Genomic DNA, 72,089 nt, shown 5'->3' with positions numbered 1-72,089 from the left:
CATTGGATCCAGAAACTCCATTACTGTGTATATGCCCCAGGGAAAATAAATTATTCTACCAAAAAGACACATGCTTATGTTCATCACAGCACTATTCACAAAAGCAAAGACATAGGACCAACCCAGCTGCCCATCAACAGTGGAACAGATGAGGAAAATATTATACATATAGATATATATAATATTTTATATAGAAAATAACAAAATCATATCCTATACACAATATGAATGCTGGAGGCCATTATTCTAAGTGAACTAACAGAAACAGAAAGACGAATACCACATGTTCTCATTGTTAAACATTTGGTACACATGGACATAAAAATGGGAACAATAGACACTGGAGAATAAAAGAGGTAAGGACTGAAAAACTATATATTGGGTACTATCCTCTCTTCCTGGGTGATGGGTTCAATCATACTCAAAACCTCAGCATCATGCAATATGCCTTTGTAACAAACCTGTACATGTACTCCTAATTCTAATGAAAAAATGAAAGTTGAATTAAAAAAAATGTAACAGTTAATTTGCTAGGGCTGCCATAACAAAATACCATAGCATGGTGACTTAAAAAAAAAACAGAATTTATTTTATTGTAATTCTGGATGCTAGAGGTCTGAGGGCAGAGTGTTGGCAGGTTTGGCGTCTCCTGCGGTCTCTGTTTGGCTTGCAGATAACCACCTGCTCCTGGTGTCCTAACATGACTTTTCATCTGGATGCAGGCAACTTTCATGTCTCCCTGTGTGTCCAAATTTCCTCCCTTTTAAAGGATACCAGTCAGATTCGATTTGTGTGCAACCCAATGGCTTCATTTCAAATTAACCTGCACTTTGAAGAGCTTATCCCTAAACATAGTCACATTTTGAGCTATTGAGGGTTAGGACTTTAATATCTGAATTTTGGGGATATATAATTCAGCCTATAATAGTCATCATTTACATAAGTATATGAAAATGAACACAGGGGTTACATATTCAAGAATTTCACAAATAGAAAAATTAACAAGTATTTCAATAATTAAAATCGGTATAATACTTGGACTTGATTGTTTGAAAATTTATAAAAGATCCTGCCAATTTATGTCCATTTGATAAAGGAGATAGTAATAAATTATTTAGGCAGATAGTGAGGGCAAAAACGTCCTCAGCAAAACTTCCCTTCTAACAAAAAGCAACCCAAGAAATCACTTTTTTTGTCTAACAAAGCACAGCTTGAAAGATTGAGCTGCAAACATAGATAAGGAAGCTGGAAGTTTGCATGGGGGGACGCTGGCAGCTACACTAATAAAAAGGACTACCTGGTACCAGGCATGTCCACTTTTCCTTTTTTTGTCAGCACATGTATAGTAAGAAAGAATAAGCAACATGAATTAGCTACCCACCAGCATAATAAAAGATTGGTGTGGGGGCTGCCAGAGATTCATGCCCTATGCAGATAGCACACCTGGTCCTAACTGGTTTTTCATTCCCTATGCAGATCAGACACCACCTCCCCACTGGCTCATCTAGAAAAACCCCTGCGCTTTACCATAGATTCCACGGATTGGCAACTCGTTTTTCCGGGACCCCTCTCTGTAACAGAGAGCTATTCTCTTTCTTTCACCTATTAAATTTCTGCTCTTAACCTCACCTTTTGTGTGTCCGCATCCTTGATCTCTGTGGCTATGAGATGAAGAACCTTGGGTGTCACCCCAGACAATGAGGCTGCTTCACTTTAAGAAAAAAATTCCACTTATAGAGTATACCTTTATTTTTAATTTTTGTGGGTACATATTCTATGTATATATCTATGGGGTACGTGTGATGTTTTGACGCAGGTATGCAATGTGAAATAATTGCATCATGGAGAATGGGGTATCCATCCTCTAAAGCACTTACTTTTTTGATACAAACAATACAGTTACACTTTTTTACTTATTTTTAAACGTACAATTAAATTATTACTGACTATGGTCACCCTATTGTGCTATCAAATAGTAGGTTTTGTTCATTCTTTCTATTATTTTTAACTCATTAACCATCCACACCTCCCCCTTCATACTCTGCCCCGCCCACAACCCTTCTCAACCTCTGGTAACCATCCTTCTACTGTCTACGTCCATGAGTTCACTTGTTTTGATTTTTGGATCCCACAAATACGTGAGAACATGTGATGTTTGTCTTTCTCTGCCTGGCTTATTTCACTTTACATAATGATCTCACATTACATCCATGTTGTTGCAAATAACTGCATCTCATTTTTTTATGACTGAAGAGTACTTCATTGTGTATTGTACCACATTTTCTTTATCCATTCATCTGTTGATGGACACTTAGGTTGCTTCCAAATCTTAGTTATTGTGAACAGTGTTGCATGAAATATGCGAGTGCAGGTATCTCTTCTATACACTGATTTCCTTTCTTTTGGGTATACAACCAACAGTGGTATTGCTGGATCATACAGGAGCTCTATTTTTAGTTTTGTGAGGAACCTCCAAATTGTTCTTCACAGTGGAGAATGCATGGAATGCAACTTTCTGCAATAATATATCTGTACAAAGAAATGTGCATAAAGTACCACTCTATACATATATTAATATTAGAAGATTGAAGGCAATCTTAATGCCTACAGCAAATAATTAATTTACATAATTTATTATAATCCATTGCGCTAGGCTCTATACAGCCTTTAAAACCAGATTGGAAGAGACTACTTACTGATTCATGAAACGGATGTGTAAAAAATTCTAGTTAATAAACAATGAGAAGTTATAATATCATATATGTATATGCGTTTCTTTCTGTAGTAGGGGGTAAGTTGGATTTCTGTTGTTTTGGTGGTACACTTTTATATTTATTTTTCCCTCTGTCTATTTTTGTATTTCCACATTTGCTTTACAGAACAAATATCACTTTAATTCAAAAATAACCATGTTATCAATAAGGGAATATGAAAGAGAATAACCAGTGAAAAATTATTTACATCATTCTCATCAGAATTTTCATCAAATATTTCCTACTAAACAAACAATTCAGTATTGACAGATATTATATGAAAATAGCATTCAAGGTCGGGCACGCTGGTTCAAGTTTTTAATTCCAGGACTTTGGGCAGCCAAGGGGAGCGAATCATTTGAGATCAGGGGTTTGAAACCAGCCTGAACAACATGGTGAAACCCTGTCTCTGCTAAAAAATACAAAAACTAGACACACCCATGGTCACAACAACTCGGGAGGCTGAGGCAGGAGAATCGCTTGAACCTGGGAGGCAGAGGTTGAAGTGAGCTGAGATTGCATCACTGAACTCCAGCCTGGGCAACAGAGTGAGACTCTGTCTCAAAAAATAATAAGAAAGAAAATAGCATTCAAGGATCTTCTAAGTCTGGCTTTATATATAGACATAACATAAAATTTACAGAAATTTGCAAATATCAGAATACTTTAAAAACTTCAGAATATTTTCCATTGCCTGCTTTTTGGTAGGCTCATTAGGCAGAAATCATTAAAACATTTGTTCCATATTGCAACATAGTTTTTAAAAACACAAAATTAAATGTAAAATCAAGAATGGCCAGCCAATTTCATTCTCTTTCCTATCCCCTTTCTTCTCATTTATCTGCTCATACTGAATTAATCTAGGACTTTTTAAATCTTACACAACTTCAAAATTGAGATATAACTATTATCCCACAGAAATCACCATTTTAAGGTGGACAATTCAGTGGTTTATAGTAAATTAACAAACTTGTGCAACCATCACTCATCTAATTCTCAAACATTTTCATCAACTTCCCCAAAAATCTTTGTATCCATTAGCAGTCATTTTTCACCCCCAGTCCCTGGTAACCAATAGTAGTCTTATTCTTTACAGATATGCCTATTTGGAACATTTCCTATAAAATGGAATTACGCAACATGTGGCCTTCTATGTCTGGCTTCATTCACTTAACATAATGTTTTCAATGTTCATTCATATTGTAGCATGTATAGTATTCATTCATTTTTATATCTGAATAATATTCCATTGTATGGATATACCACATTTATTTAGTCATTTATCAATTGATGAATATTTGTGTTGCTTCAAGTATTTAGCTGTTATGAATAACGCAACTACCAAGAAAAAGAGAAAAAAATAGCATTTTCTATTTCATGTGTCTGAAGACACACGTGAACACACTGATGCCTGCTGGTAGTTTGATTGAGAATACATTAAATTTAGAGATATATTTTGCAAAAATTAACATCTTCACAGTGTTGAAACTTTCATGATCTTTTCTGTTTCTTTTCCACAGCTATTCTACTTCTGATGTTTTTGCTTTGATAACACAGTTTGTTAGCTGAGTTTTACACTCTACTATTTTTTTCTCAATATGGAAACACATGAGTTGCAGTATTGCCAAATGCTGTCTCACAGTCTTCACACTTGGGGGGAAAATTTGATTGAGAATAATATTCATATACCGTTTCCTCATATATTTTTAAACCTGGCTTTATTGGTTTCCAGAATTAATTGTTCATGAATGTATTTCTGCTAATCCCATTGTTGTGCAAGTTTCTCATTCTGCTGGATGCCTGTAAATTTCTTTCTTAATGATTCACATTTGATAATGAAGCCACTTCAAAACTGACTCAAGGGCAATTATTCCTGGGCAATATTCATATTTACATCATTTGATCTGTAAGGTTGAATTTTCTTGTCTTTCATAAGAATTTTCCTAGAACACCTCTTTTTAACACTTTATTTTATTGTTACATTTTCCACTTAGATAAAATCTATTATTCTCATGTCGATAACACCTATATATCTCTTGTAGTATTATCTTCCTTACTTTAATTGATACTTTTTCCCCATCTTTCATTGTGATAAGATCAGTGCCTATGGCTGTAACCTGTCACTGTTTTCAGTGAACACCTGTTGATTTCTGTGCTCCTCTTGTTCTTAGTTCCCTCGGGGGCTGGTGGCAGTCCTCTGCTTCTTCTCACATGGATATGTGCATGGCTTGTGAGTACTGGTACTTTTTTCTATAGCTGTATTTTGGAAACTCATAGTCCTGTTGTGATTGATTTAATCCAATTTCCTTTCTTTAAGTAGGAAATCTTTTTTTTTTTCTTCTCTATGGAAAAATTATCCTGTTTACTTGGTTAAACAGAAATAAAATAAGCAGCACAGGAACAATTTTAAAATCCAAAGAGACACCAACTTTGTTTTAAGGCTGTGGTAGCTGATGCAGCATCTGCTCGCTACCTTCTTCAGCCTTCTCTGTGAACGGCAGTGACGTGGTCAGAAGTCTGTTAGCTAACACAGGAGTATTTTTTTTTTTTAAACACTTTTCCATTGATTGTTCACCTGCTCCTTGCCTGTCACATGTCAAATGTGGCCCGCAATGGTAACATTTCAGATTCAAGTGAAAGCCAGAAGAGAAAAACAAACTAAAACCAACTTTTGCCTAAAGGTTTGGGGGAAAAGCTTCCTTCCACCCATTCACTGAATTGATGGGATTAACATTATTATAGCAATTTCCTACTTACAAGTGTCAAAGGCAGTCAGCATAATGGAAACAGGTACCAGGGAACTTAGCACACACAAAAAAAGAAATATGGCAGTCAACAGGGCAGACTGGCTTGTAGCACGGTTTCTGTGTCCAAGGAGAGTTTATCTGATAATGCATGTTCCCTCTTATCTTGACTGTCTTGGACAAATACAAATTAGGAGATTTAGTCATTTTAACATGAGGCCACAGGCCCGTTTTAATACTCCTAATTCTGTGCTTACTTTTCTTAAATAGAAAAAATAAAAATTCAACTGGGTCATTGTTCTACAGTTAAAAATGAAAGCATTTTGCTGACTGGGCTTGAGAGCTAATGATCAGTATTAAGCAAGATTCATAAAAATATACTTACAACCCTCCCACCCAAGTATACCTAACAGGCTATTTAAAAATAACACTCCTTATCCACCCACCTCACCTGCATTGATTTTAGGAAAAAAGGGGTAAACAGAAAGAAAGATATCACCCTAAAAACAAAAATAAAAAAGAAATGTTGAAATAAGAAAAGTGCCCTTACCCCCTTGCCGGGCATGTGATGGGGCTGTGGCTGGCTGCTTCAGTGCCCCAGAGCTCCAACCCCTAAGGGGAGCATGTAGGCGGGCTGGTCGTGAGGTTGGGCTCCAACCCCATGGCAGCATCTAGGGCTGAATGTTACAGCTCTCGAAGCCCAAGTGGGCGTGTGTTACAGTGTCCTCTTTCAGCTTAGCCATCTGCAGGCAGCTTGTATTAATCAGCTCATTTAGACCCTCTGCCTTATTGCAAGGAAAGAAGTGTTTCTTTATCCCGGGGTTCTTGCTCTAGTGTACCAGAAAAATTGGATCACACGTGGGCTTGGAGAATGAGTGCAAAGTTTTATTGAGTGGTGGAAGTAGCTCTCAGCAGACTAACAGGGAGCCAGAAGGGGGATGGAGTGGGAAGGCAGTCTTCCCCTGGAGTTGGGCCTCTCAGTGGCTGGGATCTCCTCCCAGCACCCTTGGCTGAATTACAATCGGTGTCCACATTGTTCCACAGTCAATGGCCTGCAGGTGTCTGTCGGTGCGTTCTTCTGCCAGTGTGTTCCTCTCGACATCCAGCCACTTGTGTGTGTGTCCACTAGGGTCTCCGGGTTTGTTTAGGCACAGGATGGGGGGCATGGCAGGCCAGAGTGGTTTTGGAAAATGTAACATTTAGGCATGAAAGCAAGAGTGCCTGTCCTCACTTAGGTCCATGGGTCCAGGCCCGAGGGTGGAGCCCTTGCCAGGGACCCTGCCCTTCCCTACCCAGCACTTCCCTGCCCCTCTCCTGTATCAATGTGAAAAATATTCCTCTGAAGAAACAGAACTACACTGACTGCTAGAAACGTACAGAACTATCACCGAGCTGGTTATTTAAAGAAAGTAAACACTTTGCTACACACATCAATATTCAGTGTCCTCCAAGATAGTCTTAAGTTTGTAAGTTAATACGATCATTAAGAGAAGGTCTAAGATCATGTGGATATAAAATACTTTCAGAATCATTAGTGGTTAAATGATGGTGGGAAATACTCCACTAAGTGGGCTTGTTAAGCCATAAGATCAATTTTAAAAATAGACATTTTGAGATATTAATATTTTTTCACCATGACATTTACAAACCTAGCTCATGATAATGACAGTGGTCTTAAAACCCTCCTGTCTTCTAACCAAACCAAAAATTCATTAGTGAAGAAGAGAGACAGGAGGGTCAATACAATTTATCCTGGTAATGTGCTTCTCAACTTTGTCATGTATTTAATAAACAAGTAAAGGAAAAAAAAAAAAAGAAACCTTCATGGAACTATTGGTAGAAAAATAACTGAAACACAAAACAAAAAGCAACATACATTTCACCAGTCACTGCTCAGTAAAAACAGTGACTGTTGCAACATCATGGTGTTAAATATCATGCTGGGTCCACAAAGCTGCAAATACAATTATGAAGTCAAAGCCTTCTTATTCCTTTCAAATATTTGATGCTTCCAACAACTAGACCCTTAGAATTGCCCCGAAAAGAGTTTTCTTTGCAGACATTCAAAATGTAGATGAAATATTTCACACTTGAAGAGAAAAAGATACCGAGAGGCTTTTATTTGTAGTTGAGTATTCCAATAGGCCAGATTAACCAGTAGTTTCATAATACTGAACAACATGATAATGGTATGTGTAATTATTTTGGGTTGGGGGAAAAGCCAGATTGGTAAGAACTGATTGGATTTATGATTACAGTTGCCTCACATTTTTTCTCTTTCAAAGTCAATCAAACTCTTTTGTGGGAGAAATAAGCTTGAGAATTATGATAACATTTCTTCTAGAGGTAGCTTCCTACTCCCACACACTTCCCACCGGATTAATACTGTTCTTTTTGAGACCTGTCAGATGCTAACAGGAAGTAGATTACTCATCAAAAGTGAAGTAGAAACTCAACAAAAGCAGTCAGTGTGGTCTGGAGTGTTCTGTCCTGTGACCCTGGACTGCAGAACATCAGCAAAAGCAGCAGAGCTCAGCAGGGCCTGGCTGTATGATATCACCTGCAAGTATAAGAGTTTGGTTGACTTTTATGCAGCCCCAGACTGTTGCAAACTCATTAAGAGTTAAGTGGGGCCAGGCGCGGTGGCTCACACCTGTAATCCCAGCACTTTGGGAGGCAGAGGCGGGCAGATCACTGAAGTCGGGAGTTTGAGACCAGCCTGACCAACATGGAGAAACCCCGTCTCTACTAAAAAAAAAAAAAAAAAAAATACAAAATTAGCCAGGTGTGGTGGTCCACACCTGTAGCCCCAGCAACTCAGGAGGTTGAGGCAGGAGAATCTTGAACCCAGAAGGTAGAGGTTGCAGTGAGCTGAGATCGCACTACTGCACTCCAGCCTGGGCAACAAGAGAGCGAGACTCCTTCTCAAAAAAAAAAAGAGTTAAGCGGAAAATCTTAAACCTTACCATCACTGCTGACTTCCCAGAATACATCTTTCACTCTTGAAAGGTTTTTTTTCCTGTTGTTACACAATTGTAATTGAAAAATCATGTACAGTTAGCTTTCTGAAGAAGGCAGAATGTCTTTTTGTTTTCAATGTTGCAGTTGCTTTAAAGTTTTCTCTTTTGCTTTTTTATACTTTGGTTCATGATGATGTCACTAGAAATAGATTTAAGAATTTTAAGGCCAGGCACAGTGGCTCATGCCTGCAATCCCAGCACTTTGGGAGGCCGAGGAGGGGCAGATCACCTGAGGTCAGGAGTTCGAGACCAGCCTAGCCAGGCTGGAGAAACCCCATCTCTACTAAAAATACAAAAATTAGCTGGGCATGGTGGTGCATGCCTGTAATCCTAGATACCTGGGAGGCCAAGGCAGGAGAATCGCTTGTACCCAGGAGGCAGAGGTTTCAGTGAGCCAAAGTTGTGCCACTGCACTCCAGCCCGGGCAACAAAGCAAGATCTGTCTAAAAATAAATAAATACTTAGGACTGAGTTGGCGATGCGGGCTCTTTTTTGGTTCCATATGAACTTTAAAGTAGTTTTTTCCAATTCTGTGAAGAAAGTCACTGGTAGCTTGATGGGGATGGCATTGAATCTATAAATTACCTTGGGCAGTATGGCCATTTTCATGATATTGATTCTTCCAATCCATGAGCATGGAATGTTCTTCCATTTGTTTGTATCCTCTTTTATTTCATTGAGCAGTGGTTTGTAGTTCTCCTTGAAGAGGTCTTTCACATCCCTTGTAAGTTGGATTCCTAGGTATTTTATTCTCTTTGAAGCAATGGTGAATGGGAGTTCACTCATGATTTGGCTCTCTGTTTGTCTGTGATCGGTGTACAAGAATGCTTGTGATTTTTGTACATTGATTTTGTATCCTGAGACTTTGCTGAAGTTGCTAATCAGCTTAAGGAAATTATGGGCTGAGACAATGGGGTTTTCTAAATATAAAATCATGTCATCTGCAAACAGGGACAATTTGACTTCCTCTTTTCCTAATCGAGTACCCTTTATTTCCTTCTCCTGCCTGATTGCCCTGGCCAGAACTTCCAGCACTATGTTGAATAGGAGTGGTGAGAGAGGGCATCCCTGTCTTGTGCCAGTTTTCAAAGGGAATGCTTCCAGTTTTTGCCCACTCAGTATGATATTGGCTGTGGGTTTGTCATAGATAGCTCTTATTATTTTGAGATAACGTCCCATAAATACCTAATTTATTGAGAATTTTTAGCATGAAGGGTTGTTGAATTTTGTCAAAGGCCTTTTCTGCATCTATTGAGATAATCATGTGGTTTTTGTCTTTGGTTCTGTTTATATGCTGGATTACATTTATTGATTTGCATATGTTGAAACAGCCTTGCATCCCAGGGATGAAGCCCACTTGATCATGGTGTATAAGCTTTTTGATGTGCTGCTGGATTCGGTTTGCCAGTATTTTATTGAGGATTTTTGCATCTAAGCCAAAAGAACAAAGCTGGAGGCATCATGCTACCTGACTTCAAACTATACTACAAGGCTACAGTAACTAAAACAGCATAGTACTGGTACCACAACAGAGACATAGATCAATGGAACAGAACAGAGCCCTCAGAAATAATGCCGCATATCTACAACTATCTGATCTTCGACAAACTTGACAAAAACAAGAAATGGGGAAAGGATTCCCTATTTAATAAATGGTGCTGGGAAAACTGTCTAGCCATATGTAGAAAGCTGAAACTGGATCCCTTCCTTACACTTTATACAAAAATTAATTCAAGATGGATTAAAGACTGAAATGTTAGACCTAAAACCATAAAAACCTTAGAAGAAAACCTAGGCAATACCATTCAGGACATAGGCGTGGGCAAGGACTTCATGTCTAAAACACCAAAAGCAATGGCAACGAAAGCCAAAATTGACAAATGGGATCTAATTAAACGAAAGAGCTTCTGCACAGCAAAAGAAACTACCATCAGAGTGAACAGGCAACCTACAGAATGGGAGAAAATTTTCGCAACCTACTCATCTGACAAAGGGCTAATATCCAGAATCTACAAAGTTACAAGAAAAAAACAAACAACCCCATCAAAAAGTGGGCGAAGGACATGAACAGACACTTCTCAAAAGAAGACATTTATGCAGCCAAAAACACATGAAAAAATGCTCATCATCACTGGCCATCAGAGAAATGCAAAGCAAAACCACAATGAGATACCATCTCACACCAGTTAGAATGGCCATCATTAAAAAGTCAGGAAACAACAGGTGCTGGAGAGGATGTGGAGAAATAGGAACACTTTTACACTGTTGGTGGGACTGTAAAGTAGTTCAACCATTGTGGAAGTCAGTGTGGCGATTCCTCAGGGATCTAGAACTAGAAATACCATTTGACGCAGCCATCCCATTACTGGGTATATACCCAAAGGACTATAAATCATGCTGCTATAAAGACACATGCACACGTATGTTTATTGCGGCACTATTCACAATAGCAAAGACTTGGAACCCACCCGAATGTCCAACAACGATAGACTGGATTAAGAAAATGTGGCACATATACACCATGGAATACTATGCAGCTATAAAAAATGATGAGTTCATGTCCTTTGTAGGGACATGGATGAAACTGGAAACCATCATTCTCAGTAAACTCTCGCAAGGACAAAAAACCAAACACCGCATGTTCTCACTCATAGGTGGGAACTGAACAATGAGAACTCATGGACACAGGAAGGGAAACATCACACTCTGGGGACTGTTGTGGGGTGGGGGGAGGGGCGAAGGACAGCATTAGGAGATATACCTAATGCTAAATGACGAGTTAATGGGTGCAGGAAACCAACATGGCACATGGATACATATGTAACAAACCTGCACATTGTGCACATGTACCCTAAAACCTAAAGTATAATAATAAAAAAAAATTAAAAGAAATAAAATCAAGAAAATAACAATAAATAAATAAATAAATAAAATAATTTTAAGAATTCATTGTTCTCCTTAAATCAGAGGATAGTTTCTAACCAATTCTGAAAGCAGTCTCAGGTTGTTTCTTTCATCCTCATTCTATTCTTTCTCTGGTTACATATTCAATTAAATAGTGTTATTGCTTCTCCTTTGGTAATCAATTTATCTTCACTTCTCTCATAGCTTCAGAATCTGTCTCTCTGAGCTGTATTCTTTTTTAAAAATTTATTTTATAATGCACTCTTACCACCTCATACCCCTCTCAAAATTTACTACTTTTCTCATAAATGTAGCTTTTCTATCATTGAATGTATAATTGAATTTTATATTTTTGTGATTGCATTATTTCCTTTAAAATATTATGTCATTTTGATATTTTATTTCTTCATACACTTCAAACTTAAATATATTGGTCTTGCATACTATTTCTTAATTGTTCACTATCTGCACTCTGTGTACATCTTATGCTTTTTTTCATAGCTTCTTAAGAGAAGCTTTAACACACACACACACGCACACGCACACTCTTACTTATGGTAGGCTATTTCTTCATCTGTTTATTAAGTGTAACAATTAGCTATATGTTTGAGCTTGAACTTTAGGAATCTGTTTGCTGTTCTATTTATTATTGACCTTTATGTTTTAGAATACTACCTGTATTATTATTTGGTGATTTATTAATTTTAAACATTTAATTTGACTTCTTACAGTGGGCAATGAGGACTTGGCTGTCATAGCCAGTGCCATTTTTATCAAACAATCATTAAAAATAATTATATTTTAATTTAGCTTGAATTTACTTTCTGTATTTATGTTATTATGACTTAGTAACTATTGATCTGAGTATCCCTGATTTATAAAATAAGTGTGTTTGTTGTCCTTATACTTTAAATATTATCTTTTAATCACTGTTATTCTGAAATGTCATATCAAAGCATGAGAGATGCTAGAATCCATGAAGAAATGTTTTAAAACAGAGAATTCTACTGAAATCAAGGAAGAACTGAAAGAAGGATGTGGCTTAAAGTGTATGTTCTGTGAAAAAGTGAGATAATGGAGAGGCTGTTGATATAGTAAACAAAACAAAACAAAAAACGCAAATAAAAGAGCTGCCTGTTCTGGTACAGCATCACCATCTGAGTGGGAGAAGGCTGTGTGTCCTGAGCCAGGGCTAATTAATTTGAATCAGCAGTACAATGTGTGAAAATATGGTAAGGAAATGATGCAATGCTTAACTTCAGCATTTTATACTCTTAATAAAAAAAAAAAGACAAAAACTGGCCAGGCACAGTGGCTCACACCTGTAATCCTAGCACTTTGGGAGGCCAAGGCAGGTGGATCACAAGGTCAGGAGATCGAGACCTTCCTGGCTAACACAGTGAAACCCCAACTCTACTAAAAATACAAAAAATTAGCCAGGCGTGGTGGTGGGTGCCTGTAGTCCCAGCTACTCGGGAGGCCGAGGCAAAAGAATGGTATGAACCTGGAAGGGCAGAGTTTGCAGTGAGCGGAGATGGCGCCACTGCACTCCAGCCTGGGTGACAGAGCAAGACTCTGTCTCAAAACAAAACAAAACAAAACAAAAATCTGCTAGAATTATAACTGTATTATGTCTTCCTAACGTGAGAAAATAATACACACAAATATACATACAAATGCAAATATAAACATATATAATCAATATAAGTGACTGTATTATTTGCTTTTAAAAATACGGAAAGGTCAATCAAAAGCAATTTCAGTGAAAAGCTAGAAAATGGATTTTAAAAATCAGAAAACCTTAATAAAGAGAATAAGCTGTGGTATGATTAAAAACAAAGGTTTGTTGTTTTATGACACACAACGACAAATGCTTTTTCTAGCAGGTGGAAGAACTATGTTAAAAGCAGGACATCTCCACTCCTACAGATGAGTTATATGTTAGGCTGAAGTAAGGAGTATGGAAAGCCCAGTTGCTCTACATGATATAAAGCAAGAAGAGCTTAAATTGTTGGAGGGAAGATGGGAACTTGGAGAGAAGAAAGAAAGAGACCAGCAGCATGGAATTTTACACAGGAGAAACAGGGAAGAGATGACTTCTCTCTGAGGCAGAAAGCGGCACAAAAAGGACTCGGGAGCAAAACAATGGCAAAGAGGTAACTTTGCCATTGTTTGCCAAGGAATGTACTATGCACCTCTCACTGTCACCCTTACAGTATTTTTATATAACTTATGATCCTCATTAAATATTGTGTGTGTGTGTGTGTGTGTAAAAATAGAAACTTTGAAAGAAATTCAGCAGGGAGCAGATGTCTATATCGGAGTCAGTGGTTCTGAAACAGTAAAATTTGGCCCCCTGGAGAACATTTGACAATGTCTTGGGGCTCTGTTGGTTGTCACAACAGGGAGATAGAGAGTGCTATGTCATTTAGTTTATGTTTACCAGGGATGACAGTAAATGTTTTACATTCCATTAAAAAGCTTTGCAGAGAGAGAGAGAGAGACAGAGAAAGAAAAAATATCTGTTGCAAAATGTCAATAGTGATGACATGAATAAATTCTGATCCAAATGATTGCATTTAAAGCAAAACTATAATACAGAAAAGCAAGTTATGAGCAAAGGAGGTTTCTGGTATAAGACAACAAGTTAGCAAAAATTCCCGGGAATTCTGCATAAAACTCAAATAACTAAGAGATATCCTCACCTTGCCTCAAAGGATGTGAGTTTACCAAGTTCCAGGGCAGCCATGTCTCCAAGAATATCGGGGTTTCTTCTTTATGAAAAATTAAAAAAAAAGGTTAGTCATACATGTATTAATTTTAGGGCCAAAGAGATAAGGGGACAAAGAATCAACTCCAAAGAGTCTCCTGCTCTTCAACAGCAGTGGGAAGACATGTATGAACTAATGACCTGTCAAATCTCAATAAGGTAGATGGGGATCTGCATGATCTATGGCTTCAGTAAGCAAGGAATTACTTCTACCACTAGCATGCTGAGTGTCCAAGATATAGGACTGCCATGCTTTAAAGAGCAGTTTCCTGATGACACAAAATATTCACCTGGACATAGAACCTCAGTCTCAGCCTGGGGGTGAGCACTGTCCCCAGATGGCTTGGATTCTAGGATCTCTGAAGCTCATCACAAGTACAGATTCAGTGTGGTTCTGAGAGTTTCTTAGTGCTGAGTGCGAACAGGAAGAGCACAGGTAGCTCCCTTGAAAAGATAAGGAAATTTTAATGTTTTCAGTCTGTTGGGGAAGAAGAGGGTGAGGGACAAAACAACCAACTATGAATAGTTAAATCAGTACCAGCCACCAGGCTAACCCAGTGTCCAGGTAAGCGTAAAGCTGTATATCTATATATAACTGTATATATATAAAGCTATATATAACTGTATATCTATAAAGCTATATATAACTGTATATATCTATACAGTTAAAAGCTGATAGGATGGACTGTAGGGATCCTGAAGCTTCTGGGCACATACAAGAATTAATTAAGCGGGACTTAGGCCGAGTTTTCCAGCAGACACAAAGTCAGTTCAAGGAGGATATCCAGGCCCAAAAGGAGTATTAGATGGAATTCCTGAGTCTATCCCTCCTCTCTAGGTGAAGGTAAGGGGAAAATGCAGCTTCACACATCAAATAGACTCTGAAGGCCAGAGTAATGCTGGCAGGGATACATATACTAGAAATCATGAGAGTGATCATAGTAAAGCTGTCAGATTCTGTGATTGGTCAGTCTGTCCGATTTATTTGCCTTCTAGGGAACTTCTGTCTGGAGCCAAAATACTCAGGCTTGAACCAAGGAAGCCCGGCTCCTCAGGCTACTTGCTATATTAAGCAAGGCTTTTTTGGGGGGTATATTTTTGAAGGCAGCTGGAACTTCATCTTTCATCCCTTCTAAGAAAGAAAATCTTCAGAAAATCTGCATATACTTGGACATTATCTAATAACCCTGATCCCCGATGCTGTCAATTCTCTGTAGAGGATGGTCTCTATTTTTTTAATTTTTTTCTTTTATTTATTTATTTATTGAGATGGAGTCTCTATCTGTTGCCCAGGATGGAGTGCAGTGGCGCCATCTCAGCTCACTGCAAGCTCCGCCTCCCGGGTTCACGCCATTCTCCTGCCTCAGCCTCCTGAATAGCTGGGACTACAGGTACCTGCCACCACGCCCGGCTAATTTTTTTGTATTTTTAGTAGAGACAGGGTTCACCATGTTAGCCAGGATGGTCTTGATCTCCTGACCTGGCGATCAGCCCGCCTCGGCCTCTCAAAGTGTTGGGATTATGGGCATGAGCCACTGCACCAGGTCTATTTTTTTAACTTTATTTTTATAAATTGGTAACATTTACTCATTTTTATTCCTTTAAATGGACAACATTGTATGTATTTACCATGTAAAAGTTGTTTTGAAGCATTTATACATTGTGGAATGATGAAATCTAGCCAATCAACTTATGCATGACCTCACATAGTTATCATTTTTGTCATGAGAACTCTTCACATCCACTCTCACAGCATTTTTCAAGAATATACTCTATTATTAACTGTAATCACCATGTTGTATAATAGATCTCTTGAACAATGGGGAGTCCTTGAAAGAATTTAATAAGGGGGTTGCTTTGATCCACCTTTGGTTTCAGAAAATTCACCTCCACAGAGCATTATGGACAATATATCCCTAAAGACTAACTCTAAATGCATGGAGACCTCTAGACTCTAGACAGACTATAGACGTTTATTTAAAACCGAAGTTATGTTGTTGCAAATGACAGGATCTCATTCTTTTTTATGGCTGAATAGTACTCCATTATGTATAAGTACCACATTTTCTTTATGTCCAGAAAAAAAATCACTAGAAGTAGAGATACAGAAAAATGGCAAAATGAATAGGTATGAAATTCCAGTTACATGTTGCTGAATAAATTTTTAAAGGCTCTAAGTCTAAATATTATAAAACAAAATCATGTTATCATGCTTAAAACCACTGTGGATTAGATAATTCAGAAAAAGGCACAGTGGAGATGGGTCCTTATATTTCCACAACATCTGGTGTACCTCATAAGTCTAGGACTGGAATAAGCAAAGCTTCATGACCCACATCATGGTCTAAAACTATCACACATATAAACGAAAGAATATAACTTAATGTGACATTTCAATGTAATACAATTTCAAAAAAAAAACACTTTGTGTTCTTAATTTAGTTATTTACTAAATAATTGCTGATGGATCAATTGTAACCATTCAATAGCTACTTAATTTAGCAGTTGTTATTTTCATAAATACCTTTAATTTCCCCAGAATTATTGCAGCATTCTAAAAGAATGCTAAGATTATAACTATACATATATACATGAGACATTGATCAGATTTGTCTTTGGAACATGGAAGTTAAAATATTTGGCATATTTTAAAATATACAATTTGATCAATTCTATAGATGCACAGAATTAGAATACAGAATTTTAATATTTTCGATTAATATGTGACAGTAGATAATATCAGATGGGGTTAAAATTAGTGCTTAGCTGCTTGAGAATAACATTTTTTTCCTGATTTTTCATGGCACTTAACAATAGAAAATAATCTATTTTTTTAGGATTGAAATTTTTACTGAACAAATTCTTGATTAGAGTAATTCAGGCATTGATGAATAAATTTGACATTAAGATACTCTTAGGAACAAATGTTGAAGCTTTGTGCAAGTGTAATAGGGTTATGTGAGCCAACCAACTTCTAAATAATTAAAGCAGCATTCACAGCTTTCTAAAAATATAGGTATCCAGTCACCCAGGAGATTAGCCTATAGCTGACAGCCTGTCTGACACGCTATGGTTATTAATGGTACTAATAAAATTGAAGCTAGCCAGCTCTCTTGCAAAGGGGTTGATGGGGAAATGCAACCGAGCATGATCCTTCTTTTAACAAAGAGAAGGATTTCCCATGTTTTGCTTATTTTCTGACTTCTGGTCTGAAAAGTTGTAGTTACTTTTATTTGGTGCTGGCAGATGATTCTTATTATTATCACAGAGCATTAGCCACATAAAAAACTGAAGGGTTTCTTCTAAAATATTTGCTGTTGTTTCTTTTAAGGTTCAAAGAATATGTTCCTTTGAAATAATATCAGTCCAAACTCAACCAACCGCATACACAAACCTGCATGTGTGTGCACTCACACATACTAATTAAAGAATTAGAAGCTGTGACTTGATCTGTGTCCAGAATAATGTGAACCTAAAATATTCAGAAAGAAATAGAAGCTTTTCTTTTTCTTTTAGGCATTTTCAATATCCCTTAAGTTCAAAAATCTTTGTGGCTTTTTATTCAATTAGCCAAGACATCATCAGGAGTAACTTATTTTTCAAATTTTCTTTTCACTATCATCCAGAAAACTCTGGTGATGCACAAATAAATGACTTCTAGAATTAGCTATGGGAATTGAGGTAAGTTACTTAACATTTGTGAGCTTTCGTTTCTCAATTGCAACTGCAGGATTGTTTATCCACCCAGTAAGGTTGTTGTGAGGATTGTATAAACAAGACTAGACATATAGAAAGTGCATATTTATGGCAACACATTTCAAAACTACATTGCCTTTCTGTTTTAGACCTTAAGAGAAAAAGACTTTTGGGTATTAGAGGAAACAGAAATAAACACACTAAACCCAGACTACACAAACCAATTTTATATTAGCCACATACGTGTCTACAATACTAATGTCTTCCAGGGCAGGAAAACGTGTTTGAGCAGTCATATCAATGTAGCCTCAGACCTCCAGCAACACTTACTCTTAAACAGTCATACCTGATTTAGTTCCTCTACTGACACCAATCTCTAAACATGAAAGTAGAACCAAAATCAATTCTTTACGAAGGAGAAAAGTTCTTTGTAAATTCAGACTTCAAAACATTTTTCTATAATCTTGTATACATCATGAATCCCTGAATAGATTAGAGTTTGGATTAAAGTTATACAAAATTAGAGAAAAAACAAATTTCTGAGCTGAACTCCTTACACAAACTTTTAATTATCAGACATGCAGACAAGTTTTGGACAAAAATAAACCTGTCAGCTAAAACAATTACATATATCTATGGAAAAAGAGTATAAAACATATTGATTTCCTTTAGCTATTTTAAAGGTAGTCCAGGAAGAATCAAGAAGGATATAGAAGATGTCAACAGTTCTATAAATCAACTTTGCCTGAGTGAATATTTATAGAACTTAAACCAAGAACTTTAAAACACATATTCTTTTTACATGCTAAGTAATATTAACCAATATTGACCAAATCATAAAATAAATTTCCACATATTTCCAAAAATTGAAATTATGTAGCCTGATGTATGACCACAATGGAGATAAGTTAGGTGTCAATAGCATTAGGAAAGCTAAAAAATCTCCAATATTCGAGAATTAAAAAAATAAAAAAAAACTTCTAAATAACCCGTAAGACAAAAAATGTAAAAGGAAATAAGAAAATATTTTAAATTAAGTGACAAAAAATTTAACATATTAATATTGGTAAAATTCAGTTACAGCAGAACTATGAGAGAATATTAGATTTAAAAGCTTGTATAAGAAAAGAGATATGTTTAATAACAGTGATTTATGTTTCAACTGCAAGACACTAGAAAAGATGGCCAAAGTATGGAAAGTAAGTAGAAGAAATAATGTAATAGACATAAGAAATCAATGAAATAGTAAAAGGCAACAAAAATTTGAAATGTCAGGATTTAGTTATTGGAAAAAAGATATTAAACTTGATAAGTCTACATCAAGACTCATCAAGAGAATAGAGAAAAACTAAAAACTGACAATATTTGGAATGAAAGAGAGAATACCACTATGGTTCCTAGAGACATCAAAATAGTACTAAACATCAAAACATTGACTAAAGAAGAAACACAATGTCTGTTTCTGTCTCTCTCTCTCTCTCTCTGTGTGTGTGTGTGTGTGTGTGTGTACAGAGTATTCTTTTACAAAATTACCACCACAGGAAAAAAAAATGCACAGATCGCTGTACTGGTAATTACAAAATATTTACAAAAAAGTACATATTTATATTTAAATTGGCAGATACACAGTCCAATGAAACAGAACAGAGAGCCCAGAAATAAACTCTTGCATATACAGTCAACTTACCTTCCACTAGGAAGCCAAGAATACACAATGGGGAAAGAATAGTCTCATCAGCAAACACTGGTGGAGAAAACTGAATGCCTACAGGCAAAAGGGTGAAATTGGACACTTATACCATACACAAAAAATCAACTCAAATATGGATTAAAAACTTAAATGTAAGACATAAAATTGTAAAATTCCTAGAAGAAAACATGAGAAAAATGCTACTCTACATTGGCCTTTGCAACAGTTTCTTGAACATGATAACAAAAGCACAGGCAACTACAGCAAAAATGCCTGTGTAATTACATGAAACCAAAATGCTTTTGCACAGAAAAGGAATCAACACAGTAAACAGACAACCTATGAAGGAAGAGAAAATATATGCAAGCCAAAAAACGAGTTAATATCTAAAATACAAAAGGGACTCCTATAACTGAGTAGGAAAAATATCATAATTTAAAACTAGGTAAAGGATTTAAATAGATGCTTCTCTAAGGAAAGCATACGAATGACCAACAGGTATGTAAAAAGGGTTTCCACATTACTAATCATCAGGAAAATTTAAATCAAAACCACAATGAGATGTCAACTCATAGCTGTTAACTATTGTAAAAAAAATGTTGCTGAGGATATAAAGGAAATCCTCGTACTGTTTGTGGAAGTGTAAATTGGTTCAGCCACTACGGAAACAGTATGCAGAGTCTTCAAAAAATTGAAAATAGAGCTACTATATGATCCAGAGATTCTACTTCTGTATATATATATATGATTTAATTTCATTTTGAAGATACATATCTTGAAGAGATATCTGCTCCTATGTTCACTGCAGTATTATATACAATAGCCAAAACATGGAAGCAACCTAAATGTCCATTGATGGATAAAAGGGAAAAGAAAATGTGCTATTTACATAAATGGCACATTATTCAATTCTTTAAAATACAGAAATACTATCATTTGTGACAATATGGATGAATCTGAATGACATTTTACAACTGAAGAAAGTCAGGATAAGAAGGACAATTACTACATGATTCTACTTACATGAGGAATCTAAAACAGTCAAACCCATAGAAGCAGAGAGTAAAATAGCAGGTGCAAGAAGGTGAGGGGAGGGGAAAACAGGTAGGTGTTGATCAAAAAGTGCAAAACTTCAATTACACAAGGTGAATAAAACCTAGAAATCTACTGTAGATAATAGTCCCTATATTTAACAGTACTGTATCATATACTTAAACATTTGGTAAGAGATTAAATCTTATGTTGTATTCTTATCACAAAAATAATAAAAAAGAGTGAGAGGAAATTTTTGGAAGTGATAGATACATTCGTGAAATTGATTGTGGTGATGATTTCACAGATGTATACTTATTTCTAAAGTCATCATTTGTATACATTAAATATGTACAGCTTTTTGTATGTCAATCATATCTCAGCAATTTTTTCAAAGAAGATATTCAATAAGCAAAAATATGAATAAAAGTGTTCTCAATCTCAATAGTCTACCAGGTATTAATATATTTTTACTAACAAGTCAATTTAGCAAGGTCATTGAATACATAGTGACTATACAAAAATGATTTTATTCCATGCACTTGCTACAAACAATTAGAAAATTAATTCTTACATATTATTTACAATAGCATAAAAATCGAATTTCTATGAATATATTTAATGTTCAATGTCTCTACATTGAAAACTCCAAACTAGAACTGAGAAAAATTAAAGGGCCAAATAAATGAAAGGGGTTGTCATTTTCATGGATTGGAAGACCCAAGATTATTAAGATGTCAGTTATTTCCAAATCTATGTGTTTAATTGATAAAGTCCCAATCAAAGTATAAGCAAATGAACACTATCTCAAACAGATAACCAAGCTTAATATCTTCATGTTGATAGTCACGTTGGTAACATTTACCCCTGATACAATGTGATAAGAATGGCAATTCACCTCTGTAGTCATCCTCCAAATAACTCATAATCCTAGTTTAACCATTAAAAAAATAAGACAGTCAAACTGAGGACCATTCTCCAAACTGTCTAAACCATATCCCTTAAAACTGTCAAGGTCATCAAAAGCAAGTGAAGCCTAAGAAACTGTCATGAAACAAAGGATATTAAAGAGACATAGTAACTAAATATAATGTGGGATCCTGGATGAGATCATGGAACAGAAAAAAGACACTGGGTAAAAACTAGTGAAATCTGAATAAACTGTGATTTAATTAATAATACATTATATTAATCTTGATTCCTTAGTGGTGACAATGAACCATAGCAATGTAATACGTTAACAATAGCAGAAACTGGGTAAGGGTATATGGGAACTCTCTGTAATATCTCTGCATTTTTCGTGTAAATCCAAAAATACCCTAAAATTTTTAAAATGTATTAAAAACAAAACATGTTGGACTAGAAGATTGTAGAATATCTCAAAATTGTGTCCACTTAGTAGCATGTAATAATAATGAGAAACCACTTTATCAGACAATTTAGAGTTGCAATTCCTAGAATGAGTTTGTCATGATTGTTCAGAAAATAGAAACCAGTTTTCTACTTTATACAATTTTTACTCTGAAAATAATTTTAGAATAACCATAAAAGACTTTCTAAGTATTGTAATAGTACATTAGTGTAAGATTATCATGTATCCTTTATGGCATTGTTCATCAGAAAATCTGAGATTGCTTTGGTAAATGTAAAGTATTACCTTTATTTTACTATTATACAATTTGAATTTCATTCTAACTGGGAAGATATCAAATAATTTAATCATTTTTTTCTTAATATTTCATTATTTTGAATACATCTATGAAGGCCCTGAACATTGTAATACTTTCAATACTTTCCATTTCAAAGATCAAATTAGTACTAGTGGAAACAGAGATAAATCAAGAATTAACTGAGAGCCTCTAGAAGGGTCTGATTTCTGAAGTTTCAGGTAACATATTGAGAGCAAGGGCTCCACAGTAAGCAGTTTCTATTGGGCCATATATTCCCCAACATTTCTTTTGACCCCACTGTTTGTAATCTACTCACTGGGTGAAGGAGATTCTATGGAAAAGCGTAAAAGCTTGATACGTCCCTCTCTCCTCCACACGCTGCAATATTTAATTATAAGAAGATATGTCTTTTATTCCTTAAGATGAGCCCTCTATTAATCATTTTCCAGAGAGCTCAGCAATAAACTTCTTGGATTTAGCAAAATACATTAAAATAAAGGCATCCTTTTAAGTGTTTGTGTAACTAATATCGTTAAATGAATTATTTAAGGTTGAATTTATCACATCTAGCTCATTAAAGATGCTCCTTAAAAGATACACATTATTTCTACTTCACATATTTTTTGTTTTGATGTTTGTTTCCAGTAACAATATAAACTGAAATCAGTATCCTTATGACCTCTGTCACTCCACATACTAACTCAGATTTTGAAATATGCCCATATGGATATAAATGAATAACTGAATACATAAATGAATGAAGGAGAAGGGATAGATCCTCCCTGAAAAGTATGTACAATTAATAAAGGTAGAAGGAATTAGGGAAAAGAAAGTCATCATTAGAAAATCACAACAATAACCACTGTAGGCAAAATCCATTGATGAACAGAGAGGATATTTATAATGTCTCAAAGTATCTTCACAAAATATTTATTAATTCTAAAGGAAAATGCGGTACCTTTATGGTAGAGAATGCTGGTAGATACCATCCTAAATAACATTTATATCACCAATAATAAAACATGAAAATCGTAATTCCTGACATAATACATTACATTGGGTATATCACTTCTACCATATTTTTGTCAAAAGTGCATGATCTCAATTTAATGAGAAAACATCAGATAAACCAAAATTCACAGATATTTAACAAAAAAATTACTAGTATTATTAAGAAATAGCAAAGTCATGAAAAACAAGAAAAGACTTGAGGAACCGTCATTTGGAGGACACCGAAGTGACATGAGTAAATCCTATGAGGAATTCTGCATTGGATCCTAGGACAGACACACAATACTGTAAAAGAAAAGCTGGTGGTATCTGAGCTAATTGCATAATTACTTGATAGTACTGTGCCAACATTAATTTCTTAGTTGTGACTATTGCAGTAGTCATGAAGAGGTTAATGTCAGAGAAAGCTGGGTGAAGGCTGCATGTGAGCATTCTATTCTTTTCATAACTTTTTTTAGTAGAAAGACTGATTTAATTAATAATTAAAAAGGGCTTAACACTGTTTTTCCAATTATTTCATTTACTACAATTTGTGCTGAGCTTTACTTTTTTCTTTTTTTATTATACTTTAAGTTTTACTTTTTAATAACATTTTTAAAGATTTAAAATTATTTCAAAATTAAAAGTTAAAAAACAAGCAATTGATTCTTTTATAATATGCTCTAAGTTGAACACATTGCAAAACAAACTATTAGCAATATAGTTGCAACTAATTATTAAATTCTCAAGGACTACAAAATGAAAATTAGAATTGTGTTTACGAAGTACTTCGATCAGAATCAGATTACAATGGAAAAGAGATGCTTCTTGATTCAGATGATACACATATCCTTTCACTCAACATAATCATATATACCCAACCATGTTTGCATTATTTTAAAATCTAATATATAATAAATATTCTATTTACACAAATTTAAACAATTAGCTAGACAATATTTATCAATTTGAATATGATACTCCATGATAACATTGATGTACCTCATACTCATTGAAAGCAATTCTACCTATACAAAGAGGTTATCTAAGCCTCAAGCAAATTATAGTTGGGTATAAAGAATATATTGATTGTTTATATAATAAAATAATAGAATGGGATATCAGGGGATTATGATCCTAGGGAATCCAAAAGGAGATAAAAAGTAGATCAAAGTGTTGGAATTGAAAGTGGAATAAAAATAAATTAATGTTAATTATAGATTAACATATGTTAGACTAAATCTAGAAAATTATACTAATATATTTTTGTTCCTTACAACTATATGGAGTAGGTTTTATCATTATCCCAATTCTGTACATATGAAACCTGCGGTACAACGAGGCTAAGTAAATCAGGTGTTATGGGTTGAATAGTGCCTCCAAAAAGCTATATCTAAGACCTAACCCTTGGTACCTGTGAATGTGACTTTATTTGGTATTGCCTAGGTTTTCTTCTAGGGTTTTTATGGTTTTAGGTCTAACATTTAAGTCTTTAATCCATCTTGAATTAATTTTTGTATGAGGTGTAAGGAAGGGATCCAGTTTCAGCTTTCTACATATGGTTAGCCAGTTCTCCCAGCACCATTTATTAAATAGGGAATCCTTTCCCCATTGCTTGTTTTTATGTGGTTTGTCAAAGATCAGATAGTTGTAGATATGTGGCATTATTTCTGAGGGCCATCAAGTACAGAACCAGAAGATGATGACGAAGTATATGAGAATGAAGATTTATTAAATGAAATAAAACAACTTAAAGAGAAAATAAAGACAAAAGATGAAAAGATCCAACAATTAGAGAACTTCAGCTTGCAATTCAGTATAACAGCCACCAAAAATCTAAAGAGGAAAAATGCACACATACTGATAAATATACCAAAATGCCCTGGAGACAAATTCCTCCTCAAGTGCTACAGCCTTCCAGCAGCCTTCCCAGACCAACAGACTACACCAAGAGAGAATGAATATAGCCCCAACAGGTGGAGGTCCCCAGCGAAGGTGCAATCCAAGACAGGCATCAGGGCTTTGCATATCTGGATGAAAGCTTTACATATGACTTGCAACAAGAAAGCAACTATGGTTTGGAAGACCAGCCTTTGGCATCAAGCCCACATTAACAACGGATGTGGCTAAGAGTACATTTTCTGAAGGAAACTTAAACATGACTGTAAATGCTCAAGAGCCTTATCATTTGGCAAATAATAAAATTAGTGACATGCAGTTTGTACCTACTTTCCTTCAGACACCTCTCCAGTCTAGTACAGTAGACCAGGCTAAGAGAGTTAGAAGTATACATGTCACCTCATGTCCCTGCAGCTTTTAAAGCCGTCCATCTTGATTCTGTGATACCTGCTCCAGTTTCTGAATCATCTCCAAGCAGGACTCCCGCTTGTAAGAAGTCTTTGATAATCACAGCATGTAATTCAGCAAAACCTCAGTCAACATCAAGTAAGAAAAAAAAATCGTACAACTAATCGGAATCTGAAAGCGTCTAAGCTCTGCCACCCTTCAGGTTCTTTCAAACAAAAACAAATAACCTCCAACTAGAGCCTCAAAACTTCTAAGCCAAACAAGCAACTCAAAACCACTAAGACAAAGAAAATAAATCATGTAGAATCCAAATAGCAATTTACATTTTGGGGATTCTTTGGCCTCTAATCATTATTCTAGTCTTCTTAAACCAAAGATATATTAAGTACATAGCTGTCACCTGCCAATTTGTTTTTTAAAAATCAATCTGCTCTGTAATAGTTTTACATGCTGTTTGCTAATGTAGTGCAGGCTCTATTGAAAACCTGGAAATTTTAAAATTAAAATGTGAAAACTTCTACTAGTTTGACTCTTCCATATCCTGGTTCCAAATAAATGTCATTTGAGCATACTTATCTCGAATAAACACAAATGTTTGCTTACCCATTTCGGAGGCCTGCCAAAGGCTCTAATCATGTTATTTATCCCCCTGTACTTTGGAAAATTCATAATATTATGCTTAGCAGGCAAGAAGTGTGCTTTCCTGGTTTAATCTTGTTAGAATCTCTATTTATCGTGGTTATTAGAACCTCACTCCTTTTCACTCGTATCCCGTGTGAATATGGATATTATTTTAAATAAAGACACAGTAATTAATGGAAGTTCGTAGTCTGTAAATAGAGTTCTGGCCAATGCTTTATATATTTAAAAGGTCTATACAAAAACTTTGTGATGAATAAAGGAGATTAGGCTTCTAATAAATAAACAAATATTTTAATATTTGCATTATTTAAATAGATTTTAACCTTTAATGTTTCCCATCCCTTGAATTTTTTGAGTTTAGGTAATTTCAGTAAAAATTCTCAGGCAAGATACACAGTTTAAAGCTTTTTGAGGTTGCCATATAATGTGGAAAATTCTATCCTTAAATGATAATTTACAAAGACAATTATTTCACTAAATGAGAATGTTTTAATTTATGAATTTTGAGAAATTTTAACTGGGTAGCAAAAAAATAGGTAATATGAAAGTAAATAGAAATATTTTTATACAGTTCATGGTTTTTTGTTTGTAGTAAGTTTTAAATTTCAAAAATATTTTGCTGAGGTAAAACTGGTATATAATAAGCTACACATATTAAAATGTACAATTTAATAATTTTGAATTTTGACATATATATGTGTGTTATATATACACACACACACACAGCTGGTCCTCTGTGTCTGTGGTTCCACGTCAAAATTTCAACCAAATTCAAATTAAATATATTCAAAATAATAGTAGTATATACAGTTTATGTTCTAATAAACAGAGATAGATATTGTTGAAAATATTTTTAATATTTTTAGAATATTTAGATATGGTTTGGCTTTTTTCCCCAGCCAAATCACATCTTGATTTGTAATCCCCATAATTCCCAATTGTCAAGGGTGGGACCTGGTGGGAAGTAATTGGATCATGAGATGTTTCCCCCATGCTGTTCTCATGATAGTGAGTACTCACAAGACCTGATGGTTTTATAAGTGTTCGACAGTTCATGCTATACACTCTCTCTCACCTGCCACCATATAAGACATGCCTGCTTCCCCTTCCGCCATGATTATACATTTTCTGAGGCCTCTCCAGCCATGCAGAACTGTGAGTCAATTAAACTGTTCTGTCTTTGTAAATTATGCAGTCTCAGGCAATTCTTGATAGCAGTGTCAGAATGGACTAATACAACTGGTTTTAGATTATTTCAGATCTCAGTATCAATAATTCAATTAGATCATCACTGAATTAGTTTAGCAAATATTCTTGTACAAATACACTATAGTGTTGCAAAATTAGCATTTGCAATTGATCATTAACCATCATCTCTGTTCAAATAATCCAATTATATATTAGCAAACACAATTAAAAATAAAAAACACATTTTACAATTTTATCAAAACAAAATACTTAGGAAAAAATTTAACAAAAAAATACAAGATTACAATAAAAAATAAGAAGAATTCATAAGTAAAATTTAAAAAACTAAGTAAATGAAGAGGCATACTGTGTTCATAAATTTTATCATTTGATATTCAATATGTCTATATTCTCCAAAAGGATTTTTATAATTATACAAGGTCTCAATCAAATCTCAGTAGCAATTTTGTAAAAATTGATTATTCTAAAAATATAAAAGTTGGAAAGGCCTAATATAGTGAAAACAATTTTGTAAAATAAGGAAGTTGAAGCACTTAACACTATATGGTTTTGAGACTTAATTTAGACTGAGACCATCATATAATTCATCAAAAATATTTTAAATAAATAATTACTCAAAATAATTACCAGGCACAGGTACTTTATCAATAAATTGGATTACAAAATTTGATCTTAAGACCATGAGTAATGTCTATTCTTTTAAATGCTGTCTGCTTACTAATGAAAAAAATGACAACAAAATTAGAACCAACTTAATGAATAAATATTCAATTATGAAATATCCAGAAGAACAAGGATAATCATGAAAATCTAATAAAATAAAATAGAATAACATAAATAAGAAATCTTTAGGTAGTTGTAGTTACTTTTTTTATCTGTATTTTGTATATATACAGTACCATATATTGCTTCAGTAAGAATTTACCAAATGCCTATTGAGCTGATCACCAGAAACTGAATTGAATGAAAGCCTTCATCAAATACTTACTGAATGCCAGGCACTGGGTTGAATGCTCAGATTCAAACATGAATAAAGCTGGGTGTGGTGGCTCATGCCTGTAATCCCAGCACTTTGGCAAGCCAAGGCGGGTGGATCACTTGAGGTCAGGAGTTCAAGACCAGCCTGGCCAACATGATGAAACCCCATCTCTAATAAAAATACAAAAATTAGCCAGGCGTGGTGGCGGGCACCTGTAATCCCAGCCACTACGGAGGCTGAGGCAGGAGAATCACTTGAACTCAGGAGGCTGAGGTTGCAGTGACCCAAGATCGTGCCATTGCACTCCAGCCTGGGCAACAAGAGCGAAACTCCATCACAAACAAACAAACAAACAACAACAACAAAAAAACGAATAAGATGCACAGTCAATTTAGTTGTAGTGCATAATGGTGGGGGTAAAATAAGGGAGGAAACAAAAATAGAATTGTGTTTTTTATTTTATAGAAAGTACAGGCTTGTCTTGGGCCAAAACATAGGCCAAGGCTGAGAATAAAGAGAGGAAACGATTTCCTCTGTTTCGTGAGTCATGAAAGAACAAATTGTACTCTGGTTCTATTAAAGGCATGTATTCATAAGTAGAGCATCTTCTGTTTTTGCTACTCTAGGATTATAGGAGTATTATGAGTAAAACCTCTATGTTTAAACACATTCCAAAACCTGTTAATCAAAGCTGTAAAGTTACCCTCGGTCTGTTTAGCATGAGTTTTCATGGCTTCCTAGAAACCCTGAAGTGGGTTTTCTTTTTTCCGTATTCTCAGAAACCACGGTCAGATTCAAGAAAACGTGATTCTTGGACACTAAATGCTCCCCTGTCCTGGAAGACAGGCACTGTTTATGTTAGATTAGATCCTTCAAACCTAGTTCATCACAGTGTACAGATATTAACAGATAACCTGGCAGAGAAAAGTATGATAGAACAGAGAGACTGAAGCATCATCCAACAGTTAGGAAAAGTATGAACCAGTGAAAATGAGCCTATTCAACATACTGAACATACTTGAATAGAATCAATTTATCAAATTGTGCCTGTATTTATCCTAGGATTAGTTATCTCAGCCCATGTATTACAAGATTGTATAAACAAAGGGATTAATCTATGTCCTTAGAAAATTTGATACATTCCTAATGTCATTGCAAAATCACTATCTTCTTATTTGTGATATAAAAGTAAACGGAAGGTAGTTATCTTCTATCATGCAATATTTGTCAACAGTAGCCCAATTATTTATTTAATACTTAGCTCCTTATTTTAATTTATACATGTGAGTAGTTACATATGAGTTTAAATACATTTATTTTCTTAATCACTGGTATTATTTTTTACTATTAAGTCTCACTCAACAATATTTTTTATTATTTACAGTGAAATATTAGTCTCCATTTTAAGTGTACATTTTACCCAAACCAATAATACCAGAACATTGAAGAAATGTTGTATGTCATCTCTTGAGGCTTTTAAAAAGTATCCTTATTGACAGAGTCATGCTCTATAGCAAAAATAAAACATTACAATTAAATTAATTTAGCATGTTTGAACTCAGTATAAATAATAATTAAGCATTTCTAAGGAATTATTTTATTAAACATTATTTCACTAAACAATGGCTATCTGCACATAACAGTTTAGTCTTTTTGCTTTTTTTTTTAACTTTTATTTTAGGTTCCAGGGTACACGTGCAGCTTTGTTATGCAGGAAAACTGTGTGTCGTGAGGGTTGGTACACAGATTATTTAATCACCCACGTAATAATTATACTAGCTGATAGGTAGTTTTTTGACCCTCTCCCTCCTCATACCCTCCACCCACAAGTAGGCTCTGATCTCCTTTGTGCCCTTCTTTGTGTTCATATGTTCCTGTTGCTTAGTTCTCACTTATAAGTGAGAATACATGGTATTTGTTTTTTTGTTCCTGCGTTAGTTTGCTTAGGATAATGGCCTCCAGCTCCATCCATTTTGCTGCCAAAAACATAATCTTGTTCTGTTTATGGCTGCATAGTATACGGTGGTGGATATGCACTACATTTTCTTTATCCAGTCTACCGTTCATGTGCATTTAGGTTGATTTCATGTTTTTGCTATTATGAATGGTGCTGCAATAAACATACATGTGCATGTATCTTTATGGCAGAATGATTTATATTCCTTTGAATATGTACCCAATAATGGAATTGCTAGGTTGAATGCTAACTCTGTTTTAAGTTCTTTGGGGAATCACCGTTCTGCTTTCCACAATGGCTGAACTAATTTACATTCCTACCAGCAGCCTATAAGCATTTCCTTTTCTCCACAACTACTCCAGCATCTGTTATTTTCTGACTTTTTAGTGCTAGCCATTCTAGGTGGTGTGAGATGGTTTCTCACCGTGCTTTTGATCTGCATTTATCTAACAATTAGTGATGCTGAACATTTTTTCACACGCTTGTTGCCCCTGTGTATGTCTTCTTTTGAGAAGTGCCTGCTGATGTCCTTTGCCCTCTTTTTAGGAGTTGTCTGTTATTTTGCTTGTTGACTTGTTGACATTCCTTAGAGGTTTTGGATATCAGACCTTTTTTGGATGCATAGTTTGCAAATATTTTCTCCCATTATCTATGTCATTTACTCTGATGATAGTTTCCTTTGCTGTGCAGAAGCTCTTTAGTTTAGTTAGGTCCCATTTGTTAATTTTGGGGGTTTTTTTGCAATTGCTTTTGGCATCTTTGTCATGAAATTTTTGCCAGGTTCTCTGTCCAGAATGATACATCCAAGATTATCTTCCTGGATGTTTATAGTTTTAGGTTTGTTAAAATTTTTAATCCATCTCGAGTTTTTGTATATGGTGTAAGGAGGGGGTCTAGTTGCAATCTCCTGCATATGAGTAGCCGGTTATCTTTGCAACACTTACTGAGGAGAGTCCTTTCCCTATTGTTTTTGTTGAATTTGTCAAAAACCAAATGATTGTAGGTGTGCAGCATTATTTCTGCCCTCTCTATTTTGTTCCATTGTTCTATGTCTCTGTTTTTGTACCAGTACCATGCTGTTTTGGTTATTATGACCTTCCAGTAGACTGTAAAGTTGGGTAACATGATGCCTCCAACTTTCTTTGCTAAGGATTGCCTTGGCTATTTGGGCTCTTTTTGATTTTATCTGAATTTTAAAATAATTATTTTTCTAAATCTGTGCAGAATGTCACTGGTAGGTATTCTTGAGTTTCAATTTACTGATTTTATTATTTTTATTTCAATAGTTTTATGGGGGGTGCATGTGGTTTAAGTTACATGGATGAGTTCTTTAATGATGAATTCTGAGATTTCAGTGCACCCATTCCCTGAGCAGTGCACACTGTACCCAGTGTGTAGTCTTTTATCCCATACTTCCCTGCTAACCTTCCCGACCTGGAGTCCCCGAGTCCATTATATTGCTCTGTATATCTTTGTGTCCTCATACCTTAGCTCACTCACTTGTAAATGAGAATATATGGTATTTGGTTTTCCACACCTGAATTACTTCAGTTAGAATAATGGTGTACAGCTCTATCCAAGCTGCTGAAAAGACATTATTTTATTCCTTTTTATGGCTGAGTAGTATTGCATGGTTTGTATGTGCCACATTTTTTATCCATTTATTGGTTGATGGACACTTAGTTTAGTTCCATATCTTTGCATTTGCAAATTGTGCTGCTATAAACGTGTGTGCATGTGTCTTTTTCATATAATTTCTTTTCCTCTAGGTAGATATAGAGGCATTGCTGGAATTAATGGTAGATCTACTTTTAGTTCTTTAAGGAGCCTCCATACTGTTTTCCCTAGTGGTTTTACTAGTTTACATTCCCTCTGGCAGTATAACAGTGGTCCATTTTCACCATATCCATGTCAACATCTATTGCTTTTTTGGCTTTTTAATTATGACCATTCTTTCAGAAGATGGTATCTCATTGTGGTTTTAATTTGCATTTCCCTGATTAGTGATGTTGAGCATCTTTTCATATATTTGTTGTCTGTTTGTGTATCTTCTTCTGAGAAATGTCTATTCATGTCCTTTGCCCACTTTTTGATGTAATTATCTATTTACTTCTTGCTGATTTGTTTGAGTTCCTTGGAGATTCCGGATACCAGTCCTTTGTCAGACGCATAATTTGTGAGTATTTTCTCCCATTCTGTGGGTTGTCTGTTTACTCTGCTGATTATTTCTAAGGCCTCAAAAGCAAAAGCAACAAAAACAAAAATAAATGTCATTGATAGTTTGAGAGGTAAAGCATTGAATCTGTAAATTGCTTTGAGCAGTATGGTCACTTTAGCCATATTGATTCTTCCTATTCATGAGCATGGAATGTTTTTCCATTTGTTTGTGTCATCACTGATTTCTTTGAGCAGAGATGTTTTGTAATTCTGATTGCAGAGGTCCTTTACCTCCCTGGTTAGCTGTACTCCTAGGTATTTTACTCTTTGAATGGCTATTTCATTTCTGATTTGGCTCTTAGCTTGGATATGCTTGGTGTATAGGAATGCTGCTCATTTTTGTACATTGATTTTGTATTCTGAAACTTTACTGAAGTTGTTTGTTAGAAGGGGTTTTGGGACAGAGACTATTTCTAGATATAGAATCATATTATCTGCAAAAAGGGATAGTTTAATTTCCTCTCTTCTTGTTTGGATGCCTATTATCGATTTATCTTTCCTGATCACTCTGGCCAGGATTTCTAGTACTATGTTGAAATGGAGTGGTGAGAGAGAACATCCTTGTCTGGTTCTGGTTATCAAGGAGAATATTTCTAGCTTTTGCCTATTCAGTGTGATGCACACAGTGGGTTTGTCATAGATGGCTCTTATTATTTTGAAGCATTTTTCTTCAGTGCCTAGTTTGTTGAGAGTTTTTAAAATGAAGGATGTTGAATTTTATTGAAAGCCTTTTATGCATCTATTGAAATAATTACTTTTTTTCTTTAGTTCTGTTTATGTAATGAATCGCATTTATTGATTTGCATATGTTGAACTAACTTTGCGTCCCAGGAATAAAGCCTTCTTGATTGTAGTGGTAGCTTTGTGATATGCTGCTGGATTTGGTTTGCTAGTATTTTGTTGAGGATTTTTGCATATATGTTTATTAAGGATATTGGCATAAAGATTTTTTTGTTGTTTTGTTGTTTTAATACTATAAGTGGTTGGTTAAGAATAAGGACTTTGGACTCACATGAACCTACAGTTGGTTCCTAGCTCTGCCATAAATTCTTTGTGTCTTTTCTGTAATGTACTAAGATTACCTAGACCTTACTTTTCCCTTCTATAAAATGCAGATGATAATGTAATATTCTAGGGTCACTTGGAAAATTAAATGAAATGTCTTGTTCAAAGCACTTAATATTGTATCTAGCACAAAGTAAATACTCAATACCTGTTTAAATGCATATTATATGTAAATCCTTATTCTTTCAGGATATACAGTACCTAGAACTTGCCAAGTGGCTTTAGCTTCTTTGGTTGATGTTATCCAAAGTGCAATGCTATTTAGGTAAGGTGAATGAGAAAGGCTTTTATCATCACCTGTGCACATGGCCATTTTATTACTCTTCAGGCCTGAAGCCACAGTTCCACTGGGCTATTGCCTTTGTCATCTCTTTTATTTCTCCTCTTTGTTTACTCATATGAGAAAATGAGTTCTTTTGAATCATTTTAGAAAAAAATGAGAGTTTTTGAGATTTTTTTCTCATAATATAAAGAGGTTTTATGATAAAGAAGGCAAAATGGGACAAGTGTCTTTCATTGTTGATTTTAAACATCGGATTAAATATGTTAAGTGGCTGAGTAATGAATAATTAGGTCTTCATCCAGTTTATCTCTTAATTATTAAAAAAAAACAAAGAAAATCACAAACTGTCCAAAAACAAATCAAATAAATTGTTCTTTAATCATTTATGAAACATGTTAATTTGAAAGATATCAGCTTCAACTGATATGGTAGTTTATAAAATCCAAAGCAGTAACATCTCAACTCCAGGGCCAAGAGAAGGATTGCAGCACTTCAAAAAATAATAATACTTTCCTGAAGTGTAAATATATATTTTTTTCTGTCAATAGAAAAAAGCTGAGTAGAATTTTGTGCCTTGCTATTCACATTGATCTTGTACCAAAGGTTTGACAGATTATGCATAGCACCTAGAAAGCAGGAAAGCAGAATGCCCTACGTAGAGCAAATTCTTCATCACTGTGGAGTGATGGAGGTGCATCCACACAGGGTGCATCCCTGTGGAGCTATTGACTGAAAAGAAAACTGCAGTCAGATCAGCACAGCAGGAATACCATGTCATGCTCTGAACACTCCTTGATGGTGTTTCTTCATCTTTTATTTTCAATCAACTATACTGTGGCCTTTCTTCTATTTTTATAGAAACATATATCTTTCAAATTTATATGTACATGTTATATAACAGTCTTAAAAGGACAGTGCGATTTTAGATTTTAAAACAATAACAAAATATACAAACTTACACAATGTAGAAGAGTATTTAATTTAAATATTCTTAAGGATTTAAGATTCTTAAATAATTCTAAGGATTTTTAAAGTTGGCATTTCTGGATAAAAATATATTTGATACTTAAATCTTTGATATTTAAATTATTTAATATCTTAAGAATTTTTAAAGTGTCATTTCTGCATAAAGATATGTATGTATATATCACAAATATATATCTTTATGGAGAAATGGCAGATTTTAAAAAATCCTTAAAGTTGCCATTTCTGCATAAATATATATAAATCAAATAGATACATAAATCAAATATATATCTTTATGCAGAAATGACAACTTTAAAAATCCTTAAGATTTTAAATCCAGTATGAAGTTAAAATTTATCACACTGAATTTAACATCTAAAATTTACTGATATTTGATTTAAATATCAAATATATATCTTTATCTGGAAATGGCAACTTTAAAAATCCTTAAGATATTAAATGCTTCATGTAAACATAAAATAAATGTTTTTATAAATTTTGTATCATACTATATATACTGTGTTTGTGTTTTGTACTCTTCTTTTAATCTCTTAATGCTTTTTCCCTTGGCATTATATTTTTTGTATTTCCTCTTATTTTTCAGACATATAATGTAAATGAGCAGCTACATAGCATTTCACTGTATGAATCACTCTAATAAATTATTGTATTCTTGGAAACTTGGGTGTTTTAAAGTTTGTTGCTGTTGTTGTTATTTGTACCTCTACAGAGGGATTGTGCTGAGTCCCCAGTGACCCATATGGTAAAGAATGATAAGTATATATTTTCTAATATTCTTAATAATCTATTCTTAAACTCCTGGACAAAAATATATTTGGTCTTTTTAAATATAGAGTCAACGAAAAAAAATCCTCTTTTACTGACATTTTTGGGTTTGGCAATATGAAAACCTCACTTTGTAAGAGAGATTTTTTGCTCTTCACACAAAATTGTTCTCTAAATTATTTAAGGCCTACAGACCTTATTGTAAAGATGGGTTATGAAATTAGATTACAATACAACAACTTAAATATTACACCAAATATATGTTGTAAATATAAGTGTGTTATTGGTTTATAGTGAATTTTGTTTGAAGGTCTTTGCACCCTAATCTTGAAACCACTGAAACCCACAACAAAAATGTGTTTTAATTATCCGTTAACCCTGCAAAAATAATTTGGATTTATTGAGAAGATATAGGAAATCAGGATATATGCTTATCTTTTCATAACATTCTCCAAGCTCTAACCCCTATTTAGACTCACAATGAAATATATCCATTAAGATTCCTCATTAGCTGGAGTTTCTTTACAAATGCTTATATTCATTTAGAAGAAAATGAATCTGTTCCACCTTTTAACTTAAAGGATTCATTTTTCTTTAAGCTTAGTGATTGTGGCCAATCATTTCTCTAATGCGTCACTTTATTTGTTATTTTATGTAGAAATTTTTGTTTGTACATGAGACCTTTGTCTATAGCTGTACATTTTAATTCTCAGGTGTTAGTGTGACAGTATGAACATCCACTTTTATATAATTTTTAAAAATTATTGCTTTTCCTTTAGATGAGATCGAATGCCCCATTTTTTGTGAAATGCCTTTAAAAGCATATGCCTTAGTCCATTTTTGCTGCTATAGAAGAATGCCTGAGACTAGATAATTTGTAAATAATAGAAATTTATTTCTCACATTTCTTGAGGCTGGGAAGCCAAAGATCAGTGCACCAGCAGATTCAATGTCTGAGGAGCGCTGCCCTCTGCTTTTAACATGATGCCATGTTGCTGCATCCTCACATGATGGAAGACAGAAAGGCAAGGAAGGTGGGAGGGAAGGAGGAGAAAACCCCAACTTGCTTTTGCATAAGGAACACACTCCAGAGATAATGACATGAATCCATTTATGAGGGCAGAGCCCTCAAGGCCTAATCCCCTCTTAAAGGTCCCATGTCTTAATAGTGTTACAATGGCAATTAAATTTCATCATGAGGTTGGGAGGGGACAAACATTGAAACCATGATCATATAACACTGTAGGCATTTATTTGTGGGTTGGATTTTTTCCATAGATGTGTGTTGTACGATCCATGTATGTTTATGTATATAGCTCTGGCTCATTCATTTTAACTGCTATATAATCTTAAATAGCATGAACATTTAAAAAAAAAACTTACGCAAATATTCAAGCAGAACCTAGAGAAATGGCACAGACTGTGTTGGGAGCAATTCTTGAAGACTGGATCAAGAACCACTGTACAGGCTCCTTAATGCTAATTTAACCTACATTCATTCACACAGAGCTAACAAGGACAGATATTAGGCTCCAGGAAAGGACTCTGACTTTGGGTAGAGATCCTTTATGCTATGTTGTTATGCAAATATCTACTTTCCTCTGCTTTTCCCGTGATCAAGAAAGAAACAATAGCAATGTAACATGATAGGACCTTCCCTCTATCTGTATCCATGTAGTTCAGGGTATTTAGTTAAAGTAGCAACCCTGGTGTCATTAGGAAGCTAGAGTAAACCTTGATGTTGCAGCTGTATAAAATAGCAATCTGGTGGCAAGATTCACCACATCAGTGTTTATGATTGGGAAAGTATCAATTTATTCCCTGGTATGATCCAGGTTTGGTCAATACTTTGCAGTTAATGAAGATCAATCGCTTATGTACTATGAGTAGTTAGGTTTCATGTAGCATTACAGTAAATTAATAGTCTTACTGGAGAGAAATTAACTCTTCCCTTTTTTGCCACCCCACTGATCCAAAATACACTCTGTACCTTATCTGCAATCTGCACTGTTCCAAGCCATAAAGATTTGCTGTGAGATTGTCGTTGATATTTCTATAAAAGGGATTGAGGAATGTCTAAATTTTCTAGGGATTTCTGGATGGCTACTTGTGCTGCAGATCATTTTCATGTGAAACAAAACAAAGAAAAGGCCACTTTTAATACAAATTCAGGAGGGCCCCATTACTTGACTCCCAAAAGTATAATAAGGCTAGCTATAGCACACTGACAGAGAGAAGCTTAATAAAGATACACAACACTGCTCAGTACTCTTCAAATGACAGAGACTCACTATTTTTCTCAAGAAAGGAAGAGTTATTGGGCATGGTTTTCTTAGCCTGTGACCTAGTGTAAATTTATAGTTCATTATAGTGGCAAATACTACCTGGTATAACTCAGTAATGCTTGCCAGGAAGGCACCAGAAGAAAAATAGTGGGCTTAGACACTCTCATATTTTGTTGGGCTATGAAACTGCATTAATAAATTAGATTCATTCTCAAATTTACTAAATAATGCCACTATCAAAACAAAAAATGTTGTAACAATATTTGCACACTTCATCAATATACAAAGTTCCTATGATATACATTCTCCTCAACAGTTGATAATGTTACACTTTTTTAATTTTTACCAGTTTTGATAGTATAAAATATATTTTCTCACTTAATAAAGCTAAAATATCTTCAATTAGTAATGATCATTTATTTTACTTTTTCTGTGGAATCCAAGTTCAAGTCTTCTGCTTATTTCTCCATTGTAATTTTTTTATTTTTCTTATTTATTTTGAAACTCTTTCCAAAACCAGAGAATGATAAAAATACTTCATAATTCATTTTATGAAGCTAGCGAAACATTAATACCAAAAACTGAAGAAGGAAATTACAGACTAATAGCTTTCATTAGCATGTCTGTAAAAATTTTGAACACAACACAAACAAACAGAATTCAGAAAGGCACAAAGAATAACACACATCTTAAGATACGGTTAAGGAAAGAAATATATGTTGACAGATGCAGAAAAAAAAAAAAAAACTTAAAAAAAGGTTGATAAAAACCCTTCAAAAACCAGAAAGAAATTGAAACATCCTCAATCCAACAAAATACACCTACAAAAATAGTCTAACCACATTGTACTGAGTAGTAAAAAAATTGAATGCTTTCCACCCAAGCTCAAAAATAAGACAGGGATATTTCTGTCACCAGTTCCACATATTACCAAAAATTTTAGCAAAGCCATGAGGAAAAAAAAATCAATATTAAGGAATTAATGTGGGAAAAGAAGAAGTAGAACTGCTATCATTCACAATGTGATTATGCATGTAGAAAATTACATGGAATGTGTAAAATTTCTACTAGGATTAAGTGAATTTAGTGAGATGGCAAAATGGAAAATTAACAAGCAAAACTCATTGTTATTTCTATATATGAGAAGTTAGCACCATAAAAATGAAATAAAATGTCATTTTAAAATAGCATCAGAAGTCATATATGAAGAATAAGTATAATAGGATATGTACAGGAATCCTATGCTGGAAACTACAAAATATTGCATAGCAAAGTTGAAAAAGATCTGAAAAATGGAGAGATATACTATCTTTATGGATTGAAGTATTCAATTTTGTAAAGATGTTTATTCTCCCCAAATAGATTTTTAGAATTATACTTTCCCAAACAAAACTTTATCATGTTTCTTAAAAGAAACCTATAATATTATTCTAAAATTAAAGTAAAATGTAAGATATCTGGAATAGACAAAGAGCTTTTAAAGGAAAACAAAATTAGACACTCCCACTACCTTTAAAAAGACTTACTCTAAAACCATTACAAGCAGAGTAATGTGGTTTTGGTGACTCACCAAAGTGTCAGGTTAATTCAATGAGAAATATAAAGTCTTTGTTGTTATTGTTACGGATGGTGCTGGGACATCTGAAAGTCAATATGGGAAAAAATGAAGCTAGCTCTTATTGTGTGCCATATAATAAAATTATTTGTAGACAAATCATTTACATAAATATAAAAAATAGAGCCCATGACTTCCACCACTAAACACATCTGATATTGTAATACATTTTGGGTAGGCTAAGACTACCTACATAAGATTCCAAAAGTACTAACTACAAAATAAGATAAATAATAAATTGTATTTAATTAAACTTAATTATCTCTGATTTTAAAATATGCTACTGTTGTCCTAATGTTACATTATTTCTTTGAAGCCAAAAAGATGGCAAAATAAAATACGTAAAAGGTTCAAATAGGCAGTGATATGGAAAAGGCAACACAAAAAACAGCTTACAAAATCTCAGCATCATTAGTCCTCTAAAAAATATGCCCACAGAAAAGCAATATAGAAGAATGTTCGCAGCAACTTTATTTATTATAGCCCAAAATTTTAGAAAATATATTCATCTAAGATTCATGGGTAAACAAAATGTGGCATTTTCATTCAGTGGTATATTTCTTACAAACAGAAAGAAACAACTATTGATACACGCAGCAATATGGCTGAAACTCAGTGCCATATGGAGTGAAAGAGGCTAAACACAAAGGGGTATATTATGCGTGATTCTATTTAACTGATGTTCCAGTAAACAAAAACGAATATATAGCTGTAAAAATTAGAAAGTGATTGCCTTCTTGAGGCATGGAGGTCTAGCATTTGCCTGGATAGATACACAAGGAAACTTTCTGTAGCAATGGAAACATGATATTTCTTGTTTGGGGTGGCAGTTAAACCCATTGAATTAAAGACTTGTGATGGGTGCATCTCACAGTTTAAACTGTATTCAAACAACCAAAAGAGTCTATACCAAACTATTTCCTAGAGGATCTCTTATTTACAAAAGCTAACATAAAAAAAAAATCACTGAGCCTCATCTTATTAATTATCCCAGATAATATTCCTCAACATATATTCCCTTTAAAATGGTCTTTTTTGCAGCATTACATTATAGGCAATGTAAACATAGGAGGAATTTATAATAAATTTTCATATGTCTATGTTTAGTTTTCATATAACATATTTACAATTCGTTTTTATATAATATATATTTTGATGTACTCTTATAAATATTAAAATATGTTAAATTATTTTCATAATAGTTTTCTATTTAAATTCAAAATCGATTTCTTTGATCTAAGGATTCTGCATGACGTCTGCTATTAGTATTCTGTATCACTGAGTCAAATTATGAAAATATAGCTACTACATATTTTTTAAATTCCCAGCATCTGAAAGTGTCCATGCTATTATTTTGGTGCCAATAAATATTTCTAAATGTGTGAGTTAGTGGTATCTGTGAATTGAATGCATTAATTTATAGTTTTTGACTTTTGAAACTCTTCTTTAGTGGTATCTGTGAATTGAATGCATTAATTTATAGTTTTTGACTTTTGAAACTCTTCTTTAGTGCTATCTGTGAATTGAATGTATTAATTTATAGTTTTTGACTTTTGAAACTCTTCTCTAGTATCCTAATAATCTCAATATAGCCTTTATGTTTTATACTTTTTCTGTTGGGTGCCTAACTTTCTGGCTTAGGACAATTTCTGGGACTACCACGCATATTTTGGGATGAGGAAGCTATATTGAGCACATGCCATATGGTAAGCATCAAATGAATTATGAAGAACATTCCTGTGTTTTCTTCATTTATTCCTAAGCTTTTGAAACATGAGTCCTCAAATTACTGACATCTTCTAATATTTTATGCAAAGATGACCTTTCTCCCCTTCTGCACATACTTTATCAGTCCAAATGACAGTTCCCATAAATATGCCTATGTGTACTGGGGAAAGCAAGCATAATGCTTAGAGGTATAGTTTTGTACGTGTGTATAGCACTATGTTTTCTAACAGAAACTTGGCAAGTAAAATACATTTTACTGATTGATAGACTAGCTCCTCTTAAAGCTTTGGGAAGGAATGCCCTCCCATCTCATGGATTTATGCTCTCATTTGCAATATATGGAATAAGATCACTATACAAGTTCTATCTCTGATCAAAAACTCTCATTCAATATTTGGTATGAAGTCACTTTGCTCATGATTGAGTCTGTTATTTAGAAGAAAAAAATAAGTATTTTAAGCATTCTGTAAAAGCTGGTAACTCTGGATTCCCTGATCTATCAAAACTAACTTACAAACGATTATAAAAATTTAGAAACTCAGTCAAGGCAGGTCATTGGATAAAAGTTTTTTTTATTTGTTTTTGGTAATTGCAACTTCACTTCTGAGGATATGAACCTCCAGCTGTCATATGTATGTGATTAATTCAATGCCTTTCCAGCCATTAAGGATGCCCCGCTATGTTTCTGTTTTCTGGCAAAAATAGAAGATAGCTTAACACAACATCTTGGCATAAAATTACTGGCATAGAACAGCAAAACACATGCAAATTGGCAAGAAAAATACCTTATGTATGCAACCATTTCGAAAAACAGCAGGTGCAAAGCCAAATTCACCTTACCAGATCCTGTAGTATGCACACGCACAAAAATGTAATACTTGCCTAACTCAGTGTTATTCTGAATCTAGATTTAGATTCTCTTTTTTTCATTTTCTTGAGGAAAATAAAAGCACTTTTTTATAATTTGGAATGATAAATATTTCTGTCTATACATTTATTCTGGTAAATATAAATTTATGATACTGCACATTCAACATTTGTCTCACATTAATAAAAGTTAAGTGTGATGGTTGGTTTTATGTGTCAACTTGACTGGGCCATGGGATGCCCAGATATTTGGTAAAACATTACTCTAGATGTGTTGAAGAGGATGTTTTGGGATAGGATTAACATCTGAATTGATAAACTGAGTAAAGCAGATTATCCTCCCTAATATGCAGGGCTCTTACCTTATCAGCTGAAGGCCTAAATAGAACAAAAATGCCAACCCTCTGGAAGTTAAGAGGGGATGTATCTTGCCTGAAGGCTTGAGCTGAAGCATCAGTTCTTTCCTACCTTCAGACCCAGGCTGAATTGTTGGCTCTTCCTGGGTCTTCTGCTGGCCAGTTTTTAGACAGGAAGTTATGCTATCAGCTATGCTGGTTCTCAGGCCTTCAGACCCCCCACTGGAAGTGTACCAGTGGATCTCCTGGGTCTCCAGCTTGCTGACAGCAGATATTAGGACATTTCAGCCTCCCTTATCACATAAGCCAATTCCTGATATTTATCTCTTTTTATATATGAACATCCTTTTCATTCTGTTTTTCTGAAAAACGCTAATACAAGTTTTATATATTTTATATTATATATGTATGTATTTCATACACTCACATATTATGTTTCCTCCAAATTGAGCTTGTGGCCTAGCATTTAACGATGCATTAATCTTGAGTCTGCTTATCATTTTCTGGTGGCATGAGTATAATTTATTTTTTCAGGAGACATAAGACCCCCATTCCATTTCAATGAAAGTAGCTTTCCCACCCTCAGTGTCCTCTCCTATGCCTGTCTACTAAATCTTTCCAGCAGAAATTACTGCATTTACTGTATTCACACCTATGGAAGCTCCTTTTAACTGTTGTAATAACAGTAGCATGGTGTGTGTGAGTAGTGTGCGTGTGTGTTTTTATATTACAAAAATTATGCCGATTTTAGAGGTTCATCAATATTCCTTTTAAAGAACGTTTTTGTTATGTTCATTATTTTGTTTACTTACCTTACAGACATGCTAAGTCATGGGAAATAATGCTTTCATTGGATTTTCTTATTTATTCTAACCTCAGTGAATTTATCATAGATACAGAAACCAACCTCAAAATTCGAAAGATTGCTTTATTTTTCACCACCTGCCATTCAATTGTTAAACAGGTGAAGTTGACTCTACCTCTTTAATATTGTTCATATCTTCCTTGTAAGCATTGCCCCAATAGAGACTTTGATAATCTCACATAGAAATTGCATGTCTCTCAAGTATTCTTTTTGCCTCTATTTGCACTTACTACAGATGCTAGAATAACTTTTCCAAAACTAAATTATATCTGTGCCTTATTTAAAAGAACTCTCTATTGTCCACAAAATTAAATTCAACCTACTTAATATGATATAAAAATCCCCATATTTTACCCACTCTCTACTTTTGAATACTTACCTAGTAAGTTTATGCTTCCAACCGGCTTTTTGTACATCAAAACAACTTTTAGATGCAAGAATGTGCCAAATTAGAACTACCCTTCTTAGAAAATAAGGCTTCTTGAGATTTTCTTATTCATTTTGATTTCCACTGTACATGTGGAAGTTTTTTTGAGTCATTGGCAGAGAAACCTTCAGGAACCTTATGTATTTTTTTCTTAATATAATTCGATCATGAAACGTATAATATCTGAGTACTTTCAGATGTTCTTTTAAGACTATAAGACTTTTAGATATTCATTTTAGACTATAAATTCTTTGATAAAATAGCTTTCTCTTTGAATTCCTAGATAATTTCTTCATGTAATGAATTCTGTCCTTTAATTAAGTTTACTAGGCCTTTGAATTCAGAAGATCAGTCTATCATTTCTGACCACAGCTGACCAAATCCTGCCTAATGGAAAAATAAGAAGCCTTTAATCCAAAAAAATATTGCCAAACACACAGCACAAAGTCTCTCACTAACATCATCCTTAAATACTTGCATTTTTAACACACTCTATGAGGAATAATAAAATAGCTATTGTTTTGGGCATTAGCTTTTGATTACATTTAGGTAACCAATATTCCTGACAGTCATGTGAACTTCTATAGCTGTGCTGGAAAATCATTTAGCACTATCTACTAACCCTGAACTTGTGTAACCTATCACTTAAAAGTTCCATTCCTAGGTGTATACCTAATAGAAATGTGTACATATTTATAACAGCATTTGTTGAAATAGTCAAAAACTACAGACAATTCAAATATCTAACAACAAAAGTGTGTTATATTCCTAAAATACAATATAATATATCAATTAAAATGGACAAGCTGCAGCCTTATACATCATTGTGGATGAATCTTGCAAGCATGGGTGAATCAAGCAAGAGGAAAGGAAGCCAGATACACCACAGTACACATCACATGACTCCTTTAAAAATAAACAAACAAAGACAGACAAAACCAATCAATGGAATCCTAGAGAGCTGTCAACTTTGTGGAAAGAGCTGGACATAGGCAACAAAATCACCTGATAATGATCTATTTCTATATAGGCATGCTCACTGTGTAATAATACACTGGGCCCTGCACTTAGAAGTGGTGCATTTTCCATGTGTGTATTACACTCTCAAAAGAGGCTTAAGAATAGGAAAGCGTTTCTAATTTTATTTTTTTAAAGATTCTAGTGGCTACTGTGTCTGTGTTTCCAGAATTAAACAGTCACTGAAAAATACTTTGAGATGAGGAAGTTGAAAAACATTGAAAATATGATGCCTAAATAAAATAAAATAAAAAAGAATGTAAGGAGCAGTTAGGATATTACAAATAATAAAACTGGTGAAGTAGAAGAAAAATTTTAAAACTTCATGCAAAACCAAAGTGTTAAGGCCAAAGGTAAATAAGATGAAATTTAGATATGGAGACAATAACATTAACTCTTAATCTAATGGGATTCCCAGGAAAAATATCAGATGAGATAGAACAAAAGCAATATTGAAATTAATTAGCTAAGTAAACAAACAGTAAAATTAAGAAAATTATCTAATTAAAAGAAATTACTGGCTATAGATAACATTTAATAAAAATAATATCTTCATTGCAAAGATGGTATAAAAAATAAAATTTTCCGGCCAGGCGTGGTGACTCACACATGTGATCTCAGCACTTTGGGAGGCCGAGGTGGGCAGATCGCTTGAACTTTGGGGTTCCAGACCAGCCTGGGCAACATGGCGAAACCCCATCTCCACCAAAAAAAAAAAATCTGGGCATGGTGGTGTCTGCCTATGGCCCCAGCTACTTTGGAGGCTGAGGTAGGAAAATCGCTTGAGCCCAGAAGGCAGGGGTTGCAGTGAGCCATGATTGCACCACTGCACTCCAACCTGGGTAAAAGAGCGAGACCCTGTCTCAAAAATTAAAGTAAAATAAAATATAAAACAAAATAATCTAGAAGGGAACACTATTTTCTTCCAAAGATTACCGTTCTACCCTTCCAAATATTAAAAAAAAATAGAATCTGTGGGGGGTAAAAAACCTAAAATTTCAAGCCCAATTTGTCACTCCTGTGCAAAGTCATCAAAAGGTAGTCTCATATACCCATAGGGCTAGAAAATTTACTCACACAATAGTCTTACCATAAAACAAAATACTCTTAAATAGACTTTGGCCAACAAAATTATTAGAAGTCAATTTTAAGAAGTAGAGACTTGATACACGTTGAAATCAAAAGGCAATGTACAATGAAATGACTAAATTAGAGATATTTAAATAATAATAGTTAATATTTTTAAGAAATGCTGCAGGTAAATTATTATCAAAAGACCTATTAATAATCGAGCAAATAGCTTGTTAAAATTTACTAGTTAGAAAGAGAGGACCCATTATATAAGAACTTGGTAGTAAGAGGTAAGAAAAATAATGCTAGATTCACCATCTTAATTTATGATGCTGGAGTCCATACATACAAGTATAACTTTATAGGTTCAAGTAGGTCTTATACATATTTATGACTATTCACTAATGGAAACATAAACTATATAACTTTAAAATAAATGTAAAGGAAGTCCAAATAAGCAATATAGATATAGCCCATATATTAAAAGACACAGAATTAAGATAATTATATAGTGAATGTAAAAAATTAAGAACCAGAAACATAACTTAAGACCAAGAGTCAGTCCAGAAACAAAAATATAATAATGATAGGAGCTCTTTATTGAGTATTCATTATTTTGAATCATATCTTTTCTTATACAACATATCTTTTCTCATAAAACTCAATTATGTAGGTAAAATTGTACTCATTTTGTAAGCAAGAAAATTTAGACCTAGAGTAATTTAGTAAAATATAAAACCATGGGGTTAGAGGTACTGAGACCACTATTAATACAAGGTCTAATAATGCCAAAGCCTGAACTCATGGTCACTATACTTTATAGTCCTTTACTGAAACTATTTACAATTAAAAACAAAATGATAGTGACAGGTTAACAGTAAAATATTTGACACATGTTTATCAGGTAGATACTAACAGCAGCAAACATAAAATATATCATAAGGGCTAAGCTACTATTAAACAACATCGGAATAAATAGAACATTTATACAAGGTTACTTTAATACTAATAAGGAATCTTAGTCACTTCTGAAATATTATACTCATTAAATATTATTTTAGCATTACATATAATGCTAAAAATGTGAACACCAAAGAGAAATTGACAAAAAGATATTTCTTGGAAACCTGAAACATATTTTCAGTAAAACACTAGAGATGTAGGCATAATAAACCTAGAATTGCTTATAGAAATAACGAATATTAAATAGAATAAACACACACATATATAAAATATTCCATGTTTGTTTTAGCATACAAACATTTTCCAGGATGCTACCCCTTCCAGTTCTCTGCCCATAGGCTATTTTTTGTAAAGATATAAATAAATTAAAATATCAAAGGTGATTCCCTATTTTGTTTATATTTTGATTCTGATCTGTCTTTCATTGTTGCCAGAAGAATCAAATTTCTTGCAACCCTAACAAAAGTGGCCTCCCCAACCTCAGTAATAGCAGCCTCCCCAACCACACTGGTATAAGTATTTTCCCTTCTTCTGAGGAAATTAACTCTGCATTGCTCGAGAAAGCAATAATGACCTCCACTGTGGCAGTAGCTATGTAAGGCAATGTTGATTCTCCCCCCACCAGCCCCTTTGTTTCCAGAGCTATAACTGGAGCAGAATCCCAGAAGGACCTTATAGGTGAGATACAAAGTGCTACCTGTGAGGAAGTGTATTCCACTCCCCCACCAGAAAAATTTTCAGAATATATACAAGCAGAAATCAGGTGAATATGTGTGGGAATGCCTATTAAGGGTATAGGATAATGGTGGAAGGAACATAAAGATTGAACAGGCCAAATTATTGATATATTGGCCCATTAAACAGGAATTATTTTTTATTGTTGCTGCTCACGGAGTTAGAAAGGTCTCTAGTAGCATGATTAGTTTGGTGAAACATAGATCAAAGATGATCCACCATGAGTGAATTGGAGATGCTGAACTTCTCTTGGTTTCATGCAGAGGAAGGCATTCAAAGATCAGTGAAACGTTAGAGTGGATTTGTCATGTAAGACCTACCCTCCCACACAGGGAAGGTCCAGAAGGCATGTCTTTCACCAATACTTTTAGAAAGGAATGTGAGGAGAGCACCAGCCAGCATCTGCCAAGAGGTCTGCAATAGCTCTCTTTTCTGTATGCCAGACTATACGGTGGGAACTGTAGCTACTCAAATGGAAAATCTTAATGCAATGGAAATTTTTCTGTCCTGGGCGTGGCAGGGGCCAAGTAGCACTACTCAACTGCCAGAGGCAAGGTGGGTATAGTTACAGTAATGCACGGTCAGAGTCAAAGCAGCATTCAGAATAGCCTGACTCATGTGGATGTATGGTGTTGGTTTATTAACTGTGGTATTCCTAGAAGTGAAACAGATAGGAAGTCTGCTAAATTCATACTTACCTAGATAAGCAGAAAAGTTCCAGGTCAAGTGAACAAAAGTATAACTCAACCATAAAAACAGACAGTCAAGGCCTCTCAATCAATTCCCAAACTTGAACTTTTCTCTCTAAATCAACCCTTATGCCTTCATGGAAGAATCCCCTATTTTACAGACCCAGAACATGTTTAAGGAAAGAGAGGACAGATGTCCTTGAGAAACAATCTTAATATATGTTACTGAGGCCTGACACTGTTAATTTTCCTTCTAACTTTTCCCAAAGGGGCATATAGCCTTCTACTACAGTAACTGAGCATAGGGAAAAGAAAAGATCTTTTGGGAACTACTGGACACTGGCTCTGAACACTGAATCCAGGAGACCCAAAATGTTACCGTGACTTTTTACTTAGAGTAGGAACTTACAATGATCAGGTGATCACTGCAGTTTTAACTCAGGCCCATTTCACAGTGGATCCCCATATCCATTCTTTTTATTTCCACAGTCACAGATGCATAATTGCAACAGACATATTTAGCAGCTGGCAGAATACCACGTGGGTTCCCTGACTTGTGGAGTGAGAACCATTACAGTGAGAAAGACCAAGTGGAAGCCATTAGAACTGCCTCTACCTTGGAAACTAGTAAATCAAAAACAATACTGAATTCCTGGAGGAACTGCAGAGATTAGTGCCTCTCTCAAGGACTTAATGTAGCGATGGTGATTCCTACCACCTACACATTCGACTCTCCTCCTTGCCTTATGCAGATGACAACCTCTTGGAGAATTGTGGATTACCATAAGCTTAACCAAATAGTGATTCCAATTGCAGTCACTATAGCCAATGTGGTTTCATTGCTTAAGCATTTTAACACATTGCCTGGTACCTGGTATGTGGTTATTGATCTGAAAAATGCCTTTTTCTTTATCTCTGTCCATAAGGTCCACCAGAAGCAGTACACTTTCAGTTAGCAAGGCCAGCAATGCCTTCACTGTCCTTCCTCAAGGGTATATTAATTTTCTAGCTATAGTTCATAGTTCAGTTCATAGGGATCTTGATTCCCTTTCCATTCTACCAGATATCACACTGGTCCATTATATTTATGATATTATGCTGATTAGTAAGATATTTGAATGTCAGAGAGTGACTAAATTCAGGGACCTTTCATCACAGTGAAATTTCTAAGGATCCAGTAGTATCAGGGATGTCAAGATATCCCTTCTAGAGTGAATAATAAGTTGTTGTATCCTCTCTACAACCAAGAAAGAGGCAGAACACCTAGTAGCCTGTCTGGTTTTCAGAAGTGCCATATGCCTTATTCGAATATGTTTCTCCAGCCCATTTACCAAATGACCCAAAAAGCTGCTAGTTTTTTGAATGGGGCCTATACGAAGAGAAGGCTCTGCAGCTCGTTTAGGCTGCTGCACAAGCAGGTCTGCCACTTAGGCCATATGATCCAGCAGATTCAATGGTGTTTGAAGTGTTAGTGACAGATGGAGATGCTCCTTGGAGCCTTTGGTAGGACTCTGTAGGTGAATCACAGTGAAGGCCTCTAGGATTTTGGAGCAAGATCCTGACATCATCTGTAAATAACTATTCTCCTTTCAAGAGACAGCTCTTAGCTTGCTACCGGGCCTTAGTAGAAGCTGAACATTTGACTATGTGCCATATATTTACCATGCAACCTGATCTACCTATTGTGAACTATATGGTAACTGACCCACCAAGCCATAGAGTCTGGTGTGCATAACAATAGTCCATCACTCAATGCAAGAGACACATGATCGGTCCTGAAGAAGCCCCAACTGCACAAATAAGTTATATGAAGAAGTGGCCCAAGTGCCTGTAGTTTCCAATCCTGCTACACTGCATGTCTCTAAGTCAACCCCTATGTTTTCATGGAGCAATCTCCTATTTTTGTTTTATTTTATTCTGTATATTTCTTATTGGTGCCAGAAGAATAAAATTCCTCAACAATTGTATTATTCCTCTGTCATCCGTTTTGTTTATTTCTCCAACTTAAATTCTGCTAGTAGGTAAGCACTTTATTCAAAATATTATGGAAATTATTTTGGGGATTACACTGCTTTCATTAAATTTGTTTGCATTTTCCACTCAGTTGCTGTCTGAACATGTGATAAACCAAATAATAGAGCATAATAACTGTGCTTATTTTATATGTCTTTATTATATAGCCATGTTGACATATGCCCTATTACATTTCAAATAAATAAGTTGGAGGGATGATATAGAGATGTTCAAGGGGAAAATAATTAGCTTGTGTATAAAGTAAACAGTAGAATATTCAATTTATTAACTTCTCAAACACTCTTATGTGTTAATTTCCTCATACACTAGAATGTTCTAACTTTTTAGTAACATTCTGATAAAAGGAAATAATCCTCTTTGCCATATGGAAACAGTAGAGACAAACATCATAGTTTGTGGTGAATATAATATTTTTCTAGTGTCTATTCAACCCAAGAAAAGCTTTTATCAATCCTTTTTGTAGGACAATGTTTTAATAATAGTGTAAAACGTTTACCATAGACTCTAAAAATGTTGAAGAACCAAATTCTAATTCTCATTCTATATAATAAGCATTTTAAATCCTTTGTTTTTTCATCTTGCATAATATGTAGTGTGTAATAGTAACATTTTCTGAGTACACACATATAGAATGAGTAAATCAAGTTACATCATGTAACTATTTTCAACTTCATTAAAAATTTGAGGGGCTCTGTAAGAAAACTTACGATGCATTTTACTATTTAACTTTCACAACCTTCATCATCTTTAAACATAGTAAAGAGGCCAAGATAGGCAAAATAACCTGTATAATGGCAAGTCTGTAATTCAAGTCCAGTTAATATAATTCATATCCCACTGCGCTTGCTATTACATACTTGTATTTGTAATCCACTTCACAATTTACAATTTGTTTTTACTAGCTTTAATTTTCAAAGCAGGTTTGTAAGATGAGTAAAGCTGCCATTATTTCAACCTTTAGGATTTCAGCAAAGTCAGGGTCATATAGCAAAATTATGGAGTAAGAAAATGAACAAAATCTTTTTATAACAAATTCAGTGTCTTCTAGATTATAAGCAAGACTCTCCATCCCATTCCTCCTTCACTTGTTTTATTTCCTTTCCTTATTCCTCTAGCACGTTGTTTTCCTCCTCCCCTACCTCCCACCTATTTTTAGTGTCAAATGTGCCATATTTAGCTTTTCTCTTTTATAGAAAAGAAGATGGACTTCAAACTGGACAAGGTAGAAAAAACAATAGTAAGTGAATATAGAAGCTCAAGTATGAGAGAAAATAATAAAAGTTAACTTTGCACTTATAATAAGCCCTAGTCATTAGTTCCAGTTGAACTAAAGGATAACATTATAAAAGTTGGCATTAGATGTGCTAATGATTATACCCAGTTGCTTGAATGTAGTTCAAAAAATTGATTAAAAGACTTCCCTCAGTCTAGAAGAAGAGGAGAGAATTCTGGTCATCAGCCTTCCTCTGATTTGGATACAATTTTAAATTGTTTGACAAATGTGTATTTGTATACTCCAGAGAAGAAATAAATACTTTATCTGCTGGGAATATTAATACACATACTACTCAAATATAAAACAAATCATAGAAAAATGCAAAGTTTTATACTTATGTAGCCAAAGATGATATATAAGTTCAGAATAGGAATACCAGTTGGAAGCTTCTTTTATATTTTACTAGGAATAGCCAGAGTTCCTACTGACATGAATAATTAAATCATTCATTTATTCATTCATCAAATATTTATTTGTGACTGTTATGTACCAGACACTGTCTAGGCACTGGGGATATCAACGAACAAAGGCAAAGATATTTACATAATAAAATAATATTAGATGATTATATTACTTTTCTATTCAAGGAAGGTTTTTCTCCAGAAAATATTAAATGAGACTTTTAGAAATATATTTTATTTAAATAATTAATAGTGTGAAAGTGGATTTCTCAATGAATATAAATACCTAGGTGAAATTAAGTAGTAGTCTTTTCTGTATTATTGAAAACTTAAACACAAGTTTATTTTGGACTAAATGTGTTTTGGGGAGGAAATTTACTCGTTCTTTTTAACCTCATTTTTTGGTCAATATCACATTTGGCAATAGAAAGTATTATAGCTTAGTGGAAAATAAGTCATATTCTGGAGTCTTCCAGACTTGGTCCAAATTCCAGTCTTGTCACAGAGCTAGTATATGACCTTGGTTTGATCACTCAATATTTCTATATCTTAGTTTCTTATTAATAAACTGAGTTAATTATAGAACATATTCCACTACGTTGTTATGAGTATTAAATGAGACCTTACATTTACAATATGGGGGTAATATTAAAACTAAAAATACCACGATTATTGTTATTATTTCAGACTGAATATTAAGTTGAACGTGTACTTGAATCTAGGGTAAAATAAACAGAGCTAGCTATGTGTAAGAAGTAAATGATTTAGAATATAGTTTTACTAGATCATATGATAACGTTGCCTCAAGTGTATATAACAGAGACTATCAGTGCAGTGAATTAGTCTTTCAATGACACAGTTCTAAAAGCTGACCAACTGAAACATGGAGTAATCACAGTGCCTTCCCAAACACTGTGAGATATTTATATGCTATAAAACAGACAGTTCCTTAATTACACCAACAACTTTGATACTATTTTGAATTTCCTACCTTAAGTGTGCTGACCCAGATGCTTAGCATGATGCTGGGAAAAGAAATGATAGAGGACAACTGTCACATGCACCTTACCTGGGCTAAGACACATTCCTAACAGTAGATGAGCCCGTGCATACAGTAGGTAGCTCCTGAGGGGTGAGGAGAAAGATCAGATGAACATGTAAACTCATAAAACACTATGAAGAATATTTTGATGTCTTTAAACTTATATTTGAAAATTGTTATTTTTATTGTGGAATAGAGATGTACAGCAGAAATGGAGGGAAAGGCTTCTTAGAGTGAAAAAGAAAGCAATTTCTAAAGAAAAATATAATTTAAAGGGTATCATTTAATTTCTGTAATTCTCTTAGTTAAATCACTCTTTGTAAAATATTTGCAAACTAAAGCTTCTTACATTATTTCTATTGAGAAAGAGTTTTCAAGCTCACAAATGTCTTACAAATGAAATTGTGATACACAGCCTTTTTATATGTTGAAACTGCTTACATACTGCCAGTGAGTTTTAAATAGCAATGAGTCCAGCTTACTCACACAATAAAAAGCTGTCTTTTATGTTCTCTTAGAGTTCAGGTTACTGTCTTGATACTTAAAATTATGGATAATACTTGTATTTGGAAAGCCATAATGAATTTCTGATGATGGTTAACAGTATGGGATCTTGGGAGTAGTTGCCCTCAGCAAGAAAACCAAAATTTTTTGTCTGTAAATAGACTAACATAATTGTATGTGTTCTTCATGGTATTATTACTAACTGGTAATAAAACCTTATTAGAGATTCACAGTATATGAACATTTTAAAAGATATTATGATTCTACATAACACCGTCACATTTTTGGTTTATTTACTTTTGTATAAGTATTTACCAAGTATTCTTTATCTATCCCTTTTAATTATGGATAAAATATTTTGCCCTTGAAGAGATGACTACAAGTTAGACAATGTTAGCAAAATTATGTTTTCTATTTGTTTTTCCTAAGAAGACTAAGGAGCTTCTTCATAATTTGATCTTTTTCCAAAACTAGACACTAGGTCATAAATGTACAGAATTACATTAGATCTGGAGGAGAAGGTAGACAATGTGGAAATTATGATCTAGACAATAGCATCATCTTCTCCTACAGGAATGTACTCTCAACACCTAATAGGTCTTGAGAGTGATGTGAAACTTGCTTTGTTCATTCAACACTTCGTTTTAGAGATCTATCCATGTATAAGCTTTCAAATTTAGATAAACATCATTCATTTTACTTTCCACGTTGCATTTTGAATATATATAAAGCAATATTTTAATTCATGTTTTCACTTATTAGACATTTGTGTTGTTTCTACTTTTTTCCTGATAGAAACCATACCTATGGGAGCATCCTAATACATATCTCTGGCATACATGTGTAGGAAATTTTTCTAGACAAAAATACAATTAGAAACAGAAGTGCAGGGTCTTCAAATTCTATTTAAAGTGGTTATAATAACATTAGCCATGACCTATCGTTAATTTCCTGTTTATTCATTGACATGGTCTGGCTCTGTGTCCCCACCCAAATCTCATCTTGAATTGTAATTCAAATTGTAAAGCCCATGTGTTGGGGGAGGGACCTCGTGGGAGGTGAAAAGATTACACAGGCAGTTTCCCCATGCTGTGCTCCTGAAAGTGAGTGAGTACTCATGAGATCTGATGATTTTATAATGGACTTTTCCCTCTGCCACCATGTGAAGAAGGATGTGTTTGCTTTTTCTTCTGCCATGGTTTTCAGTTTCCTGAGGCCTCCCCAGACATGTGGAACTGTGAGTCAATTAAACCTCTTTATTTTATAAATTACCCAGTCTCAGGTATTGTTTCATAGCAGCATGAAAATGAACTAATATAGTAAATTGGTACCAGGGATGGGGCACTGCAATAAAGGTACTAAAAAATGTACAAGGCAACTTTGGAACTGGGTAACAGGCAGAGATGGAACAGTTTGGAGGGCTCAAAAAAAAAAAAAAAAAGACAGGAAAATGTGGAAAAATTTGGAACTTCCTAGAGATTTGTTGAATGGCTTTGACCAAATGCTGATAGTGATATGGACAATGAAGGCTAGGCTGAAGTGGTCTCAGTTGGAGATGAGGAACTCACTGGGAACTGGAGTAAAGGTCACTCTTGCTATGCTTTAGCGAAGAGACTAGAGGCATTTTGCTCCTGCCCTAGAAATTTGTGGAACTTTGAAATTGAGAGAGATGATTTAGTATATCTGAAAGAGAAAATTCCGAAAGAGCAAAGCATTTGAGAAGAAGTGAGGATAAATGTTTGAAACATTTGCAGCCTCTGTTAATGTGATAGAAAAGAAAAACTCATTTTCTAAGGAGAAATTCAAGCTGGCTGCAGAAGATTGCATAAATAATGAGGAGCTGAATGTTAATCATCAAGACAATGGGGAAAATGCCTCCAGGATGTGTCACAGACCTTCAGGGCAGCCCCTTCTATCACAGGCTCAGAGGCTTAGAAGGGAAAAATGGTTTCCTGGGCTGGGTCCAGGGCCCCCCCCGCTCTGTTCAGCCTCCGGATATGGTGCCCTGCATTCCAGCCATACCAGCCACAGCTAAAAAGGGCCAACATACAGCTAAGGCTGTTGCTTCAGAGGGTACAAGCTCCAAACCTTGGTGGCTTACATGTGCTGTTGGGCCTTCAAGTGCATAGAAGTAAACAACTGAGGTTTATTAACCTCTGCTAGATTTTAGAGGATGTATGGAAATGCCTGGATGTCCAGGCAGATGTTTGCTTCAGGGGTGGAGCCCTCGTAGGGCAGTGTGGAAGGGATATGGGGGTTGGAGCCCCAACATACAGTCTCCACTGAGGCACTGTCTAGTGGATCTGTGAGAAGAGGGCCACCGTGTTCCAGATCCTAGAATGGTAGCTCCACCAACTGCTTACACTCAGCACCAGAAAAGCCAGACACTCAACACCAGCCCATGAAAGCAGCCAGGAGTGGGGCTGTATGTTGTAAAGCCATAGGAGTGGAGCTGCACAAAGCCATGGTAAGCCACCTCTTGCATCAGCATGACCCAGATGAGAGACATGGAGTCAAAGGAGATCACCTTGGAAATTTAAGGTTTAATGACTGCCCTATTGGATTTCAGGCTTTCATGGGGCCTCTAGCCCTTTTTGTTCTGACAAAATTTTCCCATTTGGGATGGGTGCATTTATCCAAAGTCTGTACCCCCATTATATCTAGAAAGTAACTAACTTGCTTTCAATTTTATAGGCTCATAGGTGGAAGGGACTTGCCTTGTCTCAGATGAGACTATGGAATTGGACTTTGGGGTTAATGCTGAAATGAGTTAAGACTTTGGGAAACTGTTGGTCAGGCATAATTGCATTTTAAAATGTGAAAAAGATGAGATTTGGGAGGGGCTAGGGGTGTAATGATATGGTCTGGTTCTGTGTCTCCACTCAAATCTCATCTTGAATTGTAATCCAAATTCTAATCCCCATATGTTGTGGGAGGAACCTTGTGAGAGGTGATTAGATTATGCGGGCAGTTACCCCATGCTGTGCTCATGATTTTGAGTGAGTTCTCATTAGATCTGATGATTTTGTAAGGGACTTTTCACCACTTTGCTCTGCACTTCTCTCTCCTGCCACCATGTGAAGGATGTGTTTGCTTCCATTTCTGTCATGATTGTAAGTTTCCTGAGGCCTCCCATGCCATGCAGAACTGTGAGTCAATGAAATCTCTTTTCTTTATAAATTAGCCAGCCTTGAGTATTTCTTCATAGTATCATGAAAATGAACCAATACATTCATACTCTGATGATAATTGATACAGTTAAACTTTTTGACTATCCCTAATGAAATTCATCTAACACTATCATGTTGTTGGTTCAATTAGCATTTTCTTGATTACCAGTGATACAAAATTTTTATTTTATATTTATAAAATATTATAATTTGTATAATATTTTATTTTTAATGGCAATTTGTTTTTCTTTTGGAAATTGAACACTTGTAGTATTCTTCAGGTATTGCATTCTTAGTTATTTATTTGTAATATGTAGAAATTCCTTATACATATATACCAATTTTGTGCTTGGAAACCTCTTTCCTGTGCTTTGTTGATCATTTAACTTCATCTACCCCATCTTGTGGTCTTACACCATTGCCCTCCCATATGCATATTTAGAATCAGTTTGTCTAATTACAGAAGTAATCACATCTAAAAGAGTAAAATGGGAAACTGTGAAATGCTTACTGATGTATCCATAAATCATAGGGATATTTTGACATCATTCACACTAAATATTATAAGACAAAGCTATGCTAAAATAAAAAAGAGGGCAGATAATAAGTATTTTAGCTTTTCAAGCCATGCATGTCTCTGTTTTTAGTTAATTAAGATGATTTTTAAAAAATAAAATAGACACATGTATTTAACTATGTAAAAATGCCATTAAAAGACACTTCAGTTATGATACTGCAAAAAAAATCACTGAATAAAATGCTAAATAAATAATATTACAGTCTGAGTGCTTTTGAGTTGTAGGAAAACACATTTTCTGATGTAATATATATTTTTAAACTACAAATTTCACAGTGTACAATCAGTTATGTGGAATTTGCCTGAATTTTGAAGTCTGAAAGTTCACTAATCAATAAATATTAGTAAGATTAGCCTGGTTTTTCTCTAACTTGTATAGGCTGAATACAGTTTATTATTTTTTAAATTCTCATATAAAAATTACAGTTATCATAAGATTGATGACATACATGAAAACTCTAAGGCTAGAAGGAGAAAACACTGCATTGAAAATAGGTTTTTGAAAGAGAATGTAGTTTGCATTAGTCACGTGCAATTAAACCAGTCTTAAAATCAAAGTACAATAAACCTCAGGAGTCCAGCCCTGACTATCTATGAGTTAGTGATGCATGAGATAGGATATTCAAGGTGGTAATGTGAAGTGTAACCCTGTGAAAAAAGCCAAGATCACTCATAAGGAGCTTCTAGCGATTTAAAGTATAGTACATTTTACTATGGAATTCTAATGTAGTTATTTTACCCATACTACCAATGGTACTTATATTAGAGTTTTTTGTTAATTTCATGGGTCAAATTCAAATATGGTCCTATGTATTCACAATAGTTTCACCCAACATTAAAAATATAACTTGGAAACACTGTTGATTATTTTGATCACTGTGGATTGTCATACAGATGCTGCTCAAGGCTGCCCAACTGAGGAAGAGAGCCAGTACTGAAATTCAGCCCAAGTTGATTGCCAAGCCCATACCCAGGCACAAGGCTGTACAAGCTTAAAAAAAAAGCCTTTCTTATAATCCCACAAAAATAAAATATAAACTAATGCTGGCCTGATTTAGCTTTTCTCATGATCATCATGATATCATGATCTCCTTATAGTATTAAAGGTCAATACAATAGCATAAAGAAAATATGCAATTGCAAAATCCAGAATACCAAAACTGTGACATAAGTTAATTAGCACCCTCTGCAACAGGATGTAATCTAAAAAATGCCAGATCACACAACTTTCTAGTCCACATTTCAAATTAATTTGCTTTGTAGGTTAATCTTGATATTCCACCAACAACTTAATCCAGTATAATCAAAACCAAATTTATAATCTATTTACCCCAATATGCTTCTCCTTCTAGCATTTTGTTTAAATGATTAAATTTTACATCAAACAGATTAATACTCTATTAGTATGGCTTACTCTTTCCGGTCACATTCATTTGATATTTGACCAGAATACAATTTCTTAGAGCCTCCTTCATCTAATTCTTATATGCCTTCCTGCTACTTACTATTTCAGGTATACAGCTCTGATTTTGTCATTCTCCAGTTAAAATGCCTTTGATAGCTCTTTGTTCCCAGCAAGATTACTTTGTAACTACTTGCCCTGATATTCAGTCATCCATAAACTGCTGCAATCTACCACGTTAATCTTTACCTTCCAGGATTTACTTTACATAAGCTGTTTTTCCCCATAGATGTCTCCTGTGAAAAAAATCTTACTGAAAAAGTTTAACACCAATACACTTTACTGAATTCCCAGATTCTTTCATTTACTTAAAAAAATCCAGCTTATATATCTAGTACAATTTACCAGTTTAAAATATATAATTCATTGGTTTTTAGTATATTCAGAATTCAACTTTGGAACATTTAATCTTACAAAAAAAACCTTATACCTATTATTAATAACTCCTCATTTCTGCCTAATTTTCCATTCTGAGGCAATTACTAATAGATCATCTGTCTCTACAGACTTGTCTATCCTGGACACTTCAAATAAATAGAAGAATTCAATATGTGGTCTTTGTGACTGTCCTCTTATACTTAGCCTACTGTTTTTAAGGTTCTATCCACGAGGAACTTTAACATACTGTAGCATATATTAGTACTTCACTTCTTTTTTATTGCTCAATAGTATTCCATTATATGGATATACTACATTTCATTGATCTATTTATTTATCTAAATATTTGGGTTGTTTCTGATTATTGGCTATTATGAATAATGTTACCAAGAACATTTCTGTAAAAGTTTTTGGTAGGTATGTGTCGTCATTTCTCTTAATAGTATACCTAGGAATGGAATTGATGGCTCATATTCTAACACTAGGTAGAAATTTTTGAGGGACTGACAGTTTCCTAAGGTGGCTGTACCATTTCACATTCCTGTCAGTAGTGTACCAGCATTCCAATTCTTCCACATCCTTGTTAACACTTGCTGTTATCTGGCCTTTGTTGTTGTTTGCTTGTTTTTTGAGACAAAGTCTTGCTGTGTTGCCTAGCCTGGAGTGCAGTGGTGCAAACTTAGCTCACTGCAACCACCACTTCCTAGGCTCAAACAATCCTCCCACCTCAGCCTTCTGAGGAGCTGGGAATACAGGCACTTGCCATCACTCCTGGCTATTTTTTTCCTTTGTATTTTTTGTAGAGATGGGCTTTTGCCATATTGCCTAGGCTGGTCTCAAACTACTGGGCTCAAGCAATCCGCACACCTTGGCCTCCCAAAGTGCTGGGATTACAGGTGTGAGCCACCATGCCTGGCCTGACTTTCTGATTATAGCCATCCTATGTGTCTGATTCCCACCTACTGTTTTGCCAACTCTTTTTCATTTCAACTTTTATTTTAGGTCCAGAGGGTACGTGTGTGAGTTTGTTGCATGAGTATATTGTATGACACTGATGTATGGGGTACAAATAATCCCAACACCAATGTAGAGAACACAATATCCAATAGGTAGTTCTTCAAGCCCTTTCTCCATCCTGCCCTCCCCCACATGGTGGATCCCAGTGTCTATTGTGCCCATCTTTATGTCCATGCATAATCAATGTTTAGTTCCCACTTATAAGTGAGAGCATGCAGTATTTGGCTTTCTGTGCCCACATTAATTCACTGAAGATAATGGTCTCCAGCTGGATCCATATTGATGCAAAGGACATAATTTCTTTTATTTTATGGCTGCATAGTATTCCATGTTATATTTGTACCACATTTTCTTTATCCAGTCCATAGCTGATGGACCTCTACGTTGATTCCATGTCCTCATTAATGTGAATAGTGTTTTGATGAACATATGAACGTATGTGTCTTTTTGGTAGAATAATTTATTTTCCTTTGGATATACACCCAGCAATGGAATTGCTGGGTCGAATGATCATTCTTTTGTAAGTTATTTGAGAGATCTCCAAATTTCATTCCACAGGCACTGAAATAGTTCACATTCCCACCAATAATGAATACGTATTCCCTTTTCTCCACAACCCTGTCAACACTGTTATTTTTTTACTTTTTAATAGTAGCCATTCTGACTGGTGTGTGATGGTACTTCATTATGGCTTTCATTTGCATTTCTTTCCTGACTTGTGATTTTGAGTAGTTTTTCATATGTTTGTTGGAGACATGTATGTCTTCTGAGAAGTGCCTGTTCATGTTTTTTGCCCACTTCTTAACGGGGCTGTTCATCTTTTGCTTGTTGATTTGTTCAAGTTTCTTATAGATAGTGGATATTAGATCTCTGTTAGATGCATAGTTTGCAAATATTTTCTCTCTGTCTGTTTACTCTGTTGATAGTTTCTTTTATTGTGCAGAAACACTTTAATCAGGTCCAACTTATCCATTTTCTCTTGGTTGAAATTGCTTTTGAGGACTTAGTTATGAATTATTTGCCAAAGCTGATGTCAAGAAGTGTATTCTCTAGGTTTTCTTATATGACATTTTATAGTTTTAGGTCTTATATTAAAGTATTTAATTCATCTTAAATTGACTTTTTTTCTCTGGTAAAAGGTAGGGGTCCAGTTCAAGCTAGTAGAATAAAAGAAATAGCTAAAATCAGAGCAGAACTGAACAAAATTGAGACCCCCAAATCCATACAAAGTATACATGAAACCAAAATCTGTTTTTTGAAAGAATAAACAACAGCTATAGACCTCAGTAGGAAGATTAACAAAGAAGAAAAGAGAAAATATCCAAATAAGCACAATGAGAAATGCAACATAAAAACAATCCCACAAATATACAAATAATCTTCAGATACTCTTTTCCTCTCTGTGCACCAATTCTAGACTATTTAGAATATTACAAAGTATTTACAATATATATTTAAATTCTAAGGACAACTGATAATGTCAAAAATTATAGAGAAAGTTACTAAAAATATACGTATTAGAGGGCTCAAAATGATTTGAAGAGTGAAATGGAAACATGTATAATATATATAAATCAAAGTGTCATTTAAATGGAACAGAAAATTGATAATATTACATGAAAAATTTTAATAAACTTTCCTTAGAATAAAAAAAAAAAATCTAAAGTAAATGGATAAATTCCTTGGAAATACACAATCTCCCAAGACTGAATCAGGAAGTAATCAAAACTGAATAAACCAATATCAAGTTCCAAATTTAATAAACAATTAAAAATCTACCAACTATAAAGAGCGCTGAACCAGATGGATTCACAGTTGAATTCTACCAGATGTACAAAAAAGAGCTGGTACCAGTCCTACTGAAACTACTCCAAAAAATTGGGAAGCGGAGGTCCTCCCCAACTCATTTTTCAAAGCCAGTATCACTCTGATACCAAAATCTGGCAACTAAGCAACAAAGAAAGAAAGCTGCAGGCTAATACCCCTCATTAACACAGATGCAAAAATCCTCAACAAAATATTAGCAAACCTAATTCAGCAGTACATCAGTAAGTTAATTTACCACAGTCAAGTAGGCTTTATTCCTGGGATGCAGGGTTGGTTCAAAATATGCATATCAATGAATGTGATTCATGCATAAACAGAATTTAAAACAGAAACCATATGAAAATATCAATAGTCACAGAAAAAGATTTCAATAAAATCCAGCATCCCATCATAACAAAATATCTCAACAAAGTAGTGACTGAAGAAACATATCTCAAAATAATGAGTCATCTATGACAGCCAACATCATGTTGAAGGAGAAAAGCTAGCAGCATTCCCCTAAAGAAATGGAACATAAGGATGCTCACGCTCACCACTTCTATTCAGCGTAATATTGGAAGTCCTAGCCAGAGCAATATGGCAAGAAAGAGAAATAAAAGTCATCTACCTAGGCAAAGAAGAAGTCAAACTCTCTCTGTTCAGTGATTATATGATTCTATAGCTAGAAGACCCTAAAAACTTCACCAAAAGGCTTCTTGAGCTGATAAATGACTTCACTAAACTTTCAGGATAAAAATCAGTGTACAAAAATCAGTAACATTTCTATGCACCAATAATGTGCCAGCTGAGAACAAAATCAAGAACACTACTCCATTTACAATAGGCACAAGAAAATAAAATACTTAGGATTATATCTAACCAAGGAGATAAAATATTTTTATAATGAGAACTATACATTGCTGAAAGAAATCATAGATCATACAAACAAATGGAAAGCATTTGATGTGCATGGATTGTAAGAACCAATACCATTAAAATGGCCATATGGCCCAAAGGAATCTACAAAGTATAGTTTAAAAATGGATAAAGAACTTGTACCAATTTTAAAAGGATAAACAATACGGTAGTACAATGAGCAAAGAATATGACCAGGCAATTCCCAAAAGAAGAGTTTAGAATAACCAACAAAAGCATGTAAAGAACACCCATATCACGAATAAACAGAAAACGACACATTTAAACAGTAAAATATATGTTCATACCTTAATGAGAAAAAAATATACAAAAACACTAACTTCATTTCCATGAGGGAGAAAAAATGTTAAGTCTTTTAAGTAATGATGGACACTTTAAGCCTAGTAAGTCATGTTGGAGAGGAGTATGACAGTAACTAGCCAAATTGATAATACAATTGAGTCCTTATTTCCACTTCAAGATATATGCCATCAAACATTTTAAAAAGCCTCTTCACAAGGAGTTATGTAAAACAATGTTAATTGCAGCATTGCCGTTAATGATGAAAATGAAGCTATGTAAATGAATAGCATACTGTATTTAATGCTCTGTAACTCTTAAATGAATTAATCACATAAACTTCTTTGTTTACATAAACCATTGATGTACAGTAAAATATGTTTTTTAGACAAGAAATTATCAATAGCATATTATTTTAACACAAATATAAACAGAAAACATCTATATGTTTTATATGCCTATGTATACAGAAATCTGATAAAATAGATTGTGGTGATATGCATAAAAAGTCTGACAATATGAATTGTGTGACTTGTGCAGAACAAATGAAGTGGAGAAGAATAAAATAATGTGGTAAGTTTCTTTAAAAAAAGGTAATGGCTGAATGTATAAATCTTTAAAAATGAAGCCTGAAATATTTAAAAATGTAAAAAGTTTTTAACTCAAAATGCTTTGTTAGATCATTTTCCTTTGTTCTTTGTGCTATCTGCAGCTTTTATATTTTAAATAAAAATTGGTAAAAAACCTTGAAATGTAAATTCATGTATATATACCTATTAATAGATCTATATGCTTATATAGGCACATAAATACATAAGGAAATACAAGGAGCAGATAGCAGTGGCTACCTCTGTGAACCGGGGGCAAACATTGATAAGACAGTTAGCTTCCACTGCATATAAACTTAAACTGTATGAACTTTTACCAGATAACTGTATTATCTATAGATATAAACCAACCAAATATAATTGAAGAACAAGCAAAAAATGAATGAATAAACAACAAAAAAGAGAGAAAATAGATATAACATCATGAAGTATAGAAATATATATGAGAGGGGAAGAAGTAGTATAAATTAATTCTGAATCAATGTTTCCAACAAAGGTTGTTACTACAGGTATCATTTGAACAAAATCTTGAAAAATTATTCCCATTAAAAGTAAATAGAATAGGAAGGGCACAGTGGCTCACGCCTGTAATCCCAGCACTTTGAGGGGCTGAGGTGGGCAGATCACCTGAGGTCAAGAGTTTAAGACCAGCCTGGCCAACATGGTGAAACACCATCTCCATTAAAAACACATACACACACAAAAAAATAGCCATTCATGGTGGCATACACCTGTGGTCCCAGCTGCTGTGAAACCTGAGGCAGAATAATCACTTGAACCTGGGAAGCGGAGGTTGCAGTGAGCTGAGATTGCGCCAATGCACTCCAGCCTGGGTGACAGCAATATTCCATCTCAATAAAATAAAAATAAAATAAAATAATCAGAGGAAACAAAAAAGTACATGAAACCAGAAAAAATAATAATGTGGTCTTGTATCATCTGAAGTTTTTAATGAATAGTTAAAAATAGGTAATATCAAGGAACTTACTTTCTTCTTATTTGCATTTATTTGGCATCATTATCTAGCCTTATTTCTACTTTCTGCTACTATTTTAATATCTAATGGAAATAGATATTCTAATTTTAAGTAAACATATGAATTCAATTTATTGCTTTATAACATAGCCATTTTTTATCTCAGTTGTGATAGGTTTTACCATACTGCCTATTTTTAATATTTAAAAAAATTTATTTTTATTCCATTTGCAAAGGTGAGTACTTTTACCAAAGTTTTTCAATTTTACTTATATTTTCTACATTAATTTTAAATATATTTATAAATTTTATAGATTTTACGTTCATCTGTAGACTACATATTATATACTATAATTACATTCTTCTATATAGTATATATTATACACTATAATTATACTATATATTATATACTATAATTAGATATACTATATAGCTATTAACATCTTTAGAAAACATGTACTGAGTTTCCATTCTATTGATGAAAATTATGATATGCTCTGATATTTTCTAGGAACTTAATGAATGCTACATCTGACCTGACTACTCTATTAAATGAATACAAAATAAAAGATTCTAGTGTAGATTTACACACGAGCATGGTAACTGCATCATTATTTTTAAATGTTTATTTGTAGATACCACATAACATACAATAAATGGGAATCTGTATAATACATTCTATTTCTATATTATGGAATAATATATAGCTATGTAAATTATAGGAAGTGAATAGTGATTTTAAAAATTGGTAAAACTTTTGCGTTATATGAAAGGGTATGTTACATATTTCAATATCATGATTCTAAATATTTTACATGTTATCCAAATAAAAACAAATGTGCTTATAGACATGGTATATGAATCATTATTTTTCAAAGCCGAATGGCATAAATTTCTAGGTCCTATCTCAATTGCGATTTTAACAAAATGTATTAAAAATTCAAATTAGTCCTGTGCGGTAGCTCAAATCTCTAATCCCAGCACTTTAGAAAGTTGAGGTGGGAGGATTTCTTGAGCCCATGAGTTTGAGACCAGCCTGGGCAACACGGCAAAACCCTGTCTCTACAGACAATACCAAAATTAATGGGGCATGGTGGCGTAAGCCTGTAGTCTCACCTACTTGGGAAGCTGAGGTGGGAGGATTGCTGGAACCCAGGAGGTTGAGGTTGCAGTCAGCTGTGATTGTGCCACTGCACTCTGGCCTCAGCAACAGGGTGAGACCTTGGGTCTCAAAAAAATAAAATCACTTTATATAATATGTTATGATGGGGCTTGGCATCAAGGGATAGTTTTATACTCAACCACAATATTATTATTATATTTTTAACTTTTAATTTTGAAGTAATTTCAGCATGATGAAAGTGGACAATTTTTACCCAAGAACTGAAATTTAGTATTTCTTGTAACTGAACAACTATGCATTTTGCTGCTTTATACAAGCCATACTTTGTTTCAGCTATTGTTAATGCACTTAATAGGAATGCGGATAACAGAATGCAAGGTTTCCTAAGAGCTTTTCAGATACTCATTGCTTTGTAGTCCATGCCGGACTGAGAAAAAATTCTTCACATTTTAAAGTACAACTACTTGAGGGGAAACCAGAGGTCTGGGAAAAACAGCATGTTAGCAAAGATTTGAATCATTCAATCAATATATAAGTAAATCAATAATTTATTGCTTAATGGATCAACGAACATTTGAATAAGATGTAGTGAAATTTTCTCTATATATTTGAAATTTGTATATTCCTTAATTGTAAAAGTTATATATATATAATATTTTATGTGTTATTGAATAACATATAATTCACCAAAAGCTTGAATAACATTTTAAAGCATATTAAATATAAGCAGGTCTTTATGCAAATATTTTTAAATCTTTGCACAAGGAGATTGGTCCTCTCTAAGCTTTGCATGAGGTGGGAAAGGAGTTTGGACTAAACGGTTTTTATAATCTCTTAAAATCTGAAATGTATTTTGAATGCTAGTTCTCCTCTTCAAAGAGTAGTCAATAAAATGGGGAAAGACTAGAAATAAAGACTCAACATTATAACAGTTCTAGAGTAGACATGCTTAGGTATCTTTTCCACCTTTGAAACACTATATTATATTTGTTTATTTACTGTGGAAGAGCATCATCCTTTACAGTCCACAGCACTGCACCCTCACAGTCAACATTATGCCCAGTCCCATGGTCCACATTAATTTGACTAGTTTAAAACATCCTTATCAACCTATTGGACCTCCCCATAGGATGCTGTAATAAGGCATGTGAGACTCTAAGCCAGTTCTTGCTGATGATTAAATATGTAACCTGTAAATTCAGGTTACTCCGTGAAAATGTGCTTGGTAATGAGCAAGGAATAGAGAATGCTTGGATTTGAAATATTAATAGACTGCAAAGAAGAAAGAAATCAACAACAGAGACTGAGTCCATTGTAAGGGTCTACTATATTCTGGATCTTGTCCATTGCCAAGGGAATCATTACTATATTTCAGCTGCAAGATTTTGTGAAACAACCATATATCTTCATTCCAAATTCTGCTTTTGAACTCTTTTTTTTTTTTTTTTTTTTCCGAGACGGAGTCTCGCTGTCGCCCAGGCTGGAGTGCAGTGGCGCGATCTCAGCTCACTGCAAGCTCCGCCTCCCGGGTTTGCGCCATTCTCCTGCCTCAGCCTCCCGAGTAGCTGAGACTACAGGTGCCCGCCACCACGCCAGGCTAATTTTTTGTATTTTTAGTAGAGACGGGGTTTCACCGTTTTAGCCAGGATGGTCTCGATCTCCTGACCTTGTGATCCGCCCGCCTCGGCCTCCCAAAGTGCTGGGATTACAAGGGTGAGCCACCGCGCCCGGCCTGCTTTTGAACTTTTAAGGTAGCTTAAGTTACTTATAGTTAGTTGCAACTGTAGTTTAATAGATCCAAGTTCTATATGGGAAAAATTACCAAATCAATAATTTTAAGAAAGCTAGTCCCTAAGTGCTCCTTAAATGCCACACTCAAGACATAGTGAGAGAATATAACAAGCATGCAGTCTAGCCTAAAAATGAGTCAAAGAAAACACCATCAGTTAGAATTCTAACACAAGCTTGTTAAAGCACAGAATATCCCATTTTTCTTTATTTCATCGTTTTGCTAAGCCATTCTTGAATCCTCAGTTTTTAATAGGGTTATTGTAATTAGACTTAGATAATAATGTTCCTTTTCAGAGACCTAGTCTTTTTTTTTTTTTGCTTTGCTTCCTTTACATCATTCTTTGATTCTCAGTGATTAATAACACTGTCATTAAGCTAATAGCAGGTCATTAAGTGGATGTAGATTGGCAACATTAACCAGAGGATACCTGTGAAGCAGTCTGAACCACCACACACAATAAATCATGCCTATTGCCAGGCTGGAGTAAAAATTCTCTGCTTATTCCAGAGGAGTTGATTTGCAGAGAAGAGGCAAAATTCAAAAGCAAGTTATAACTCCATTCTTGGAAGTGACTGAGATTTTCTACTTGTTATTAATGGATATATCTTCTTTTAAATACTAACTTTTAAATTAGTGTTATTCAAGTAAATTATTGGTTGATTTTCAGCAAGTTATTTAAAAGTAAAGAATTATGAAATATTTTAACAGAAAAAGACTTAGATATAATTTAATCCATCAGCTCTTTGCATAGATTAATAAAGAGAATGTTACTTTCCCAAAGTCACATAGAAAATGGGTCAATGGTTGTGATGACTTTGAACAGCTGTGTGTGTGTGTGTGTGTGTGTGTGTGTGTGCCTTGTGTAGTCTATTTTTTTTTTAATAGAGACGGGGTCTCACTATGTTGCCCAGGCTAGCCTTAAACTTTGGGATCAAGCAATCCTCTCACCTAGGCCTCCCAAAGTGCTGGGAGTACAGCAGTGAGCACCATGCTCAGCCCTTATAGCCTTTTGATTATATGTAGTTGTTTATTTACATTACTAAATAAGCAATTTATTAAATTAACAACCTTTTTAGCTCACTATTTTAAAAGGCCATTATGGACCAATTCCTGTGATCGTTTCTGAGGTTACTATGGAGAATAAATATGGTCACAGTCCTCAAGAACCCACGATGGAGAGAGATTGGAGGTATAAATGCAAATATCTATTACGTAGAGTGGTATGTAGTATGTAAGAAGATCAATAACCTGATGGAGAAACACACAATATGTTTGGAGCCTCAGAAAGAGACTTTTTAATTATAGAAAATGTAACAATTGACTATGCTGTGTTGTATGTTTGGGTTTGAAAGTAGAAAAAAAATCTTCCTATTAATTGGTATCAATAATTAAGCATCCTCTGTGAAACTAAAATTATTTTAAACACTCATACTATCTATCTATCCATCCATTTTTGCACTTACCTATCTACTTCCTTATAGCAATATCAGAAATGAAAGTTATTTGTCTGTTTCAAAAAAATAAAATTAAAAGAAAAAGACCAAGAAAAATATTTTTAAAACAATTGGAACTATAACAAATCCAAATTTGCCTGATTCTTTCCTTAAAAGAGGAAAATTTTGCAAATAAAGTTTTTTTCCCTGCAGAGTTGAAAGCCAAACTATAACAATTTATTGGTTTCTGAAATTTATTGGTTCCTATAATTTTCTCATTTTCCCAGATTCGTGTTTCATACGACAAGTTAAACCATGCAAAAGTATATGAAGTGTTCAGAAATAGAAAGTAAGTAGCATCAAGTAATCTTCTAGCTGCATTATTCACAGAGATATTGCTGTGCATAAAATGAAATGGTAACAGTCAGATCCAGGATGAGTGTGAGGTACAAGAGTCGATCCCTAATATTTGGTACTGATATCTGCAAAAGTTTGTATAGACTTTTGTCCTCTGAAAAGCACATTGCTTTCAAGTGGTATCAATATTTAGTTAAAAAAGTTCATGAATTCATGACTTCTGACTACTTCTCAGATTCTCTCTTGAAAAAAGGATTTTAAATGTTGACAATATAAAAAATAATAAATCTGAGTCAAGTCTCTCTTCTGATGAAAAATAAGTTCTCCTCCATACTCTCAAATTCCTCCTGTCTGTAGTACCCATTTTTCATATTTGTAGAAATGTAATCTAGACATTTAAACAGTCCAGTTAGAGACATGAAAATATTCCATTATGATTGGCCTTCTTACAAAATATAAGCTGCTTCTAGTCCTTAAAACAATTTAAATTATGGGGTGAGGTATTGGGGGGTGAGAAATAAAAGAAATAGGTTGTGTGCTACATAAATCATTATATATATCTATATATATATATACACACACACACATACATATTCACATGCATATATATGAAAGTGAACATCCCATTGGTATTGAAATGTACACATTAATTTATTTTTATATATTTCACTGTACCAGTATAAACCTTATAGTTCTAAAGAGACTTTATTTAAATATAATTTATTTTAGCCAATGGAAAACATGTGTCTTTTTTCTTTTTCACTAAAATGATTTTCCAAATGTAGCACTTCATTGAAACTCTATTGCATCCTAAGTGAAATTTTCCTTATGATTCATTTTCACTTAATTTCCATTGAATTTATCTAATGATTTGCTGCAAAGATTAAATGAAAAGGAGAAAAAAAATTATTGATAGTTATTACATAACACAAAATGTTCACATATTATAATAGTTAATATTGTACTAAACAAATAAAAGGTATTATCTTTATTTAAAAATATAAAATATAGGTTCATTTATATGGTGCCATAATAATGAAATTATTAATATTATTATATAATAAATTTGAATTATATAGGATTAAATATACATACCTATTATTTATATATATTTATATATACATGTATATTCATTCAACTTCCTCACATTTCCTGCTGATTCTCCTCCATTTCTCTGTCGTGCTGTATATGCACTTAAATCTGTCATATAGAGACTGTCATATAAAGACTTGATTGAAATGGATAGTAGATAGCACCATAATGTAATATTGCCTTGGACTCAGAATAGCTATTGCTCCTGTGCTCTGTAGGGTAAGCCCCACTATTTTTTCATTTTTCTTGCAATGCCTGTCTACATTTTACACTGTTGGTTTCTTATGTCTGCTGACCAAGACATAACAAATTCTGTGAGCCTGTCAGAATCATACAATCATGAAATATACCATTCCTTGTCTTTCGTGTGCATTTAAAGGGTCACATGAGGATGGGCATTTAGGCTATTTATAGTTTACCACTTTTGCAGTAATGCAGTATTCACAGTTTTTTATCTACTAAGTGTTCATATGAGTGAAAGAAAATATTAAAATTAAAATAGTGGGGTTAAAGGTGTAGTCCTCATTTTAATACAGATCGGTGTCAACATTTACACTAAAATAGAGCTCTAATTTATATTCATAACATGTATAAAGGGAAGCACCTGTTACTCTCTCTTTTTTCCAACCGTGGAGTTTATTTATTATGTATAATAATAACTTGGTGTCAATTACACAGGGAGAACAGTATAGGCAAATTGGGTGTAAATTACAGAGAGCAGTATTTACTTACACAGAAGAGTTTGGCAATCTGAAGGAGTGGTTTGGAGCACACTTTATCCTTAGCCTGAGGTATGAATACTTGCCTATAATTTAAAATAAAAAGGGCATTCTTCTTTCATTGGTTTTTATAAGAGTTTAGATGAACTCCACTTCTGTTGACAATAAAGGCATTTATCAAACGATAAAATATGCAGGAGGGGAAATTACATATTTTGACTTAACTGGACTTTGAAGGCAAGAGTCATCAGAAAATACTGATTCTGGAGCCAGGCTGACTGATTCTGAAACCTGGCTCTAAAATTTATTGTGTGGTCCTTGGCAAGATAGCTAACTGCCCTGTTTCAGGTCTCATTTATTTGTTTTTGAAATGGAATAATGATAGCACACAGGACTTTACAGGAGGATGTAAAGACTGACTTTTTAGATTCCACATATATGTGATATCATAGGGTATTTGTCTCTCTGTGCTTGGCTTATTTCACTCAGTATAACGTTCTCCAGTTCCACCCATGTCACAAATGACAGCATTTCCTTCTTTTATAAAGCTGTATAGTATTCCATTGTGTAAATATACCACATTTTCTTTATAAATTTTTATATTAATGGACACATACATTGTGTCTTTATGTTCAGTATTATGAATGATGCTGAAATGTTCTTTAGAAATGTTATTTTTAAAAATAAATATAACCTAGATTAGGTACCAAAAAGAAGACAAGAAAAAGAAAAGAAAAGTATCTAGAGTAAGAACTAAAGGAGTAAAAAAATATGTAGAGTGGTTAGAACAGTTTCTGGTGTGATTTTTAT

General features: G+C 34.3%; 1 pseudogene; it reads left to right on the top strand.

Annotated features, from left to right (window-relative positions):
• The first annotated feature begins 14,871 nt into the window (after positions 1–14,871).
• Positions 14,872–25,961, top strand: LOC100607911 (annotated as a pseudogene).
• The last annotated feature ends 46,128 nt before the right edge of the window (positions 25,962–72,089 follow it).

Source organism: Nomascus leucogenys, chromosome 1a (assembly GCF_006542625.1).
Source record: "Nomascus leucogenys isolate Asia chromosome 1a, Asia_NLE_v1, whole genome shotgun sequence".
NCBI lineage: Eukaryota > Metazoa > Chordata > Mammalia > Primates > Hylobatidae > Nomascus > Nomascus leucogenys.
Note: the sequence above shows the minus strand (reverse complement) of the source record. Positions and strands in the feature narration are given on the sequence as shown.